This window comes from Ammospiza nelsoni, chromosome 10 (assembly GCF_027579445.1).
Source record: "Ammospiza nelsoni isolate bAmmNel1 chromosome 10, bAmmNel1.pri, whole genome shotgun sequence".
Classification (NCBI taxonomy): Eukaryota; Metazoa; Chordata; class Aves; order Passeriformes; family Passerellidae; genus Ammospiza; species Ammospiza nelsoni.
Window position 1 is genome coordinate 16077321 of NC_080642.1, and position 72089 is coordinate 16149409.

Consider the following 72089-nt stretch of genomic DNA (forward strand, 5'->3'; position numbering starts at 1 on the left):
TTTGTGTCAGAACAAAAACCCTGCAGCTGGTTTTGTGCACGAATACCAACTGAGGTGGTTGGTAGAGACCCTGTCTGTAGTGAGGGATGAATGAGCAGGGATGGGTGCTGAAAACTCAGTCCAAAATTTACCCTGGGGTTTTTTTTTCTGGTGAGGGTTGTGGTTGCTGGAGTCATTAGGGAAACTAATGCTGGTTCTCATCTCCTCTAAACTAGTCTGTTGGTGTCATACCAGCCTAGCACAGTGGTGCTGAAGTTCACACCAGGAGTGATTCCACATGAGGTACCCCACTCAGAGCCAGCTACCACTTACATCAGTGCTTGTGTGCTGGATGGAGAGAAAGGTATCAGTCCACTACATCATTTGCCAGGTTTTAATTCTCATGTTTACTTCCCATTCCAGCACTTCCCTACAGACTTCAGACTTTCTTCTTTGAGTTTGGGAAGGGTTTTGCTTCTTCCTCATCAAGTGAGAATGATGACTTTTTAAATTCCTTCAGTATTTGAATTGTATATGTGATGCATGAACAGATGCTCTTAGGACTCAAGGTATATTGGACTTTCTGGTATCCTTTTCCCCCTAAAATTTTGCTTGTCCCATGGTTGAAATCTGAGACTCATAAGAAAGACTAAGAGGGAGAAAAAGAAGCCAAATTCCCATAAATACTTTTGATAGATAGGGAAACAAAGGCATAGGAGACCACACAGTAGTTTCATGTCCAAACCAGGAGAAGCTTCAGATGATCCAACTTGTGCTTTAGTTATGAGAAAACACTGTCTTCCTCCCCAGTTTCTTAGCTGGTTAAAGCTCCTTCTCTGTCATGGAGTGAGATTTCCACGTACAGAGCTTCTGAGAATCACCACTCTGGGGATTGCTGTTAACTCCAAAATGTGTTATTTGCACATTGAAGTACTTAACTAAGGAGCTTTTTTTTTCCATTTGCAGTCACTGGAGCCTTCATGGTAATAGAGCTGTCTTCTGCTCTCTGCCAAGTTTATTTTCCAAAAGAAATATCTGAAGGAGGAAACAATGACTAAAGAGGATATGTGAACTGTCTAGCATACTCCAAAGGTCCAGATATTAAGAAGAGAGAGGACTTTTGGATGGCTGAAGGATGCATTATTATGACTAAATGAATCCTTGGTAAAACTGAGAAAAAAAAAAGAAATTGGCTATCAGGAAACACTTTGAGAAGGGATTTTGTGAAAGTCTCATGACCTGAACAGTTCCAAAGGACAGAAAATCTTGGGAACAACTCTCAATTGATGTGAGGTGCACTTTGTAACCAAACAGGTATTTTCCATCTCCCCACTTCTTTTTAACTGATTCTGTATTCAGCATCAAATTCATGTGTCAGTGTCAGGCTTAAAACAATTCCTATGAAATCTGGCATAATTTCAATGCTGCTGGAAGAAAGAGGCAAAAAATGTTTTAAACCTGGGGGTGGTTGGAAGCTCTGAGGGGAGAGCTGAAGGTGGGCTCAGCCCATTTATCACACCTGTTTCTGAAGTCCCACTAACAGTTTGCAAAGGGCAGGACCTCAGAGCCTTGATTGCCCTGATGAGCCCCACCTGGGGCCCACTCTGGTTAAACCCTGAGAGCCTTGATTGCCCTGATGAGCCCCACCTGGGGCTCACCCTATTTAAACCCAACGCAGAGCCTTTGTTCTCTTCACGTGGTCCCTCTGCAGTGCTTTGCCTGCTCCATCTCTAGGCTGGTTCCTGTTTCTGGGGCAGCAAACAACTTCTTTGTGAAGAGACTGTTAGTGGTGAGTCAGCTTTTGTACCATTTTCATATCATACTTTTAATTTGAGACTTTTTGTTTGTTTGTTTTTATAATTTATCTTGTCAAATCGGTTCATGTCCATAGAGCAGAAGTGATATTTAGGCCAAATTGTCTGAGTGCTCAGGAAGAAAATGGGATACCTCACAGAGGAGAGAAAGAAACTTGCGTTATCTGCCAAGTTTCAGGCTCAGATGGGACTTAAAATGTCAGCCAACTGGGCCAAACCACAACCTGTGATAAACTCTGGCCTTCCATGGAGGTTGCTCTGTTTGGTTTAATTTGGTATGAAATCACCTTGCAATAGCTTGGAGTAAAGCTCCCATATCTTCTCCTTTTCTTCTGTGTAGTGCTTACTACACCTTAAGATTTGGAAGTTTTTGTTTGATTGAACAACATGCAGAGTGAAAAACAGCCTTCTAAAGTGAATGTCCTTCCTTATTCCTTCAAGAGCCTTTTCCCAGTCCTTAGTACTTTTAGTAGCCATTTCTGTGACCAATGTCACTGTTTGAAACCCACACAAGTTGTAAGGTTTGAAATAGTTCTGCTATAGTGCCTCAAGCTCCACCTGTGTTGTAATTTGGGGATTGAAAGCAGCTGTGAGAGCTGGTCAGGTGTGCTGCAACCAGGGGTCTGGAAGAGCTTGGCTCTGAGAGCTGCTGTGGAAAAGAGCTGCTTTCAAAACTGTGCTGGAGCTTGGGCATTGCTTTACAAGGTAGCAGTTTCTCTTGTGTCAAGTTACACTAAGTGTACTGTTGGTGACTGTACTGTACATAATACACACTTTTCTAACAGCGCTGGCAAAGGTGTTGAACCATTTGTTGGGATTTTGGATTGTTATTCACAGATATCATTGGTTAATTTAATAGCCTTTACAAGTTGTCAAAGTTAGTTTGAAGATTCTCAGGTTTCCATGAGATTTTCTGTTAATAAAGGTACCAGAACCTGGTCCTTGGCCAATATTTTACAAGGATTAGAACAGTAAAAATGAAAGGAATCCTGTTAATCTGCCTAAACAGTTACTGCAGACATTTGAGTTGTGGGGAATAGAGGTGGATTTGTTAGTTCTTTGTGAGAGAGAAATATTTGAAAAAAGGCAGTTTTGCATTCTATGCAGCTTGTTGCAAGTCTTGATTATATAATAATTCTACAATAGACCAATAACAAAATGTTGATAGAATATACTTACAATTTCCAGTGGAGAATTTTACTGGCCACAGGAAGGTAAGAATGGCTATTATAACACATAAGAGGAAGATTGAGAAATGGAATAAATTAGTGAAAACATGGCCTGGTAATGCTTTTGGGAGAGGCAGTGGGTTAAGTGTATCATGCGAGGGGGCCACATGCAACTGCAAGCTCCAGGAAATTAATGGAGTCTTACCAGGTCAAGACCCACCTTGTATAAATGCATTTGAAGTCTTTGAACATACAAGGGTTTTTTTCTGCCATCTTAACTATTTCTTCTATTAGTATCAGCATAACTGGAATTCCTCATAGTATTTGTTCAGTGCTCATTTCATCCTATAATAAAAGGATCTGTCTTTCTTAAGATAAGCTTATTTTTCCACCCCAAAGAGAAAAGCAAGAATGCTTGACAGCTCCTTTCTTTCTTTCCTCTACTCACTATGCAGCAAATAATCAATCTTGGCTGAATGACATTTTAGAGAAATTACAGTCGTAAATGTGTCAGTACTTAAGAAAAGTGTAAAATGCCCCTTGCATTTGCATGGGTGGGAAATCAGAATTTAGCTAAATATACATGTGGCTGAAGAAAGCATAGAAATAAAAAAGGATCTTGTAACAAGAAAATTACAAGGCAGCTTTTTGAACAAAATTGCATGAATGGTCACCACTATGAAGATTTCAATGGGTGGCTCCCAAATAAATCCTTGAGAAGCGTGAGGGTGCCTAATTCTGGTGGTGCTGAGTATCCTTGGCATCAGACCCGTTCTTAGAAAAGGTTCTTCTTGTGCTTTCTTTGCTGCTACAAGATGAGACATCACATGCCAAATGTAATTCCTCTTTTGTGGGCTGGTCTGCAACTGTTTGTCTCTTCCTTTCTCCCAGGTTTTTGGTACAATGTATTTACCATTATTTAAATAATAATGTAATAACATGTATCGATCCTTTAAACACATTCAGTTTAAGCTTTTTCCCAGTGGCACCTTGGCAGCTTTGCAAACAGTGATCAATCAATAACCTTCACAAAGCCCTCTGCATCCCTCTCTTAGTTACACAGTTAGGGAACTGAAGGATAAGGGTGTTGAGAGACTTGGCCAAGGTCACACAAGGAGTTGGTAGCTGACTTTTTACATCTCAGACTCCTATTTCAGACTTCAGACCACACATCCTGCACATAAGCATGTTCATATTTTGGGCAGGGTATAGGGAACAGTCTTGCCACAGTGACTTGCCAGGTCAGTGACTATTCCTTTACAAATTCTAAGCTTTCCAAAGCCAAATGTCCAAAAAGGAAAAATATGAGGGATGCTTCAGGAGTGAGAAAACTGATGTTGCAAAGATGTAGATTTCTCACCAAGGGAAACCACTGAAGTGTTCCAACATAATTTGGTTTGCCACCAACCAACAGGCTGGTGATGGTGACACTGTCTTGCAGTCAGCCTATGTGAGGTGTTGGTAATGTTGCTACAACGCATATTCATTATAACCTACAGTTACCCACAGTTTACTCTGTTTATGCAACCATTTAGTGGTTATTCATTAAAAATAAAATTTATGTATGGTTATTGGATGTGTATTTTGGCAGGGAAGTGACCTTGGCAGAAACCTGTCTGGATCAACACTCAGCTAGCAGTCACTCTTTATGTTGTCATATAAAACCTTGTTAAATAATATTTTGTTTCTATCTTCAATTGCTGTTATACAAGACCAGTAATGAAAGTCTCCCAAAGGATTGGTAAATGGAGTGAGTTTTTCTGTACATTTTCTCGATAAAATAAAGAGCTAAGCCAATGAATGTCAACATTATTGCCTAGTTAAAGTGCTTGCTATAAACTCTGATAGTAAATTGTTTACTTTTAGATTTTTTCAGGTTTAAAAGTTCTCTACATTTAAATACAATTTGAATGGCTTTAGGAGAACTAAGGATAATTCATGTTCAGAAAGCATTTAACTTTCATTTCAAGTGAGACTACTGACATGCTTAAAGTTAAGTGGTTGGTTGAATTGTTTAATGCTCAGAAAAGACACTAAAAATAAAGCCAGGGAGAATCTGTGGCTTCCAGTGCCAAAACTGATTGCAGCTGTGATATTTTAAAAAGGCACCTTAATGTCAATGTGCAATGTCATTGTGTTTTACTGAGTTTCATTTACTTGATGTCATTTCAATATAGCTTCAATTTCACCATGTTTTTCCCTGGCTTTTGTGATTTATTTTTGGCCCTTTAAAACAAAACCTATGCACAAAAATCAGTGGATGGAAAGGTGCTATAAAGCTAAGAAAGAATGTTGATTCCTGCATGGATTATATTTAAATATATTGGTACAAGTTATTGGCAGCTTGAGGATAGAGGAAGGCTAATTGTGATGTCAGTTCATCTTCATGAACATTGTCCAGAGTAGCTAGGGCTAAGGTCTGAGGGGTGCATTGGTGCTTCTAGAGGCAGAGACATGTTACATGGACAGAAAGAAATGGTTTGTCAGCTTATGCACAGCTAAAAGTAGGGGTGGTGCAGAGACCTCCTGTTCTTTGTTGGCTGTGATCACAGGACAGGGGCAGGAGAGCTGCAGCCATGTGGCTGCAAGGCCCCTCTGGGGAGCACCTACAAAGCTTCCTCTTGTACCTAAGGGTTTGCACAGTTGATAAGGTGAAGAACAGATAAGAAGGGGTCCCTACGACTGCTAGCTACACTGACAAATGAGGGTAAATTCTATCCTTAGATGTTTTCCCAAACCAGGGGATATCTCCCTTGGGGCACACCTGAGGCTCTCTTTCTTCATTGAGATAAATAAGTAGTTTGTTTCTTGAGTCAGGAAAATCTGCCATAGAGCTTTGGTTGGCAGGAGAATGGATGATGAACCTGCCCTTGACTTCCAGAACAAAAGGAGTGCGGTTCCTAGTTGTCAGGGGAAAGCAAATAAATCAAGAGAAACCTCAGGTTCTTACTTTGGGGTAAAAACAAACCAAGAAGTGTCTTTGCTCTGGGCTGCCTGTGGTAGACACCTTTTGGAAAAGTCAAACTTTACCCACACTTACCACATGGCAAGAATTATTTTTCCAACATACGCAGGGATATCTGTCAGTCAGGTGGGAAGTGGCTACATGGTGACTTCTGAATTGTGACCAGCACTGTTGTGTGTGCCTCAGATCAGTGTAGACGATGGCCCTTTCTGATTGATTGGTCTTAGGAGACCAGGGCAGATTCACTTTCTCCCTCCTGGGGGGGACAAAAATAGAAAAGGAGGAATGCAAAACTGTTTTAATGATGTTTCTTTTGAGAGAGTCTTTATGACTGGCTTTTGCAGGACTCTCTGAATTGTTTAGATTATAGCCCTTACCTACCTGAAGGGGCTAGTAACAACAGTTTCCATGATTATTTGCTCAATCCCCTGTCTTTGAGCTGAGATCTTCTTTCTCACTGTTGAATTGTGCCCATATGGTGAACAGAACAGTTTATGTAGTCCTAACAGAAATTCAAAAATGACTTTTGCCTCTGGGCCCCTCAGCACTCCCCAAGATCTTCTGCCTCAGAGTCCTTGCTCAGGGCTCTCCCTGGCACAGTGGCAGGAGGGTCTGGCTGTCTGGCCTCAAGCTGTTGTAGCCCCTGGCTGTGTGTGTGCTGAAAGGCAGCACTGTTCAGTGTGGCATTTCATCTTCCCACAGTGGCAGCACATCTACCTCACCCCATCTTTTCTCTTTGCACGGGAGCGGCATCTTTGTCCCTCAAAGCAACTGTCCTGGGAGGTATTTGAGTGGTTCAGTGTGTGAGAAGGACTCCAGATCACTTCTGTTGCTTTCCCTATCACAGCATTTTTGTGAGAATCCATCATCTTTCCAGCGGCTCTGTAAGAATCTCTTGGAAAAATCTTGCAGCATTGTAATGCAACGGAATCATCAATATAGGTAAAGGATATAATGCAGTGAAGAGAGTCTTTAGTTTGATAACTTTGAGAGCTGGAATTTGAAGCCTTTCAGAAAGCTCTTACAAAATTTCTATTGCTTTTTGTATTTATAGCTGGTTATTTTGTGATGTGTTTTCTCTGCACCTTATGTAATGTTGTACAGGATGTTTCTTATATTTAAGGAGAGAACTATATGCCATGCTAGGAGTAGAGTTGTGAAATGGCCTTTATCCACAGGCCATCAGGAGCCATCAAGTGAGCACTGCTCTTCACAGCAGAGCAAGGCATGCAGTTAGGAGCTAGAGTCCAGAGCCACACTTTTCATTTGTTCAGCTTCAAGGGATCCTAAAGATCTACTAAATATTGGGGTTGGGGGGGGGGAATATATAACAATAAAGGGGTCACTTCATATGACTAGATACATTGTTTCTACTGCACGAGCATGGCTCTATTTGTGGTATCTGGATGTTTATCTACCAGAGCATAAACATGCACTTCTCCCACTCTTTCATTTTTTTTTTCTCTACTGTAGAACAACTTAGGAGCTGAGTAAGCTGTATCCTGGAAAAACACATTGCAGGAAATGGTATTTACCCTTTGATCTTTAGGTCCTTTCTCTGCTGTGATATACAGTAACTTGTTTTGTCTTTGCTCAGGGAACAGGCTTTCTCCATTTAGATTTATGGCAATGGCTCATTGCTGTTAGAGGAGGCTTTATTGCCTTTCATAAAATAAGGTAAGAAAGGCTGTGTTTTCCACTTATTTTACAACTTTCCATACTGTCTGGAGACGAAGGAATTTTGCATTATATATTTGTTTGATTGCAAGGTATTCATTGCACTGGATTGGCTGCTACTGTTCTGACTTTGAAGTGTCACTCCATGCACAGCCCCATTGAACTCAAAAGAAGCCTTTGTAGAGTGACTTGGCTAAATCAAAGTAAGGGTTTGCAGCACTTATCCCAGAATAGAGTATTTTATATACCTAGTTAAATGCTTGGAGAGCAATGTAGTATCCATTGAGGCTGCATATTCACCTCCCGGTGAATATGAATTCTGAATACTGAATTCTTTGTATTGACATAGCCAGGGATGCTATTCAGTATCAGCAAGGGAATCAGAATCTAGACTGCATCTATTATTGCATAATGATAAAGGAGAAAAGCTGAAACCAGTGTGGGGAGTTGATACATACCTCTAGCACGTGCTTGAAGCCTTTCTATTTTACTGTAAGAGAGGACCATTTCCCATTTCTCTATGTACATTTCACTGAACCTTCTGGGATCCTGCCAGGATAGGATTTGCTTTCTCTGCCTTTGCTCTGTGTTTCTTTAACTCCACCTGCCTTTTGTTATGTTGGAGGCTTGCACTGATTGAGTTACAGCCTCAGTCTCCTCCTGGCAGGGTCCAAATTCTATTCCAAACTGCCTCTGTTGCCTTGGAAATGCCAGATCAGTATGCTGAGGTACTTGATTGTAGGCAGTGGCCTTATGGACACCGAAGGTGTCTCTGTAATGTCTATCTGATGGGTTAGTGCTCAAAACACCTCCCACGCACTCAGGGGACAAGGAGCTTCAACAGTAAAGGGGGAATTGGTAGGGCAAGCATAATTTACTTTCAACCCTTACCAACAACTTAAAATTAACAGAAAAGTGACATTCCAGGGTGTAAACTTGCAGAAGGAGAAATAAAAAAAATTGACTGAAGTTTGTGGTAAAGTTCTATAACTTCCATTGGCATACAGTTATAAGGCTTTGTATTTGCTATATTTAAGGACTTTTCGACACTTTTACCATTGTAGTGTTTTTGGAATATAAGGCATATAATAATGAAGGGAACACTGACAAGATGCAGAGGTCAGTGCATCCCCAAACTGACTGTTATAAAAGCTGTAGGCAAGCATATGTTTGAGAATTTCCTACTGGTTTACTATTTTATAATGCTACTTAAAAATACAATGGATCAAATTTTATTTCTGATCCAGAATTACATTCATATGTAAATATAACTGTTGTACAGAAAAGAAGTAACAAATCAGTAAAAATGTCTCTTTACATAAATTTTCCATGTTTTGATTGCTTTATGTGCTAGCCCTGATGATCTTTAATCTCAAAGATCTACAGTCGTGCAACTGCTTTCTTTTTTAATAACTTACACTTGAATTTTTCTAAGGAAAAGAGGCTCTTTATACAGCTGTATGCTTTCATGAGGAATTAATGACTTGATAAACATTAGACTGCTATTGTTTATTCAAATGCAGTCAGCTCCCTGAAAAGAAGGCCAGGTCACACAGTGTGTGCATGATTTAGTGCAAGAAAGGGAAAATATGTTTTTTAGAGCAAAACAAAGAGTAGGATCCACAGCATAAACACCAGTAATTTCATACATGGAAAAATTCTCCTCTCTTAGAGAAATCCCTGCTCCTCAATCACAGTTTTCTTTTCTCTAGGCAAAGAACCAAGTCCAAGTAGTTGAGTCAAGCTTTTTGTAGCTGTTCATGGGTCTGTAATCAAGGAACAAATTATGTCTATTAAAAGATACTGAAATATAAAGGCTAATAGGAATGGTCATGCCTTGGCTACTGAACTCACTTTTGTTTTAAAGATTATGCCTGATAGTCACCATTTATTTTGTGTGGGGATCTTGAGAAGGCAAGGAAGAAGAGTTGTAGCCATGAGGCAGTAAAGCACTTAATGTGCAAAAATTTTGTCGATTGCCTGTGAAGGACAGATAATAGAGCTTTTTTTTTCCTAAGAGTTTAGGAGTTGATTCTGAAATAGACATTTTCAGGAATGTCTTTATGAGGAGTCATTATAGAAACAAAATGACAGCCAAGTATTGCAAATATATTCCTTGAGGTTGTTTGTGAAAACCTCCACCAGAGCCCCAGTTTTTGGTATAGGTTTTATTTATGTGGGCTGCTGTTTGGGGACATGGTGTGCAGTATTCTGTGCCCTACAAATTACTATTTCTTTCCAAGTTTCAAGTGTTGCTGTTTTAGTTCTAAATGCCTAAGCCTTTGGGTAACACGCATGTGCGTTTTAGCCTTTTGCACCCAGTAGTTAACATACACCTTGGAGAGGGCTGACTCCAGGCTGCTGGAGATTGCATGAGGTGTATTACCCCAGGAATGCAAATTTGTCTAAGGGTCAAAACATGTCAGTTCTTTGTGGAACTGGGAAAGAGCTGCTGTCTGGGGGACAATGGGAATGTAGGGGAAATATGGAGCCTTTGGGTTCCCTCAGCCTGGTTTACTGCTGCAAAATCTCCCAGGGCAGCAGCAGGAAGATGAAGATGGAAGCAGGCACAGAGCAATAATGTCAGCAGCCTTTTTTCTTCTTATCACACAGGGATGTTTTCTGTTGCTATTGTGACTTTGCCAGCCCCAGGAAGCCACTGTCTGCTTTGTGGCTACAGCTGGCCATAGCTGGTGTCAGGAGATGCTGCCGTGTCAGTCTGGGATTTACAGTTTTTGGAAAGCCAGAACTGGGGTTATCCCAGAATGGGATGGGTTGGAAGGGACCATAGCAGGTCACCTGGTCCAACTGCTCTGCTCAGGCAGAGTTATCCTTGAGCCCACAGCACAGGATTTCATCCAGACAGTTCTGGAATATGTCCAGTGAGGGACACTCTACACCTTGTTCCAGTCCTTGGGCGTCTGTTCCTCTTTGTGCAAGCATTGCAATTGTAATTATCCTATAATGAGCTGAGTTACTAAATGAGTTTAGCATCAGTTATTGTAGTAATTAATGGGCCTAACTGGAGTGGATAATTCTGTCGTGGATTATGGAAATGGAATAGGTCGGTCTGCAGTCTTATAACAGCCGAAGTATTTTACCTTTGACCTGGAACAGGTTGTCAGTTGACTCTAAAATGTAACACAAAGCTCGCACCAGCTGCAAGTTGGCTGATGACTTCAGTGGTCAGTGGGTCTTGCCAAAGAGATCCATATCTTTTTCTTTCACTGGTGCCAAAGACAGTTTCCATTGTGTCGGAGAAAGCCAGAGTGATCCTCCAGAATGAATAATGCTTTAGCAATATGGACGTTAATTTGGTCATGCTTTTTTTGGCTGTGTGAGAGTCGAACTTCTTTTCAGACAATTCCAGTTATTGTTGTCATCATCTTCTGCTTTGAAAATAAGTAACATATGAAACACCTTGAAGCATCAAATAGACATAGAAATGATGTTTCCCAAGAAAGCTGCCTGAAGTTTTGGTTATGGATGTGACTGAGGAACAGTATGGTTGAAAAGTCAAACTTAAAATTTTGAGAGGGTAGGGGTCCCAAGGCATGTGATTTATTTATTTTTTATCATCGTCATGGTTGGCATTGTTGATAACTGGCATAGATCTATGTTCTTTTACGGAATTTTTTATGTTGGAGTGCAGGGTCAAGCATCATACAACGATGCAGAATGTTAAACTTTTGACTAATCTGAATACTAATGAATATGTTAATGGGTAGGAACTGATGTGAAGGAATATACAGTTTTATATGTGGCCATGGCCATTTTGATTTAAAAGATCAAAGAGTAGAGCAGCTTGCACTAGACAGTTACAGGGCAATTGTTGAGTGTTTTCTGCTTGTCATATTGAATTACATGTAGTGTTTTATAGCATAGTTCCTGTTTAGGCCTCCTAACCCAGAATAATATTTTGCTGAAATTAAATATTCTGTGGTAGATGTATGTCTAACAATAAATAATCACCGACAGCCTGAAGTATTTACTGAGGTATAGCTGTGAAATGTCAACAAGATGCTGTAAGTGCACTTGCCAGAAATTATGTATGAGAAGTGTCTAAAATCCTGGCTTTGAAGATGGGTTCTAAATTACAAAAAAGGCACAAGCAAAAAAGCCCTACCTCTCATGTCTTTTGTTTTCTATGTGCTTTTTAGATTTTCTCGCATATGCTCCATAAATAATATGAGGTTTGAGGCTGTGCTTCCATTGTATCAAAGCTGAGCACCTAAAATGCTTCCTACTGACCCATGTTTCTTAAACTCAGCATATTTATGGCTGGATTCCACCAATTTTAGTTGAGGTGCCAGAAAATGTCCAGTCACAGCAGGACTGAGTTTAGCACTGGCAAATTTTCCTGGCCTCCTGGCCATTCATTAATTTACTCTGGGCATGAACTCTGTGCTAAAGCTTACACTGATGAATTTCTGCAGGTCTCCTTGATCATGCACAGTAAAATATTGCTATGATAGCCTGCACTACAATGATGCCATTGTAAGGACATAAACATCAGAATAATTATACAGTTGCAGACTAAAGGTTCTCCTTGCCTACTTATTGTCTGCAGCAGTGACCAGAAATGGATGGCTAAAGAGTTTACAATTAGGCAGGTACATGGGAATACTTTGCCCAAACACTCTTGATAGCTTTTCAATAGCTTGCAGCTCAGAGACAGTCAAAGTGAGATGGCTCCTACTATTTAATTACCTTTTGGAGTTTCTCTTTCATTTAGTTCTACAGTCTCTCCTCAAACTTACATAAAGTTAGGAATCTGCTGCATCCTTTGTCAGGGTACTCAAATTTTGGGTCCTCATGAGTCTAACACATGACTAATGTTTCTTTAGATGGAAAAAACTGGGTATGGAGTCAACTAATGCTTAGTATTGCTTTGAATGTTTTTGGTCTCATCAACTATGATTTTTTGCATGTTAATTATAGCTGTGATCAATTAATGATGTTCAAATGCATTTGATACATTTTTAAATATGTTTTTTCTTCCTGTTCAACTGCATCCTATTGGCCAATGGCAGCACTGGAAAGCAATGAAAATAAGTAGAAGACAAATGCAATTTAATTTGCCTAGTTGTTATTTAGACTCTAAATAGATGGTGGCCAGAGTGTTTTCACTTTTCTGTTTAGGAGGGAAATTATGGCTAATATTTTAAATGACAATTAAAAAAAAAAGTGAAAGATTTGTAATTGCTGAATGAAAGTATCTGAAGTTCTGTCTGACAGTTGGAATGATGTAATGGGAGAGAGGAGAGTTTGTGCCTAAGCGTAGCTCAAAAAAGCTTGAGCAAGCTCAATTTTTTTGTTGTTTCACATCTGAAAGTGACACTTATTCTGGTTGTAAATCATGGGAGAAAGCCAAGAGACCTATTGCTGCTGTCAAAACCAATTGTGTGTGTTATTGTGGCCACTGTATTGGCAAAGTAAATATATTTACACATATAATGGGGAATATGATTATGAGTCAGCATCAGGAGAACTATGTCAAGAATTTTTCAGCACTACTTTTTATTCAGTGCTTTTGTGTTGGTATTGGTGGCAGTTTCTCATTAGTCTGGCTCCACTTTATTTTTTGCATGCCTACCATTATGATTATAGCTGTAATCAGTGTGAAAAGTATTCAATAATCAAATAACATTCTGTGCTTCTGATGAAAAAAGTTGTGATCAAAATATTCACAGGCCAGTTTCTTTTTTGCATTCACAGGGTTTATTCCTGACTATATTCCTCAAAGCTGTTGAGGAATCAGAGCACAGAATTCCACCTGCACACAAGAAACTGTACTGAAGAGTAATCGCTTTTATAACTTTGCAGATATGATGAAAGGAGATGGGTTGTGTCCCACATCAATCTCTTTTTCATTTTTAATTCCAGAATGAATGTATAAATGTAAAAACAATTAAAATAGAAGAATGTTCCCTAGGTTTTATGTTGCAATAATTAGTTCATATGTGGCTAAGTACTGGATCATGAAATCATAGAATGGTTTGTGTCAGAAGGAACCTTAAAGCCCATATGGCTTCAATTCCCCTGCCATGGGACATTTCAGAAGGACAGGTTGCTCAAAGCCCCATCCAACCCACCCTTGGATATGTATCAATAGTGAGGTGGTATTAAAGGATTTCTGAAATCTATTTATAAATTTCTCACTCCAGATATGTTTTCTATGAGCAATTAATCCATTACTATTTTGAGATTCTTCTAGAACTCTAATAATATTTCTAGATAGCTCAAAATTACTGCTCTGATGGGATGGTCTGGGTTATTTTTCTGCTACTGGGTGCCTTTTTTATCCTGTTCCCTGATGAGTTGCTTCATGTTGAGCTGCGTAGAAGAGTTGCAGCAAATCTTGGGATGCAAAGTGTAGTGAAATAGAAGATACTTTTGCAGTGATTCCTTGATGTGTTTGTCTGTGCGCCCAAAGCTTGGCTGGCTCTGTGGGCTTCAGCTATCAACTCCATGAGAAGTGAAAGCTGGGGGAGAAACAGAAATCATAAAAAATGTTGTATGGTGGGTGAAGAGCAATGTGTAACTGGCTTATCTGTCGTATCACAGTGCTGAATATTTTGAATGTCATCTGAATTAGTCTTGTGGAGTGCTGAACATTATGAAATCTGAAGGTATTTTCTTCTGTGATTGGAAGTACAAAGGTCATCTTGAGTGCACATCAACTTGAATGTGTAGAGAGTGGCATAACATGAGCTAAGCACTTAAATATGCAAATTGCTAAGATGAGCTCAGTTTGATGTGCTGTTTTCCAGGTGCAGCTCAGGTTGACAGGATGTCTCCTTGGGTGGGTGTGAGATCGTGGTTGAGATTTTCCACTTTATTCCCTTTAGGCTTGGGAAAGGGCAAGGAACATCAATAAAGGGGCCACAGACACCTGAAGTCTGATTAAGGAAGGATTTTTCTAGTACCAGCAGTGTGAAATGCCTGTTTAAACATTCATAGGACAGCTTCATAGCAGACATTGGAGCATTCACCTGAAAGATGTAGATTCAAATCTATTCAGGCAGTAGAGATTGTTCCACAGATGGGTTCAAGACTCTGACTAATGTGCAACCTCATGAGAAAGATGGGGGAAGTAACAATATCATGGCAATATGGCTGGTATTTCCAAAAACTTGCTGAAACATAAATTCTCAAAAGTCTGTCCCTATATATATAGATGGTATCTCTAAGACTAATTTCTATTTTACTTGAATATTGAATTTAGTTTGCAATACTTAAAAACCCTACTAAGTAATGTATAGAAATAAAATCTTAAAAAAAAAAATTTTAAATCCCCACCATTCTCTTTCCTCTGCTATGTGTCAAAGGAGGTCCCTGTTTGAAAGGTGAATATCAGGCAGGGAGCAGAACAAATATTAGATTCCTTTGCTTTGTTTTTGCATGCTGGAAGGAATTGCCTTCCAAACTGCAGTATTATAAACATGACTGTTCCTCAAGGATTCAGTATAATACAGAATATATATAAACAGGTAATGCATAACATACTGTGCATGGGCTGGTTTTGCAGTTGGGGACTTTAGGCTTTGCTAAATGATGGAAGGTACCCAGAGTGCTCAGACTGCTGTGGTATTCACACAAGGTTCATTTCCAAATTGGCTACTTCACTAGACTGGTAGACAGAGACTAGCAAGGATTTTTTTTAATAGAGTAAGAACATCTACAATTGAAACTTCTCTCCCATCCCTATACAGCCACTATGTCATAGTAGTCTCCATGGAAGTCTTTAAAAAAAGAAATTGTACATTCAAATGTTGTATAGTAAAATCTTTGTTGGCTCAGAGACATGGTGCCAAAACAGTTGCTGCAGATGTATTAGGTGACTGAAGCTGTGGTTCATTTACAGTATTATGTCCTTTCACTTCTCTGTGTGGCCTTGGAAATGAGCCCACTCCATTTTGAGGGGTGCCCTTGGTAAATTCTTCACTTATTCTCTTTCTACATATTCACTCAGATCTATTATGAGAGAGAATTGAAAGTAATGTAGACATTTAAGAGATGAAACATAACATGGAATTTACTGATTAGGCCCCTGTAATTACAGTTTATGCAGCAAGAAGCACTCCCAGGAGATTCCTGCAGATAAGCAGCAGGAACGATGGTGCCTTTCTACTGCATTGCTGAAATGTGGCTTTCCCCAGATGCTCCTAGGTTTCAGATAAAGAATCTGGAGGCTGCTTGAACTACTTGCACTCGCTGCTGCAAGGCAGCTCCAAGGAGCTCCCATCATCTGTCCTGTCTGTTAGCAACTCTTTCCATCACTGCAGCTCCCAAAGCTCTGTTCCTTAGGCAGGGGCCCTGCTCTCGTGGTGAGCAGCAGTTTGGCATTTCCCAAGGGACTGTTTGGTCCCATGACTTTACATGTGATTGGTCTTGGTTTTTAGCACTTGGACATAAGAATGACTCAGGTAATTTAAAAGAGGTGAATCAATGCCCATGTGCAGAGCAGCCAATGTACAACTTAACAGAAAATTACTGAGCTCATTACTCTGAAGTGTAATCTAAGTGTGCCAATCTCACCTGGGGAAAATGTCTTGAGTCTGTTTTCTCTGCCTTTATTACTAACCCTGAAATCTGTGTAAGATTGGAGGGTGAAATGAAATCAGAGAAATCAAAAATGAAATCCTATTTCTTTGTGTTAATTTTTCCAGTGGTACATCAGCTGTGAAAGCAATGGGGACTTACACTGTAACAGAGACCTGCCTGCCAGTGAGTAGGGGCTTCTCTGCTTAACCTCCTCACAGGGAAGAAGAGAGGGGGACAATGGAAAATCCAAAGTCATTATACGTTCACATAGGTCTTGATTAATTTTTAAAAATTTCCACAATGAATTTTTTGCTGTTAGGTTATCTGTTGTTGTGATAAATCATTTTGCTGCTTACTCTGGGCTAAGGGTGCTAAGGATCCAAAAGTGGAAAATGCAGGAGTATTCCAGAATTTTTTTTTGCTTGTGCTTAATATCTAAGTTTGATCTTCCTGACAAAACTGTGACATTTGAGATATAAAAAGAGTAATTTTGTTTGGGGGTATTATCAGATTCCTGTTCATCTTTCCCTGTATAATAATTCTCTCCAATGATCCTTTTCCCCCTCATATTTTCAGACTTTAATTTGACAGAGACAGGCAACTCTAGTGCTACCCTGTCCATATTACGGCTGCTAGCTAAATCTTCCTCCCCCACCTTCCCTAATGAACATTTTTTGTATTCTGCAATCACAAAATCAATTACACTTTGCTGTTGCTTTGCAGGAAAAGATTTAATTTGTGAACTGATCTTCCACTGAACCAAAGGGAAAACAGCTGGGCTTATTTCATTTGGAATGACCTGCATATTGAGGGTAGTGGGCTGTAGCTGTTCACCTGTAAGTGCTGTTTGGCTTGCAGAAGCTGGAAGCCTTGTCCAAAATCAGTGCTCATGCAGCAGTAATTAGACCATCCAGCTGTTCTGTAGCTGTGATTTCCCCCCTCCTTCCAGGAAATTGGAAATTCATGTTGAAGGCTTGTATTTGCAAGCTTGGGTCTTTAGCTGAAGTGGTTGAAGTGTATTTAGTTACTGGTATGATCAGTGCAATGTTTTGTTCTAATTTTTTCCTATTAGAGAAACTCAGTTTATTTAGCTGTGTGTTTGTGTGAGGCCTTGAAGCTGGAGTAGGACTTCAGTAACAGTGTTAGTTCCTTTGTTCCTGATGTTTCCAGCAGCTTTTCTGATGAGGAAGAAAAGTATTGGAATACAGAACCTTTGTGCTGCTGCTAATGCCTCTCTCTGCCCTGGTGTTATTTGTGGAAAGTAAGAATAAAACCCCCTCTGAGCATGACTAGCATGTTCAGCCTCTGTTAAGAAGGAGTTTTCAGTTATCTGAAAGGAAAGATGAATTAGGCTATAAAGGAAGTTTCCAGTAATGTAGATGTTAAATATAATCTCTGTCTTTATGAACATCCTCTGTCCATTGAATTAAGCTAGATCCATTCCTGTGAACAGCCTGGATGTGGATCTGGTTGTGAGGAGCATGGCAGATGAAGAAAAGCTGCTGGGACAGGTGCCTGAGGTGTAATGTGTGAGGAAGCATGTGCTGCTTCTGACATGGATCTGTTCTCACCTCCTCACCTGTCTGGGTTCCCTGGGTGTGCTAATGGATGGAGTCAATGAAAGTTTCATTATTTGTGTCTTAGTTTAAAAAGTGGAGATTTGTTTCTACAGTTGGTGAGGGGACCTTGCTTGCAACACTGCTTCACAGGAAATGAGGGTTTTCTTTGTGATGAATCCATTCTTCTGGAATCAGACAAATGGAAAGGAAAGTCTGGCTGTTCACAGCTTATTTTAATTGAACTATACTGCATAACTGTGCCGTGATCAAAAGTAGAAATTGTGAACTAATTTTGGACTTCAATTTTTTTTTTCTTGAGGAGTATAGACAGACTTGAGGGTTGTCATTCAGTGCATAGATACATGGCATTTCAGCTGTAGTGCAGTCCTGTCTAGATCCAGATGCTCTTTTCTGTTCTATTTTGTTTTTTGGAGTAGTTTTATGCCAGGTATTTCTCTTCTGATATTAGTGTGATATCAGGTTGGACCAGCACTTCCCTGGTTCTATTCTGTGTTTTTAAGTACAATAATTTGCCCTTGAAAAACGCAATTTTTAAACATCTCATGCTCAAACAGCATTCTGCCTAAGATGATTGCTGAAAAGTAACATCCGCAGCATTTCCACTACTGCAGTGTCTGGGACACCAGTGGGCATATATTGTACAACTTCACACCACCGTACATTTTGGGTTAATTTAAAAGCCTCAGTGTGTTAATGTATTTCTGTAAGGAGAGGATAAAAATGCCTCTGAATTGCCTTTGAGTCACTTAGTCTGTGTCACTAGAAAAGGATTTCCCTCCTCTGTTTATTGTCACTCGGTTGCTGCCTTTGGAGCCTTAGCTCAGTGTACAGCACCTCCCTAGAGACCTTCAGAGGTGGTCAAATGTGGAGTTGTGGTGAGTGGGGGTCATTGACCAGAGCAGACTGAATTGGAAAGCCTATCAAAGGATCATTGAGAGGGAGTGTGGTGTCTGTGCTAGGAAACCTTTTAGGACTAGAAAAAAAGGGATTTTTCTGCTGTGAAATGCAACATTTGTCAAGTATTTGAAAGATAAGGATATTTGTAGTGGATGAGCAACTAGAATTCAGATGCTAGATGCTATCCCATAGGGAAAGGTGTTTTATCTTAGGTCTTTGAGTAACAAAATATAAGCTGTTTGCTACCAATAATAACTAAGGGAAAAAATCATGTTTAGGCTTATTCTGACTTTGTAAAAAGCAGGTTTGGTGAACTGTGCCTCCCAGTGACCCCTTAGTCAGGGGACTGGAATCTGTCTGCACTGCTCCCTTCTGTCTTACACTCCAGCCAGCGACAGAAGATATTTAATTATACATGGGATTTTAAAAAGTCTAGCACTGAATGGCTTTGAAATGCTGCCAATAATGATGTTCCTAAATAATATTCTTACTGCTTCAGAGATGAAAAGTACTGGAGTGCTAGCAGCTACCTTTTCATTTCTCTGTGACTGGCAGAAGCTGTTTTACATAGGTAGAATGTAGTCAGAAATCAGTGTGCTACATCTAAAATGCTTTTTTGACCTGAATAGCATTCTGTTGGTAAACAACAAAACATTGTATCTGGAATTGCCTGTGGTACTTCCAGTAGCCACAATCTTTCTTCTGTTGGTGTTGGCTGTGCATGCCCCCAGGTCCTGGAGTGCTCTTTGAGGGTGGTGATACAGTAGTCCTGGTGTAGCAATTCTTTTAGTGAGCAGCTCTCCAGGCACAGAGGAGCAGGTGCAAGCAGGATTTTGGTACCTGATACAGAGGGAAGGTGTCTTGTGTGAGCAAGTTGCTTGAATGCTCCCCTGTTCAGTTGCACCCTCATGGTTGGTATGGTCTATTCTATCCTAAAATCTCTTACCCATAGTAGGAATCCTGTTATTCTCTAATGCTCCTTCTGAAGTTGTGCTCATCACTTTTATAGAATTACAGCTTCAGTTTCATATTAGGTGATTTTTTTCCCCCCTTAATGTAGTCGCTAAAAAAAAAATCAGTGTTGGTTCCCATGAGATTATCCTTAAACTGTTCTAATCCAGGAAGTGGTTGCAGTTGAAGAAAAACAAGTCAGGACTGGAGTGCTGATTAGAGAGCCAGCTCAGATGTGTGAGATACTGCTGGTGCATCCTTCCATCCTTAGGAATTGTAGACTCCTGGATGCAAACTGGAATATGATATAGAATACTTGGGCTCAGATTGTTCTGTGCTTGCTTGAACTTGGGAATGTGAACTTGGATTTCCTGTGACAACTGTGATAGTTCCAACCAGTGGCAAATTGTTTTTTTGAAGCATTTAGTTCCTAAGCTTTTATTAAAATCCCCTGACTGCTGTAACTTCCATCATCCATCCCTTCCTCCAATCCAACAAAAACCCCTAATCCCAAACCAAACAACTTTTTATGTAGGAAAAGGGGTAGGGGCACTTGAGCTGAAACAAATGTTTTCATCTTGCATGACATTTAGGATAAATGAAGTTTTGGGACTGATGTGAAATACTTCTGGTTCTTCATCCGGTGAGCCATGATATCAATTATTCACACAGGGGTTTTTAATTTCTGCTGCGTTAGAAAGCAGGCATTTTATGGGAAGTTTTATGTTAACTTTTGGCTTCTGAGAACTGTGGACAAGAATGGAGTCTACCTGATCTCTCTGGCAGAGAGAAGGAATAATTTATACACAGTAAAAAAGCCATGGGAGAGGTAAGTGCCTCCCCTTCCCAACGGGTCTCTGCTGTGCCTGCCTGCCTGTAGATGTTGGTATGCAGTGACTGAGGTTTGAGTGGGGAAAGGGGTGTGTGTTTTATGTTTGTGCACAATAGAGCAGAGAACAGCCCTGTTGAGAGCAGGTGCTTTAGAAGATGTGAATGGCTCCTAGGAATGGTAGCTGGGCATCCATCAAGTCCCCAGGGTGAAAGTAGGAAAGGAGCAGGAAACACTTGAAAATATTGGCAGTTGCAACAGTCAGAGAGCAGCTGAGTCTTATTCCTTGAAGTGTATTTAAGTTGTATCCAGAAAATCCTTCCCTCACCCTTGTAGCCTTATCTGGAGAAAAATTTGCTTGTTTTAATCAACTTTAGACTCCCTTTTGTGTCCTTAGAAAGCTGACGTATGGTTTCAGACTAACTAAAAATTTTTTTCATGTTTTCTTTAATGTGTTTGTGTGGGATTAATTATGGGAATTTCAGATTTTTCTCCAGATCTGTATATAACAGTTTTCCAGAACTCAGTGTGGTCAGGTGGCAAGTCCTACTGCTCATGCTGAATCCCTATGTCCTATCGTGTACGGAACAGGACCTCTGCCTCTGTTTTATAAGCCTTTCTTGTTCAGCTCTTCAGGCTGGTTAGCAAAGTTACTACAGTAATGTGATTCCCATGCCTCCTTACCTCAGTACATTTCCAGCAGCTCTGCAACAAGCAGGAAACTTCAGCTGTGTACAGCCTTCCTGTCAAGGGGCCACTGAGGGGGATGCCAAAGACATTTTCTCTGCTTTCCATGTGAATGCAGGGTCTCTTACCAGATTCCACAGCAGTCCTGTGTGTTATTCTCCATGAAATTGCTGAATTACAGGTCTGACAAAACAGACTTCCATCTGTGGCTGTGTGTTGAGAAGCTGGATGATGTACTGGATACTGTAACATAGGAAACACCATATAAATGGGCTTACTGATAGGGTGAGAACATAGCAAACTGCTTTTTTTTTGATGTTTGACACTTAACTTTACCATTCTAGATGCAGTTTTTTTATCTAATCCACAGAAGTTTGCTGGAAGACATTAAGTTGAATGTTTGTGATAGGTTTCTTAGTGATCAACCCTGCTGAATTTTCCATGCTACATATGATGGATTATTATGCAATTCCCATTAACAATTTTCAAGTTAGCATGTATTTTTGTTGTGTCTATCTATGTGCTGGGAAAGTTTTGCATAATTTATAATTGTTATGCTAAGAGAAATAAGCTTAGTAGGCTTTGAAGAAGGGTTAAGCATTTATAAGTGTAATAAGATAACCTAGAGTTAAGTTAGAAAGGATTAAAACCATGAGATCTAAATCCCTATGCCTCAGGGTATAATTGATGGAGTTTAAAGAAGAATTTCCCTGATGGGTAAATGAGTCTATAATTGCCCCCATAGGGACTCCCTCCTTAAACATCTGATAGTGGTGTCAGTCAATACCATGCTTGATGGACCTTCAAACTAATTCAGGATGGCAACTCTCATAGTAACTAGCGCAGTGCTGTGGTGTATATCATGTTCCTTCCTGGCAGTGTAAACCACTATTAACTGTTTAGCAGTAGTGTGTTTTACTAATATGTTACATCTTGTGTGATATGTTACAGTATGCAATAAATAGTAAATGTAATTGCTGGTACTATGTATTGGCTCTTTGATTTGAGCTTTACAAGAAGTGATGTCTCTCCCCTACAGTGGAATTGACATGTTTCAGAAGAAAACTTTCAATTTTAGTTTTAAGCAGTAGTAAAGGGGCTCTGAGTCCTGACCACCTGTGGAGACCATAGAAAGACAAACTAAGGACAGCATTCCTCTTGTTGCCACTCTGACTCACATGAAGCTTCCGTGGGTTTTGTGACAGAAAGGCCCTCAGGCAGAAAAGCAAGTTAAATATGTAGGTAGGCAGGGACTGAACACCTCCCTCACCTCTGAGGCATTTTGAATATGCCTCCGTTGGAGAACGGAGATCATAGGACTGAGGCTCCATGGATTAGACCCAAGCCACTTCTCAGGAGACTTGTGTAACTCCAGAAGAGTGACAGTGGCAGCTGAGTAAAATATTTAGACAACAGAAGAGGTTTTTTCCTTTCTGTTCAGTGATCTAAGAAGTCATCTGCTGGATGCTTCTCCAGCCGCTCTTGAGAAATGACTGTCAGTGTGGAGGAACTGTTGCCCTTTGAATATGTGGTATTCTTAGTGAGAGTTATGGTACTGCACATGAGCTACTCATAAGTAATAATTCCTCAGATTTGATGTGCATTAATGATAAACCAGCACTACCACTAAGAAACCATAAACCAACCACACACACCAACAGCAATAACAAAAAAATCATTCAGACTTTCCCTGCCTACAGATTCAGTTTCTCATACACTACGTGGAGTAATTTTATTGCTGGAGTTTTGGCTAATTCTCATGCTTATTGTGTATTGCTCATTTGGGAGTCAAATTCTCTCTGGGGGTTGAGAACTCTGTTAAATGTGAACCTGCAGGAGCTGTGTGTGAGGCCCCTGCTTCACAGCCTCTCTGTGTCCTGGCAATAGAGACTATGCTTTAGAACATTTACCCTCTTTTGTAAATGATGTCAAGTCCATACCTTGAGCATTTTTTACTTTTCATTTAGCTATATAATATTCTTAAGAAATGGACTTAGTTAAAATGTTCCTAGAAATGTTCTGATTTCACTCTAAATACTTCTCTTTGCTCTGAGGGGAGTAATTCAAGAGATCTTTGGATTCATTCCTCAGAACAGATTAATTATATTACAAGAAGGACTATAGTGCAATGAAAAAGTACTTCAGGACCAGCACTAGCCATTGTTTGAACCATAGCAGTGTGTGGTGACAGGACACACACCTCTGTTGCCCTGTTGAGCAAATACCAGATGGGGCAAGTAGGAGAATGCCACTGCCTTGGATGATGGAGCCCCAGCCAGGTGGTGCAAGAAGATTGAAGGTTAAAGGAGACAATGGGAATGGGGAAATAGGCATGTGGGGACAGGTGAGGAGCTTGGCTGGAGGGTGAAAGAACCCTGGAGACAAGGATAGCCTAGTACATAATCAGAACAAAACATGCATGTTCCTCAAAAACAGTGGCTTTTGTATCCTTTTATTTTCAGTATTCATGGTTCCTGTTTCATTTAATATTTACATAATAATGTTTGCTTTTGCATTCACTTAATACAGGGTTGTCCTATGGGAATTTTTTAATATGAATTTTCTCTTTCCAATTAACAAACAGTGCAATGGATTTGCTCCTCACATTTTTAGGTGAAAATATGATAGAACAATCTCTGAAAGTTCTCACCAGTGTGTTTTCTCATTCACACATGAATTTATGGAAGTGTGGAATGTGTGCTCCTGAGTTTTTGCTCCAGACATGAGAAACAAAAGCCAGGTTGGAGTGGCCTGCAAGGGTTCAGGAACTTTTTTATACTGTGAGTTGCCTTTGTCAGCCAACAGCCTGCACAGGGACAGCAATCAAGTCTGGTATTGCTGAATGCTGGCTGTACCTGGCTCAAAGCATAAGCTCTTCTCAGGGTCACAGGGAAACTCAGTGATGGTGTCACGTGAGTTTTGTTTCTGGACAGGAATTCTTATGAATATAGAATTATGAGCAGCAGAAAAAGCAGTCTTGTTTTTACTTAAAATTATGGATCTGACAACTGGAAGACAACGCAGGGCTGGTTAGAATTAAGAGAATGGGTGTAACTGCAGCTGGTCTGGTACCTTCTGCTTTTGCAGTTTCCTCCGTTTTGCTGCCTCCATCAATCATGATTGTTTCATGTAAGAGAATTTTTTGAAGATGAACTTCAAAATTAATACACTGAGTCTGCTCCTACTAATGAACATTTGGTATTAGACAAGGAGGAGTATGAAGCTGCACAACAAACTGTGTGGCTACATCTCCCCTATAAAGCCTCAGTCATCTGGTAGCAATGCCAGAGTTTTGGGCTACAAGCATGTCTAGGTTCCACTTTCTGTGCAGAACTGACATCGGCCAAGCAAAACTATAAAATTCATGTAGCTCTAGAATTTAGGTAATGGTGGTGAAAGATGTTTTTGGAGAGTGTCCTTGAACTATAATCTTGGCAATGTGGGGAAAGAACAGAGCCCTCTCCCAAATGCTCATCTGTCCATCTTGCCTTGCCTGCAGGTATAGCAAATGAGATCAGGCCTCTATACAGCAAATCTTGCCACAGTAAATAATTCAGTGTATTAGAATGCAACAAGGATGTAAACATCTGCTGGCAGACAGCTGGAAAATCAGTTTCTGTAGGGAAAGCCAAGAAGCTTGGAGAAACTGTCTCCAGGTAAATTTTCTTGGAAAAAAAAACAACTTGTGTTACCCTTCCCTTTTGCCCCCATGCATTAAAAAAAAAAAATGAAATATGTTAAGGGTTATTGAGCACTCTGGGTTTTAGTAATTTACCACAGGTGTTGCTGTAATTGTGATGCATGGGGCAAAGTCAGACTGTTCAATGACTGTCAGGCTCTGGCTTTGTGGAGTGCGGGTCCTGTGCTACTGCTCTGGATAACAACATAAATCATATTGGTTGACTTAGATATGTTGTGTTTTTCTCTTATATTGCTCTGGGCTCACATTTGGTTTTGACCAAAACTTGTATCTTCCCAGTTTTGAGTTTTAGAGCCTTGTGTTTTCATGCTGGGCAGTGACTGTATGCTGCAGTTCAGAAGCCATGGGGAGGTTTGGCACAGTTTCACTGCCTGTGGGGACTTGAGCACCTACAGGTGTCAGTGGCTTGGGAGGGAGGGATGGTGGGGGAAAGGATGTGTGGGCTTGTGAATTCTGTCTGCCATGGGATGTATGGCTTGTGTTGATTAAGACTGGAAGAATTGACTTCTGTTATAGGTGAGTGGTTTTTCAGGCTACTCTGCTCATCATCAGGTTTGTCAGCCTGAGAAACTGTCTGCTAGATTCAATTCTGAATTCTCCTGGACTTGCTATTCTCTTCAAACTTTGTACCAAGACAAGACCCCTTCGATTGGTCTGGTTGTCTTGAAATGAGATTCCATTGGTAAAACAGAACCAAACTTTATTTTTGTAACTCTTGGCTGAAGTGTTAATTAAGTCTTTAAGAAGTAAATATGAGTAGCTCTACTGGCATGTCTGGAGCAAGAAAAAGTTGAAAATAAGCTCAATTATTTAGTGTCTAGTAGCTTTCACATCTGGCACCTAAACAGCTCCTTTGGCTCCAGTCATGTTTTTAGTAGATACAAAAGCTGTCTCTGACGTAGTCAGTGATTTTGAGCAGATAATTTAAGGTTTGACATGGTAACAGTGGTGTCAGGCAGAACTTTAATCTTATTTCTGATACAAAAATCCCCCAGTGGCCTCTCTAGTAAGCACCAATGAAAAGGCTATCATTTTCTTCTGCTTCAGTGTTATCTTAAAGACTTCCGCTGTGATCATCCGATGACTTTGCCAATTCCTACTTACAATATTTCTTGAGAATTCCTACTTAGAATATTTCACTAGAGGAAAAAAACCTCTAAACCAAAACAAAATCAGCTTCTATTAGTTGATACGCTTTTAGCATGTAGCTTCTCAAAACTGTGTGCCCCTCTGTGTAGCATCTTAGCCTGTGGGTTATTTTCTACTGGTCAGAATGTCTTTTGAGATCTTTTTACCTCTAAGTTATGATTGGTTTAATTCCCATCTGGTTTAAAAAAAATTTAAAAATCTTTGTTGCAGGTTATTTGTTCTGAATCCTATGTTGTTCTATGATAGGTAAGCAGGAAATGGATCTTTCTAATTGGTGTAGGAATACCTGTGAGTTCTCTGTAGGACCACCAGTTTAAATGCTATAATAGAAGCCCAGAACAAATTAATAACTCATGCCACCTGTAGCCTCTAGAGATTCCTCAGCCATTTTAACAATTTATATTTTCCTTTAATTTCCTTACAACAACCTTCACTACTTAGGACATTTTTTTTAATTTGATGAGTGTTTTACAGGATAAGTGTATCTTTGATAGTGCAGTGTTGCATGTGTGTAGAAATGTATACTGCTTGTTGAGTGAGATTCACTTCTGTGCCCTGACACTCCCATAACTCTCCATGTGTTTGAATGCCCCTCAAATATTGATGAAATCCTCTTGGTGCCATGAAGATTTCCTGAAATAATGGCCAGATAATTCCCTGCCCCCATTTCACCCTTTCAAGGATTGCTTTATAACTTTTAGGTTCACCACATCATAGAATTTTTTACTTACTAAGAAAATGTGTTCTCTATTCTAGCTCATGTTTTTTTGCATACCAGTTTAGTGGTATTTTTTTTAAGCTGAATTCGTTGCATGTCCTTTTATTTTTCATCTTTAATTTTTCATAGTTGCTTATCCCCTTTGTCATCCAGCACGGTAATTCCAGAGCCCGCAGGGAGCAGCCTTCCCCAGGCTGTGCATTCCCCTTGTCTGGGGCATTACATGAGCACAAGTGAAGGGTGAATTTGGCACCTGATGTGGGTGAGTTGTACTTGACTCACTAAGTATTTAGGTGGGAGTTGATGCAACATCAAACCAGCTATGCTCTTGATTTAGTAAATCAAAGAGTTTTCTGGTTAGGACAGTCTGGCCTAGAGCCTTAAAAAAAGATGTGATAAGGTTCAAGTATTTACTTTTCACAGGGTAAATTAGTATTTTTTTAAAGTAGAATACTTTAACAATATAATAAAGGAAACTCAAACACAGACTGCTAGATCTTGATGAGAATGTAAATTGACTTGTTCTGCTTGGTGGAAAAGCCCCCTGACCCAAAACATGTCATTCCATCTGTCAATATGTAGGCACCAGAGGAAAAGATAAATGAATGCTGTGACTTTAGAGGAGTCACTTTTGGAATGGTTTATGTAGCACCTAATCTGTACCCTGGTTGGAAAGATAAACAGTTTTTAACTTTACATCAGAGGTAAATATTTTCTTAAGTCAAAAGAAGGTAAATAAAATACCATGGAAAACTGTACCTTGATTCTGTTTTTACTTCTGTCAAAGAAAGGCAGAATAACAATGGTATTACACTTTGGTTCATCATACTCCATTGTCTTGCTTGTAGGCATCTTTCAATGGAGCTGATATGGAGCAGCTTTATGCTCTCTTTCCAGTGCCTTGCTGATGGTGTTCAGTGTTGATTGTTTATGTGATGCGTCCTACCTTTTGTTCAAGACATTTCATTTCCTTTTAAATAAAGGCATGAAATAAAAAAAGGCTATTTAGGAAATACTTCAAATATATTCTACTGCACTTAGCAAAAACATTGAACAAACACTTGGATAAAATATTGCTCCATCATGAAGAATTTGTTTTTACAGAAATCAGATCATTTAAATCTAATTTTTCTAAAATGTAGAAATTAAATTTTCCTTGCTTTTTTTGTGACAATCTTCCACAAAAGAGAGAGAAATGTGTTCAGTTCTGGTGGAGTTTCTCAAAACAGCTGAATCTCAATGTACATGATTTCCTCTATTAATTCCTGTTATTACACAAAAATTGTACTCCAAAATGGTTTTACTTAACCACTTTGTACAAACATTTATGTTGGTGAGATTTTGTCCTGCAGGTTATGTAATATCACAGGCATTCATGGCTGTTTACAGGACAAACATGCTGTCATTCTATCCTTGGAGGCTAAACCCCAATATTTACATGAACTGTGCTGGAATAATGAACAAAGGTATAGCTCATTTTTGAGGAGAATAGCATACCAGCTGTGGTCTTGAGACTTAGAGCTTAATCCTGCCATCTTCTTATAGTTGGACTCCCGTTTAAAACAGAGTGTATCTTCTAAATGGTTGTTTGGAAGGAGATTCAGGCTTGAATTATCAAGCTACAAGGCTTAGAAGTATTTTAGTGAGTAGATTGTGGAGGTTATCTTAGCACGTGTTCAGCACTAGACTAAAATATTCAAACAGTCATTTTGCAGCCTTGGCAGAGCTTTTGTTTGGCCTACAGCTACCTAAAAACTCTGTAAAAGTTTTATCTTACAAGACCTACAGGATCTTCAGATATACTTCAGGATTGCACTTCAGCGTGGAGATTTTGTTTAAAAACTGCATTGGATTTTGGCAGTTGTTTAGTGGCTTCCAATAGAAGCATTGGTGCTTCCTTGCTTTTTTCTTAATTCAGTATCACAATTTTAGCCTCGCCTTGCAGAGAAATATTATGAAAACATACTTCAAGGGAGGAAGTGTAACTGCTGGTTTAATAGGTGGTTCTAAGTGGAAAAAACATGTAGCTCTGTAAACTGTGCAGCAAGGACATGTTAGTGGAGTTGGATGGATGAATTTTACTGTTGTCTAAAGGGGTCTGAACAGAACTTTTATTCCAGAGCTTTTTAAACAGTTACAGGAGGTTCTCTTACTTATGCCTCTTTCAAAGACTTCACTCATCTCATTTTACTCCAAGGAATAATGGATCCATTCACCAACATCCCTTTATAAATGAGTAAAAAAGTTAACCAGATATTTGTGCAAAATATTATAGTGTAGAGGGCTTCATGGTCAGTTCTAATATTCCTTTAGTTCTTCTCTTAATGCATCAAGCTTGCAGCATTTCTGAAATACAATCACCTGCTTTTCTGAAGAACTGTTTCTAGTACCTGATTGCATTTAAGTGTGTCCATATGAATGTATGAGCATTCATTGAAAATTTTATAGCCTCATATTGCTAAGACTCTTTCCTCCAATAAATAACTTCAGAATTTTCCTGGATAACTTCACAGGTTGTATTCAGGGAACTTTGATTTAAAATCTTAGACTAAGCCAGGAATTTGAATGTAATCTGTGCAGTAACAATGCTTCTCTTGCTGCACGCTTACATTTACTTTTTCTATCACTTGTGCAGGTCTTTGCTATTCAGTGAAGCATGTTGAGCATGCTAAAGGTTAACCCCAGGAATAAATGTGTTGCTGAATAAGGGAGATGATCTGAACTACTGCCAGAACTTTGTAATTTGCAAATCCACCCTTTACCTGTGGTACTGATTTTATTGTAGGATAGAGCTAAAAATAGCTCTCTCAGAAGGGAATATCCACTCTTTCATCTGCTCTAATGTAATTGCTTCAAGAACAAGTACTACTTTCTGCAGGTTGATGACCATCCCACAGGTAATGAATTGATAGTGGCTTCAATCCCTACTGGGTGCCTAAGGCTTCCACAAAAGTACCACAGAATATTCTAATGTGCACCCAGAGGCCACTATTCACTGGGCACTAAAAAGAAACTCTGAAATAGTTTGATCCTTTCTCTCCATGTTTTTAGGCAGCTTGTGGTGATTGTGCTCCTTTTGTGGGCAAGTAGCATTTCTTGCCATTTGAGTTTGCAGTTTAAAACTGTTATTAAAAGGATGGGAAAGAAAACATGACTTCTAAGGCCATAGTTGTTCCCTGTCCATCACAGCAAACTAATTAGTGTATTTCCACCCCCTTTGGAATGTGCTGTTCAGGTGATTTTTCTTTTTTTTTTTGCCTTTTAAAATAATTGCTTTCATGAATATGCAAGGTTTGGTCTTTAACTGCTGAGGCCCCATTACAAAGTTCAGATACTTTTTCACTCTAAATATCCATTTTGCTTATCAACATCTTGTATGCAGTTTGTCACTTCATATTATTCATCAACCAAATTTGCATATGATATTAGTTTAAAAAGCCCACAACAAGAAGTCCCCTAGGATTCTCACATGAACGTTAAAGCAAATGTGATGCATCTGAGAGGATGCATTTTGAAGTGGTAAAGTCTAATTTTAATTACAGTGAGAGTGTATCCTGATATTTTTCCCCACTTGGACTTGATATGTATTTATAAAATGTGAAATAAAAGGTTTAAATTAGGCACACAGGTTTCTACCTTCACAAAATGAGGTTAAATGTAGTTATTCCATGTGTGGATACCCCTATTTTGTTCCTTGTGCTGTGAAATTGTCTTAAATAATTTCTTATATGTGCTGGGAAATCTTCTCTGAAGATGGAGCAAAACCAGATCTGCCTTGGTGACCCAGCAACATTTTAAGCAAGACAATGGAAAGAGCCTATCCTAGAGTCCCTACAGGCAGCAGCCTGGTTCTTGATGATGTTTTCTCTTTGAGTAGTGAGATCAAAGGTGATTTGTGACCTTCCACAAAGACCAGAAAGTAGTCTGGGTCTGGCAACATCAGTGTCCAACAGGCTCGAACTGAAGTTCAAAAGCTGAGATATAGCCCTATCTGCAATTTTTTCTGGTTTAGGTAGAAGAGGAAGAAGCTGAAAAATTGGGTTTCCCTTGCTTCCTGTAGGAAACCTGGGGTAGAACTCAGTGAGGAGTTTTCCTTTGTCACAAATAGCAGAAAGAAAGGGCTAAATATCTTTCTAACCTCTACAGTCAGTGACCTCAAGATTTATTTTATGTGGTTGTCATAGGTTCATGGTGAATTCTGTTCTGTCCATGCCAGGTATATCTTTTTACAGCTGTCTTTGTGATACTGGGTTTTGTTTGGTCTACAATCCTTACTAACAAAGGAATAATGTAACAAATACTTGGAATTTTTGTCCCTGCTGTTTACTAGATTAATTTTTTTGAGTCTCCAGACACATCTGTCTAGCTCTGCTAAAGTGCAGTGTTTATAGTATGGCTGCAATTCTCATATTTTTGTGGCTTCTGTTTTGCAAATAGGGTGACACTGGTAGCTCATATGCAGTTTTCAAGTAATAATGTTACTCTGTGTGCATTCCAGCAAGTCTGGCCAAGTGTATTTCCTCTGTGAGATCACAGACTACTGTGCACAGCCTTCCTTCTTCAACTTGCTTTTATTTCTTTGTCTCTCCTGTTTTCTAAAAACTTTGTGTATTTAGTTTCTTAATTGCTGATGATCACATTTTTTAATGTATGCACTGTCCTTGTTTTTTCTGCTGCAGATAAAATGAAATTTCAATTGCTGCAGATGTTGCTTCCTTCTGGAATAACTTTGAGTAGTGGCTGTCTCTTTACTGCTGTAGATGTATGGGCCAGAATCTGTTATAAAAATGGCTTTTTTTTTTTTTATAAAGTGTTCTACTAGTATTAAATTGAAAAGCTAAACTGTTTGATCAACATTTTGGTTGATCAATGAAATTTCCATATCCTAGTTATTGTGATTTTGGACAAAAACATTTGACTTTTGTTTGTTGATAGCTGGATACTTTTTGCTCTCTTGTTTATTTCACATAAGTGGTGTATGTTGGGAGGGAAACTGTAGCATATTGTCATTATTCAGGCGAATTCCTAAAATGCCATACTTTCAATTTTGTGAAAATAATTTTCATTTTGCATGTTTTTCTCTGAAAGTCTGTTTGCTGTATGTAGGAAAGCATTGTAAAGTGTCCTTGTTGTGTGAAGTTAACAAAATAATTATTTTCAACATTGAAAAATACCATGGTTTATGCAAGATGTTAGGAGATGTGTAATGTAGTGTTTAAGAACTGGATGAAGATTTGAGATAAGGTGGATCAATTTACCACTTGAGTGTGGATTTGCTGTTTGGATGAGGGCTGCTTCTGCTTCATTTCCTTTCTGCAGTGTGTTTACAGTGACACAGGGTGCTGTGATTAATGTTTGCCAGGTGCTCTAATACTGCTGTGAAGGGAGACATCTAAATATTAGCAGTATCCAACTGAGTACCAGCGTGTCTGAGAAGCAGAGAATCTGATTGTAGAATGTTCAATGACTCTGAGCATGAGTATATAACAATGTGCCTGCAGAAGAAGCATCTTCACATTTGATAAAGCCCTCAAAAATGAGATTTCATCATATTTAAAGGGATAATGGTAACTGTACTTATCTACATCATCTCTGTTTTGATAATTCCCAAAAATCTCTTGATTTGAGGGTCCTCCATGTTAATCTGCACATGGCAAAAAAACCATACACCTCAATTAAGGTCAACACTGGCCATGAGAGTCGAGCAAAAGGAACCTATATCCTTCACTCATGTTTATGCCCCTCTCACATGTTCTGCTCCTTTGTGTAGTCACACCAGATCAAGTCCCCATCTATATGTAGGGCCTGGTGATATTGGCCTCGGGTAAGTGATGAAAGTCAAGGTCATTCACCTGCTCCTGAGTCCTCTGTGTACAGATACCTGTAGGGTATAGGAGACCCTTTTCCAGCCTAGACCACTTCAGTGCTCTAGAACACAGGTTTGCTATATCTTGTAGAAATTATCAGAGTGCATTTCTAATAGAAGAATGCAATTTTTCTATTTAAAGTCTATGTTCTGGACCAGGAAATCATTAAAACTTTGAGAAAGCAAAATGGGCTCCTAGTATGTGTTTAAAAAAACCCCAAAAGATGGATTGATAGCTCTGGCAATACCTCTGTGTCAGTAATTAGCTTAGAAAATATTCCTGTGAATATTAGCTGTAGCAGAGACTTGCTAGATTAAATCTGAATTGTTAAATGTTCTGGAAAATGGAGGGGGAAAAAGTCTGTTGTTTTAACATGCCCTTGGATGTGTTTAACAGTTTTTACTGTTGTGAATTGCTTCTAGAAGGCCAAATGACATGCCCAGGTATTTCCTTAAGAGCTTTTTCAGTTTCCTGAGTCTGGCATTTTGTAGTAGCATTGCTCCAAGGATTTAATTGGTCTCCCTTTTGTATATCTGGCAATTCTCTCCATAAGTTCAAACTTTTTGTTTGCATTACCTCCCACTCTCAGTAACAGGAGATGTATATCTGCAAATACTTTTATTTTTAAATTTTATTTTTGTTTTTACTCCATTCTTGCATGTAAAACTACTTGTGAGACTCCAGAGCCAGCCAGACCATTTCTTCACCCTGGTGCTAGCTCATCTTGTGCTCTTTGGCTGTGAAAATTTCACATTTGGGCAGAATAACTTGGCAGAATTTTCAAGCATGTTGACTGTGCTCATATTCAACTGTGGAAGTAATCTCACACAGGGAGGCATGGTTTCATGTCTACTCTGGGACCTGCAACTATCAGCACCTGTTTATACCTGTGGAAAAACTTGTTAAAGTCGGCACCGTTCTTCATGGGCTCAGTGTTAAATCCTGTGGTGGCAATGCCCAAAGCTGCAGCTTTGAACACAACCTTCTCTCTGAAAATGCTTCTCAGATTTGTTCTTATTAATGTCTTCAAAGTTGAAGTTTGCCACTTTCTCAGTGAGCTCGTTTTGCTTAGGAGTCTGCCACTTAGCTCAGTAACATTAAACGCTGCTGTCAGAAGCTGATTGATTGCTGCTTTCCATGAAGTTGGACACAGGCCACCCAGTGGGTGATACTTTTGCACTTTTCCATGTTCCTCTATTTCTGGCTCCTTGATGATAATTTCTTGTCTATTTCTCTAGGTCTGTGCAGAGCTACTGGAGCTACACAGATTAAACTCTCATTAGATTGCTTCCTGTAAATATTCCTCACCTCTGGATCTTTCTAGACTTTTTTGTATGCTGCATTCCTAAAGGTTTATTTTTCTCCTTTTTATTTTAGCTGCAGTATTTTGCAAAACTGTACAACAGAAAAGAAATATGCTGGTAAGTGGAATGCAATGATCTGTGAATAGCACAGAGAATATGGGACCTGGGGGGGTCTCATGTGCGTTTCTGCAAAACAGCAACAGCAGCAATCAGGGATGTCCTGCAGCTTCTTCCAGCTTCTCTGGGGATGATCTATGAGCTTTCCATCCTCAAAGGCATTTTTCAGGGTTTCTACCTTTTCTGTTACAATTTTCTCTTAAACAATATGCCTGTATGATAATAAGGAGGATGAGTTGCCTTTATCTCTCATGGAGCTTTATAGAGGAACAACTTTGCCTTTAGGGGAAAAGTTCCATCTGGATGGTGGGTGCAGTTAGAGATTGTTCATTTCCATGCTAGAAATCTGTTTCACTGGCTATTTTATTGTCCGTCTTTATATTCCAGCAAGAGTAAGAGATTGATAAAAGTCCTGTCTCTCATTGTATGGACAAGCTGGATGCCATATGGATGTTGCTTTAAAAATATCTGCAAAGACTTAAAACGAAAACTTAGATTTTTTTACCCTGAGCTCCAAAGGCCATGTCTTCTATTAAAAAGCCCAGAGGAGGCTCCTGTCATTAGAGGCAGTAAGTTTAACAAATTTATTCAGATGTTAATAGGAACAAAACAGCACTAGAAAGCTATAAATTCATGAGTTTTAGAGAACTCACTATGATGAGGATGGAAGTGATCATGGTAAACTACATCTGAATGCAGTATTCTGTTTCTACTCCTTTAAATTGACTTGGCAAAGATATGTGATATTCACTATTAGGATAGAATTATGTGAAGCAGCTGCACTGACTGAAGATTAATTATCCTTTACACTGCTGACATTAACCCTACCTGTCATCAGGGCAATGGGAGGAGTTGCCTGCTCATCATGTCATTTTGTGAACACATTTACTACCACGATGTTATTTTCAATTATCATAAAACATGAGTGAAAATGGAGATTGTCACTTGTGGTTTTCTATCAACACTTTATGATGATCAAATCTCTTAGATTTTTAAAAGAGAGGGAAAATGCTAGTAGTCATCAGTTAGACTTTGGGATTCCTACAGGGCATGTACACCTTTGATAACCTGTGACTTATTGAGGTGAACCTGAGATTGTGTCATAAAAAATCCCCAAGCCCAGAAAGCTCATTCTGCTTTCTATAGAAATACAAATAAATAACTGGTGTGCCTTGAAGAGATTAGGATATCTTGCTGGTTTCATTGAAAGGCTACTTTAGTTTCGTATTTCTATTTATGTGTTCCAATAATAATAATGAGATAAATACTTACCCCCAGGGCTGGACTGCCCTAACAGAAACCAGGACCTGGCCCAAGGTGAGGCACAGAGCTGCCCAGTGGGTCTGCTGTCATGCACTCAGGTGAGGTGAGTGTCTGTCACTCTCTGGCTGTGCTGTCTGGCTCTAGACCTCTGAGAAAATGTGGGTTGTGGGAGCTCTGCTAGTGAAAGGTGTCATGCTGGCAGCCTGGGGGTGGAGAGTCCTGGGCCTCTGCCAGCGTGGTGACATAATATATTGAGGAATGTTATTCTGATTCTGTGCTGTGGGGAGAGTGTCCAGGGCATATCTCCACATACAGGGAGTGGGGAGGCCAAAAAGGGCTCTCTAGGCTTTGAAACCTCCATTGCAGGACATGGTGTTTTTGTGTCTAAAAATTCACCACAAATTTCTAGAAGCCAACACACTGGAAGGGTGGGATTCCATCCAGAGGGAATTAGGCTTGAGTGGTGGGTCTGTGCAAACCTCCTGAAGTTCAACAAGGCCCAGAGCAAGGTCTGGCACCTGGGTGGAGGCAGTCCCAAATACAGAGGTCGGGTAGAGCATGGATTGAGAGCAGCCCTGAGGGAAGAACTAGAGGGTATTGATTGATGAGAAATTCAAGATTACCTGGCAATGTGCCCTTGCAGCCCAGAAAGCCAACAGCATCCTGGGTCTCATCAAAAGCAGCATTACCTGCTGATCAAGGGAGTGGATTCTGCTGCTGTCTTGTGAGCTCCTACCTGGAGTTCTGTATCCAGCTCAGGTAGGGAGAAGATGGGTGAGAAGGATGGGGACCTGTTAGAGTGGGTCTAGGGGAGGATCAGGAAAGATGCTCAGAGGGCTGGAGCAGCTCTCCTGTGTAGGCAGGCTGGGGGAGTTAAAATGGTTCAGCCTGGGGAAGATGAGGCTCTGGGGAGAACTTAGAGAACCTTGCAGTATCTAAAGAGGGTTCCAAGAGAGCTGGGGAGAGACTTTTTTTATGGCCATGGAGTGACAGGACCAGGTCTAACAGGCTTAAAGGGACAGAGGGTAGATTTCACTAAGATATTAGCTAGAAATCCTTTACTGTGAAGAGAGAGACACTGGCACAAGTTACCCAGAGAAGCTGTGGGTGCCTCATCCCTGGAAGTGTTCAAGGCCAGGTTGGATGGGGCTTTGCGCAGCTTCATCTAGTGCAAAGTGTCCCTTCCATTAGCAAGGAGTTTGGGACTAGCTGATCTTTGAGTCCCCTTCCAACCCAAGCCATTCTATGAACATTTTATAATCCCATAGAATTCTCAGTAGGAAGTGGGAAAGTGGCAGTGGTAATATGAAATGAATACATAAGCTCTCTATATAAAAGTAATGCTAAATTTTCAGCTCCTCTGTCAATTTTAACACAGTTTTGGGGCATTTTTCACTGCTAAATCTCCATGTGGGATGTTAGAAAAGTCATGGGCTTTCAAATTTGGGCACTAAAACTTCTCCCTGTAAAGAGAAGAAAAACATTGTTTTGTAGAGAAATAGCATTTTTAACTTCTGACAGGCTGGAGTAGCCCATTTCCTAGTTTGCAATAGTGAGCTAATTAGAATATGGAAACCATGAAGAAATATAAAGTGTTAACTTGATTAAATTGGAAATGGGGCTGCCCACCTGTTCATCTAAATATAAGTGACTCTGCAACATGACCCGACAATCGTCAGAGGTGGGTGAAGCCAGCAGAAGCTTCTACTGCGCCCTGGCTTGGGCTGGACTCTCTGTCCATGAATGAGGGCAAGCCAAGGAAGGGAGAAGCCTGCAGGAATGTCTTGGCACTGCTTCCTGGCTCCCACAGTGACCTTAGATACATATCACTTTATGTAATATTTTTTTCAAATGTGTATAGTCAGCTCTAACAGCTTGTTGATCCCAGCTAAGCTCTTTGGCTTGGCTCTGCTGTCAAATGTTCTTGTTTGCCTGGGTTTAGTAAGCTGTGTGGCTTGAAGCTAGGGGAGCTTCCTAAATATTATGGAAATAAACTCAAAAGCTCCATTGTGATCACTTGTTGAAACAGGTCTTAGTGCACCAGGATTCCCTGATGCTGAGGAGCTAAATGACTTTGACTTGGTGCAAAACTTTGCCAAGCAAATCTGCCTCCAGATCTTATCCAGTGCTAGAGATGTCTTACAGAAGTTCCTTTAAACAACTTCACACCATCCTTTTCAATATAATTGAATCTGCATAATCCACGTGAAATCTTTTGACTTGGACATTGAATCTCAATTCTTCTCTGCTTAGTGGGTGACAGTCACCATCCCAGTACTGCTAATTAGCTCTTTATTTGAGTCCTGACACTAAACTTCTGTGGATGGCATATCTGCCAATTGCATCTCAAAGCAAAGCTTTGAAGTGCTCTTGTTAATTCCACACATTCCTCTCAGCCACCTCTACTGTGCTGCTGTCCTGCAGTTATTTTCCTCTGCTCTGCTGCTTGTTCCCTGAAAGACAGGCTTATTTCTTCTTGTGCCTAACATGCATTTTTTGTAGGGCTACTGAGTGTTTAATATCTGCTTTGGTGCAGAAATGTTATGTTCACGCTGTAACTCTGCCTCACTGCAGTGATCCTCCCTTACTTGATCTTGACCCTGTTAGGGTGCACTGGCCAGCAGCTTCTTTTTTGAATATGCTTTATTTCCTTTCCCAGGAGTCCTAATTTGAAGAAGCAGCCCACCTTCTAATGATAATCTAGAGCTTGACTGTTGCTTGCAATTAATGGTGTGTTGACATTGAAAATCTGTCTTTACTCCAATTTTATACATTTTATTTATATACATCATATATTGCATTTGTTGCTGAATTAAAAACTGTGTTTCTAATGACTTCCATGGCAATTTTGAAATAGCTGTCTATATTGCATAAATAACAAGCTTTTCAGCTCACAAGTGATTTACATCTTCCCAAGTTGCATGATTCCTTTGTTAGGCTTATTAAAAATTCTCAAAGGGCACTTTATTTTTACCTCCCTTCCCTTTCCCTGCCATTGTATCTGTAATTCAGTGCTCTCAGAACCCACAGGGGAATGGCAACCCTTCACCAGCAGCCAGGCTGACAATAAGTAGTGTTGGCTCCAAGTCCTTTGCTACAATTACACCTTGCCTCTGTTCTGCAGTATCCCTCTTGTTTGTTCCTGGACCTCTTCTAAACAGGAATTAAGGGCATAAAAATGAATTGTGCGAGAACTCTCCTTTGTAGTGATTTTATGCTGTGGGGAACTCTGTTAGAGATTAGCTTTTCGGGCCATAAAACTTCTTTCAAATCTCTTAAGCTGGATGTGAATTCCAGTTTCCTGAGGTAAATAAATACAACTTTCCAATTCTGTTCCATCCACCTGCCAAAACTGGGTCTATAAGGGCAGCCAAAATCTATTATTGGCTTACACTGGTGTGAATCTTCTGACGTTAAAGGTTGAATCTGTGTAACTGAGAGTGGAATTTGGCTTGTGGCCTTGGTATCCTACATGGCATGGGTGAAAAAATACAGTTGAGAGCAGAGATAACAAGGTGGGGGCTGGTGGGGAACGTGATGGGAAAAAAAAGGTACTAAAAAGGGCTGGATACAGGCATGTGAGCATAGGAGTTTGTGTAAATGCTCTGACTGCTTATTTCTCATTTGCTTATTAATAAATCTGCATAAACTCCTTATATTAAATAAAGTATATTTGTATACTTAGGTTTGGAGTTATCACTTCCTTCCAGTAGGATAACTGTTTTTTGGAAGTCTGACAGTATGTGCATGAAAGCCAGTATGTTAATGTTTTTCTGTAACATGGTGAATGTTTGGGCGTCACCTTTGCCAATTTGTGCAGCGTGAATGAATCCCCATTTGGTAGTGGTTAGAACTGAGGTGCTATTATAATAGAGAATTGTTAGAAGTAATTGTTGCTTTTCTTTCTTGCTGACTTTTTGTTCTTATGTTCCCTTTTTTGCTTTTTACTATGACATCTTCAGATGATCTCAATCTTTTCAGCAGAATGCTTCTCTGTTCCACCAAGAAAATCCAGTAATTGTTTTTTTTCAAATGTAATTTTAGATAATGTTAGAAACTATGAGTTTGAAAAACTCAATTAAGTAAAAATTATATTAATGGTTTCTTAAAGAAAAAATATTTTGGCTATGGAAAGAACATTTGTGTATAGAAACAATTCAAAGAAACAATACTGCTTTATTCTGGAGAAAATAGAGAATAATAGGAATGGCCACTTAATGATCATTTTAGTGCAGTAAATTCAGCTTTCACTCGCACTGTTTTAAGTATGAAGCAACTCCATTGAACCAAAAGGAATTGAGATCTGTGTGCTCATAGTCTCTTTGCTGTTGCCTTTCTTTACACATTTACTGGTGATTTTGTCACAAAGCTCAGCAATTTTGAATAATGTCCATGGGAAGAGAGGGTTGCTCTAAACTATCATGTAAGAGGGCATCCAGGGCCAAAGTGGTTATCTGTGTGTTGAATACTGTTTGTCAGAGCACCAAAGTTCTTTGATAGGCAGGAGAGTGATACCTAATATAGTAACTGGAGTAGGTTCTTGGCCCAGTGCAGGAAGGGCTGCATTGTGCATGTGGAAGTCACTTGAAATCTGTGGAGTCTTTCATAAGTGGACCCTAAACCATTTCTCTCACCTTTGTCCAGCATTGAAGATTAGAGTCAGTCTCAAGGTTTTAAAAATATGATTTGTGATTTCACATGGTGATAACTCCTGCTTTTATTTTAGCCTTGAATTTTTGTCGTTTGGTATTTGGAAAGTAATTGCTTTCATTAAGGCTTTTTTCCTGAATCTTGTGCTGGTACAAAAATCTGTCTTTAAGTCTGAAATTCATTTCCTCAAAAATGTTATTAGGGTGTTTCTGGATTTGTGGGTGTTTAGATCAGATTGTTAATAAATTTGCCTTAGAGGCTGTTTTACATTCCTTTGGGACTTCAGAATTTGGGATTGTTATTAGATATTTCCTGTCTGACTCTGAAAGAGGGCAGGAAACTGAAAACAGAAGGGAATACTTGAGGGAACAGCTGTCCTAATGGTCCCACGGGATTTCCTCTGAAAACCTGGCTGTCCAGACTCTGAGATGGATGAACATCTTCTGTCATCTGAGCCTGCCTAACAAAAATGGTGTATTGTGTTGGGAAACAGCAAAAGCTGGATAATTCTGTTAGGAAAGAGGAAGAAAAAAGGCTAGGTCAGAGCACCAAAGCTGGCTTCAGCTCTGCTTTTCAAAGGCTACTGAGCAAAGACTTCTAAAGTTCTGCCTCCAGTCCCTGGTGTGTTACAGGAGATGTGCAAGAAGAGTGGCTTTTTCTGTTGGTTTGGGGTTTTTTTGCCTTTTTTTTTTTCCCCTTGAACTTCTTTGCAAATTTTATGCAGCGCTGTAATCATGTGCTTTTTGTGGGAAAAGTTCACATTTCAATGGACACAGAGCTACTGAGTAGGCAAAGGTCTGGCTACATTAAAGATTAAACTATTGGGACCTTGATTTTATTTCTTGATAGACATAAAAAATTAAAACAACACAAGAGTAACTTCTGCATGCATTATTCCTCTCTTTAACTGTGAAGCTGATGTCAAGACCTAACCATTCTGTAGTGTTACATAGAAGGAAAAAAGCCCAAGTGGGTTATTTTTTCATCAGCATGAGCTTTGTCTTAAGTGAGTAGTGAGTGAAATCAGGAGATATGAGGATTGATGTGCATTTGATCAGTACATGGCAAGTAACACAATTCTGGCTTATGCTATGGAGCAGGGGGCCAAGATGGGCCTTGCTGGCATGAGGAATCCTGTCCTGGGGAAGGCTGATGTCTCTGCAGCTCAAGGCTCCAGTTCAGGGAAGGTGCAGGGCAGTGGCCAGAGGAGTAAGAAGGGGATGTGGGAAGGTGCTGGTCCCCAGGCTGTCCTGGGGCTGGTGGCACACAGCAGTAACTTGATCTCTGGGGACTGGGGCTTGTTTGAGAGCTGGCACTGTTGAAAAGTTACACACACACTGCTTCAGCTGGAAAAATACGACATCAAGACACTCATAGCAGTGATTACTAGAAAAACTTTACATTCACCCACTTACTAGTTCATGTAGACAAAAATTTGTTTCTGGAGAGGAGATCAGATTTAGAAGGTAAGAGGATATAGGAGATCTTGTTTCAATATCTACTGAATAATTATCGCCCTATAACTTATTGTGGGAGTTTTAAAACCTATGTTTATGGAGGAAATGAAGAGCAGCAGAGGTAGTGTGAAGTGTTAGATAGACAATTCAAAACATCCTAGTATAGATTTTTAGTTTTATATTCTTAACTGATGATTTCTTTGGTATCAAGGCTCAATTTAAATATTGTGTAGTGTCTACTAAGTAATTTAAGAAAGTCTGTAGATTTATGTAACCTCTTAGTGCAAAACAATGAAGTTTGTCCTGTATAAACAATGACTGAAGATACTCGTGTGTATTAAATGAGTAGGACAACATGGGAATCAGGAGAATGAGCTCCAAGTAGCCTGTGATCTTAATGGAAAAACTGTGGGGCATGTGCAACACTACTCACAGGTTTCCTTTGTTAAGCTTTGTATTGTAATGGATACCTGGTGCCAAGGAAACTGGCTGCTGCTGCCTCCACAGGATCAACTCCCAACTAATAAGTGAGCCCCTTCATTTTCCTTCTGTGGGCTTTTTTTTTTTCCCTTCCAGCTCTCTGTTCTCTCCTTGTATTTTCCTTTTGTCTTTAGCTGTTGAGATAAATGAGAGCATGAAGTATGCAGAAAAAGTGCACCAAGCAGACTTTAAACTTCTGGAGTAACTGTTTACAGGGTCAGGCTCTGCTTTCATGTATAACTCATACTCAGGTATGAAATGCTAAATGGCTTTGTGTAAGAATCCTACTATTGCTAAAACCAGGGAAAGCTTTGGTGTGTCTTCTTTGGTTATAAAATTGCCTTGTCTTCTCCACTTTCTAGTAAGTTCAGTAAAGTGTTCACCAGGTAATGCAGCTGCAGGGAAAGCTCTCCTAAGCTTGTGAAGTTGATAATTTGTCTTTTAGAAAAGCATTATGACAAATGATAAGGTAAGCTCCATGTCACTGCTTGCAAAATTTGAATTGCTGCAAGCAAAGCATCCAGCAGAGCTGCTGAATAGGATGGTGTAAGACTTGGCACTGCTGATTTTTGCAAGTTTTGCCAGGCTCTTTCGTGACTTTTCTTCCTATGATATGAATTTTGTCTTTTGCAACTCTCTTAGAAATAAATGGGAAATTAAGTAGTGAGCAATGTTGTTTTAGCTGCCTTTAGGCTGCTGAGCTGCTAGGCAACAAAAAGAACTTTTGAAGTAACTCCTTTAAAATAATCACAAATATTTAAACTTTTTTGTCTTGTTTTAGATTTAGGGATAAGGCAAGGAAGAAGAGAGAGAAAATCTAAGCCTCTTCTCACAACCATATAATCTGCATTCATCTGTTACTTTCTTTTAAATTAAGGTGACTATGGCACTACCTTGGACAAAATGTCTAAGTACCTGGGTGGCTAAGAATTTGGTGAGAAAAATATTTCATTTAATTCATTGTATAGAAGCAGTTACTGCATGCAAAGAACCATAATCCATGAGGGCAGTTCTGGTACTAGGCTTAAATATCTTTTGCCAAAACTGTCATTGTTTGCACAGGTATTTTCTCTAGATATTGACATGGTATAATTAAGCAATAAATCACTATCGTTTTTAATTGAGTTGAAAAGTTTACTGTTGAAAAAAGGGATAAGAATTTTTTTTAATGGAGAAAGCTTTTTGGATGTATTTTGCAGCTGAGATTGAGTTTGTTAGTTGAGATAAACTTTTAGTGGCAAATTTAAGTATTCAGGAGTTCAAAATAATACATGAATTATTCTTAAACAGATATACTTTAATTTTTCATAAACTTTTCATCATGAATGCAAATGCACATAGATGAATTTGTACATTCTGTACAACTTGTCTTTAGTATAAAAGATTCTGCTGCTGGCAAGGTAACTTTTCCCTGCAGCTGGAATACAATAAGGGTTTTATTTGTTTGTGACATGAATTTTTACTGATTCCTGGGATCCAGTTTAATGACTGAATTCTGAATCTCTTGGTACTGTAAAGAGTCTAATCTATAACAGCCCCTCTGAAACAAAACCAAGGTTAAGAATAGGAAACTTTCTAACTATTTTCTGTTTTAAGTCAGCATCCTAAACATCTAGTTGGCTCAGGGAATTGTTAGTATAGTTGCTTTCACCTGTAAGTGACCAGTGTGAATATTACTAGGCTTGATAACATCTAAAAACTGTTGGCGTGTGTGGAGTAAATTAGGAAATCTCAGCTTTTCCTGGACAGAGACGTGTGGTGCAGGAACTGTTTTCACAACTGGCAGTTCTGTTGCCATTTGTGTTGCACAGAGTGGATGAAAATTAGCACCCTGCTGGCTTCTGGACGGCATTCCTTGAGTAAGGCCTTAAAGGCTTCAGTGAGGGAGTAGTGTGAGCTCCCCCTGTTTTGTACCGATTTGGGAATCTCCACCTCTAAGGCTCTGGTTAGGCATATGTCACATGATACCTAAGCCAGGGATTCCCTTTCCCTGATGGAGTATTCCAGCAAGGGAATCATATGGATCCAGGAGGTCAAATATTTAAAGCAAAGGCCAAGGCTTTTGGCAGATTAGGCTTTTTGCAAAGGCAGCTGGTTTTGTTTCCTTCCTGGTACTCATGGTTGGCTGGCACCCCTCTTCCCTGGGAGCACCAGTAACATGAGGTAGACACTCCTGTGCTTTTAGATCCAGTGTCCATCAAAGCTGGTAGCACTGGCAATCAACGCCCTTGGTTTCTCAGCCTGCTAGTATTTTTAGGAAGCTGATGGAATTTGGCTTATCATCTAATGCACTGATGCTTTGCCAAATGTCAGGTCCCCTGACCGGCCGCCCAAGTCCCTCTACCAACTGTCACCCTGCCCGGCAGAAAGTGCAATGCCATGGAGTCAGCCTCTCAATGAAGGATTAACAGCCTCTGCCAGCATGCCCTGATTAAACAGCTATATACACAACAGCTGGGAAAAATTAATCAATCACACAATGTTTATTATTGGAATTAAAACACCTTATAACTAATGCATGGATTTGCATTGATTAGCATATCCTGGAAGGAACAAGTGGTGCCAGCTCCATGTGTCTGGGCATTTTGAATGTTTGTATCACTTGTACTGTCACCCATCTGCCTCTGGTTTGTTAACCATAGTTAAAGGGTTGATCAGCTTTGCATCTAGTCAGGGTCAACATCTGTAGAACTGTGATGCTGAACACTACAAGGGATTCTAAATTTGCTTTGTGTCATGATCTGTGGTATATTTGTGTTTGTCAACCTTTCAGGCATGTGAACAGGACTCTTGGTTTAGTCACACTTGAGCAAATCAGTAACAATGCAGCAAATACTAGATTAGTTTCAAAGACTTATAACCATGGTTAGTTTATAAACAAGCTCAGTTTATTTCTCTGAGCATTATGCTGTCTAACGTGCCAGTCGTGCAGTGTCCTTTTGTAATATGAGGTGGCTGTGTGGCCGTCAAACCACTGGAAAACTTAATATATGAAACACTTTCTAAGCTTTTGAAGATGGTCAGGTAAAAATATGCTCATGTGCACTCACATTTGTATATATTCAATGACTTTTTTTTAAATAAGAGAAACATCTTTGCCTGATTCAGAAGCAAATTTTTCAGTTTCTGTCAACACTTACAAGTGTTTCAGTAATATGAGTACAGATAGAGTTCTGAAGCACTTGATCCAAGTGTTCATGGCTACTACAAGTTCTGAGGTCTCACTTAAGCCCTCCAAACTTTTGGTGTTCTTCCTAGAACCAACATCCTTCTCCAAGGCATGAAACTGAAGATACAGAAAAGAGCCAGCAAGAGAAGTTAGCTTCAAGGTTCTGAAGTTAGCTTCATGGTCTTCAGTGCTCATGAAATGGTACTTAGAGAATCATGTGCTTGGCAAGCTAGTAGTAATTGCTTTTCCTCATCTGAAAAAAAAAAGCTTGAAAGAACTGAGTGACACTGATAGAGTTTGAAAAATATATTGATAGGTACGCTCACAAAAATTAAGCTACTTGTGAATGAGAAAAATTGTATTGTTTTAATTAAATAAAAAAAATGTTATTCAGTCCTGGAATACTTTTATGGCACAGCAAGCACTGGCATTTATGTTTGTCTGTGGTAGGATTTCATTCTGCCTTTTAGCACAGCAGACATATGGTCATTGTGGAGGAAGTCTGCTGGATCTATTTTAAATCATAAAATTAAAACCTAATATAGGGTGTAGGGATCTGCACCTAAATATCTGACTCCTGAAAGATAAGATTACCAGCCAACACTTTATGGCTGGAGTAGAAACTGTTTTGGTTGGTATTTTAAATTAACTTTTAGGTCAAACCTTGAATGTTGCCCACAGTGTGCAGACATTTGATGAGGCATTATAACAAATTCTCACTACTCTATAGTTAAGAAAAATAACAGTTTTAATTAGTAAGTCTAACCTCTCATTCAAGATGTTAAGACAATAAATGTGTCTAGAGAAGAGCAAAGCAGAATTTATTATTTATCTCACCTAATGACTTGGCATTCATGACAGCTGGTGTTCATGAGGGAGCTCAGGAAGTTGAGGATCCCTTCCTCAAAGGGGTATGGGGAACAGAGTTCATTCACCGTGTTGTTCTCTCTCTTTTGACAGGTCCTTTGCTACCCTTTGAGCATGGCCCAGACCTCTGAGAATACCAAGAAGAAAAAGAATAATTCCAATGAGTATTTCAGAGATTCTGCTGTCAGATGCTTTTCTGCTTTCACACAGGCTCAATCCTGGCATGACTGACTTCTGTAAAAATAAGATAATGTACTTGTTTTGTTGGTTTTTTTTCTCATGAACAAACTGGATGTGTCTTTAGATTTGCCACAAAGTACTATTGGGATTGGCAGCAGCAAGACAAAAAAAATCCACAAACCCGTGAATGTTTATTGATGCACAATGTACACAATGTAAATGCTTCATGTCTTTTGTGACAGCTGATGGAGATTACAGTCACAGCCAAGCTGAATCTCCACTTCCATGGACAGATGTGCTGGCACAATGTGCCCTGGTATTTAGGTGTATTGACTTCCCTGCCTTGGACCAGGAGGCACTTTCTTGATTATGGCTGAAGGAGATTCTACTAATAGCTGCACTTAGATTTTGTGCTCAAACTATGGGAATTTATTTCTGACATTTGCTGCTTAAACTGCTCCATCACAGGTTCATGTGTCGTGCAGGGCGTCAGTCCTGACCCTGGTGCATGCAGCTCCAAAGGCTCCATGTGTGTTAGAGGATGAGACAGAGGGGTTTAAAATGTCAGCCTTTACTGCACTGAAGGGTTTGACTTTATTGCCATTCTTGCAATATTTCTTCTAATTAAGAAGAGTGAGGAATACTACTAATTCAGCAGTAAAGTTAATTAGCAGAGACTATAAATGTTTGTTTTTTAATAGCAACAAATGCGTTATAAATTACTCCTGTGTTCATCTATTGTAAAATCCTGCTGTTAGAGTAATTTGTAACATAGCTTTTTCTTACAATAGTTGTTGGCATTGCAAAAGCATGAATATGATTTTGGTGTTGATTGTGGAATAACTATGTTAATCTTAAGCCTGCTAAATTCTTAACTAGTTCTGTGAAAAAGATTAAAATAACTTGCATGTGTATTGATGGATATTGAGCTGCTTAATGTAATCTTTATTTACAACCAGAAACCTGCTTTTGCAGGCATTTCAAATCTGAAATAGGTATGTTTTTCCAAAACACAGATTTATTACATCTGAACTCTAAGAACTTTATGATAATTCTTGACTCTTGAAATAAGTGTGGAAGTAGAACTTCTAGTTTTATCTGTTAGATTGACTGGAATTTCACAGATGCTTATGGAAACTTGATAGCAAACTTGAATTATTTATAGGCTTTTATAATATTTTTTGGTAGCAAGTACTGATTTTATAGCATTGTAGGTGTTACCTAATAGTTTCAAAGTGAATATTGGTGAATGTTTGAACTAAAATATTGCGATCTTTTAATTTACCCCTTAATGCTGTTCTGCAGGTTGTACTTTTTGAAGTAGCACAATCCTGGAATGAAAAGATGCCTTGTAGTCCTGTTTAAATCAAGACAAACACTTTGTACTGCACTTAATCCCATCTGAAATGAGGGGAGCTTAAGAGATTCAGGTTTAAGACATATGTAATGAAGAGGGAAAATAATGTGCAATTTCTGCTGTGAGGTGATTTCCTTAGAGGAATATCTTTCAGAGGAAGACAGAGAACTGAGAGCCAGTTTGGATTTCTACAGTGGGAACCTTCAGTAGGAGTGCAAGACAGACTAATTTGAAAATGACTGAAAGAGTTTGGGGGAACAGAGGTGTTATGTGCAGACAGAAAGGTTATACATAGCTAATTCACCTAGCACTAGAAAACTGAGAAATTGCAATCTCATACTGTCTTTTTTTACCTTCTGTTTTAAGTCAACTTTGCCCTTGGGTGTTATGAGAGAGAAATCCTGACTCTTAATACCGTAATCAATGCTATCATCTTTTCTGCAGCTCCAGTATTTTATAGTCTTTTCAGTCTTGATGCTGGTCAAACTTTGAGCCACTTAAATTGATTAAGGTTTTTCCAATTTTGCAACATCATCTCTAATGCAGCAAATCTGGTGACATAACCATCTTCTTAGTGTTATTTCTGACTCAAGAAAATTTTGAAGATCATTCAGCTGTTGATAGGGTGGCTTCGGTATTGGCAATATTCCCATGGAGAAGCAAATAGTGTATGGAAAGCAGTGAACTCTTTCTTTTTTGGGAACAAGAGGAACAAAAGCCTTATATGCACATTCAGATATACTGTTGGAGACACTGAAATGTCACCATAAAGTCTGAATATGATTTACTTGCACAGCAAAAGCTCTTCTGGGGAGTTGTGACTTTGGTATGAAAATTAGAGAATCTACTGCACATTTTTCAGGGTATTCTCTGCATAAGGCATGGTTTTTTTTTTTCAGTATTCTCTGCATAAAGCATGTATTTTCTGAGGATTTCTGAGTAAACATGTTTTTTCTGTAATAAGTGTGCTTCTAACACATATGATTATTTTTGAACTTTATTCTTGGCTTCTGAATGCACTATGTATAACTTTGGTTTCTGCAATAGTTCCCAGAAGGGAGTTACTTGGTTGCTGAGGAAATAGTGTCTTAGAACCTCTAAAACAGGTTCTCTTTTATTAGCCATTGCCTGCTTTATACTTTTCACAAAGATATTTGCAAGCATCTCATTAAAAAAACAGTTCCAAAAGAGTGGAAAGAGTGGTGTCTGATCTAACCTTCAGTGAAGAATCCTGGACTGCAGACTCATTATGAATTAATTCCAAATGGTGTAGAATAACCTGTAAAGCTATGGATTATTTTTTCTTAGATTTAGAAGACTAGCTGCAGCTCTGACAGAGGCAAAGTTGCTTCACGTTTTCTTTGATGTTAAAAAAGAAAATAAAAAAATCCCTGGAGTTTGAGCTGCATTTAGTTTGAATATTGACATTGGACTGGTGAAGGGATTAAGGGAAGAGGAGCAGAACACAGTGATAGGCAATTTTCAGACCCCTACCAAAGGCTGATTTCCTTTTCTCCAGCCTTAAGTGAATATCTGGATCCTTAGAAAAAGGGCTTAATTTAATGAAGAAGAAAAGGTACTCCCTGATTTTAAAAGCTGGTGTATGTTAGTGAGGAAAGCTTGGGGCAGTAGGTAGGTTTGAGGTGGACTTTTAAAAATCAGTGTGCTATGAGCTTGCTTTGTTCTTCATGTGGTTATCTCTGCATTTTTGCAATCAAGAGCTTTTACTAATCAATGTATTGATGGCAAAGTCAGTTGAATTTCTATGTTCTGGGATGTTTGTGTTGCTGGGCCCTAAGACTACTCTTGCAGCAATGTTGTTGCTCTTTCTTGTCTTTCATGTAGAATGCTTGGCTTACCATTCACAGAATTAGAATGATGGCTAATAATCATCATATGATACTTTGAGTACAAAATGTGTGTCCAGATATTTCTGTCCTCCAGCTCTGTTAGATTCTGTTGCCTTTAGCTGTGGTTCCCTTGAAAGAAATTGGTCATTGGAACTTATCCAATCTATTGTGAATTGTCTTGAAAATTTGAATTCTAAAATTTCAGTTTTATAAATTGAAAAGTTTAATTATTTGCTAGACAAATTGGAAATACTGTTTTAAATAATAGCGTAATGTCATTACTCAGTGTGTTATTACCTGCCTTTAAGCTTAGAAAAACAGATATTTGGCACAGGAGAGAATAATAATTTATAGTACCCTAATACATTTTCAGAGGGGATTTCCCATTCATGTGTAGGTGTGGTTGTACCTTTCAAATTTGATAAAGTCAGCATTGAGAGCTGAAGTATTTTCATCACCCTTATAAAGGGCAATATATTAGAAAAACTTTCAGTGCATGTGTGTGTTGCTTTTTCAGGCTCATACATCTCACTTGGAGCCTCAATGCAGCTGGTCTAAATATTCATTCTTTGGCTGTGTTTAAGGTCAGCATTGCTGTGAGTTAAAATGAAGGAATAGCACACTGCTCAGGCTGCAAACTCCAGACTGGAGATTTTCACCTATGGAAATGTTTATATTTTATTTCTGCTGTAATTCTAAATGAAAAGAAAAAATCTTAAATGTGTTGTTCAAAAAATTGAACTGAATTAGTGAAGCCCTGCTGAGCAGGTGCTGCTTGAACCCCTGGATGGCAGATGAAAGGCAAAGTACTATCTGCTGTTAGTGGTAAAAAGTTTTATCTCCTGTTTGAGAACTCTATAGACACATCCATCAAGTGGTCTGACAGGGAAATAAATTGGGTTACAGCACTGCAAGAAGTCCAGATTATGTTCCTGCTGAGCAGTAACAAATTGTGGTGAACTTTTTATAAAGTTTCTTTCTGTTTTTCACAAAATAATGCAGTATAGAGGCAGTCAGTGGTCACAAGAGACAATGGAGAAACCTCAGGAAAAGTTTGTTTTTCTTTAATAAGCAAGAGAAGTGAAATTATAGATGTGCTTTTCTTTTTCTATAGAACCACTTTTTTCTCTGCTCCTTTATAGGCACATTAAATCTGCCTAAGGTGAAATTTGCTTTATTTTCTGCGAAATGAAAAAAATTAAATTAGTCACCTGACCATGAGATAATGTACTTGAGTCCCAGTTGTGATGGGTCACCTTTAACTTCCTCTGAACATGGTAAGAAATGCAATTAATTCTGCTGGGGCTCGCTAGGGAACCCTAATTTTTCTCCAATAATAAAATATTTTCATTCCTCTCACCTCATGTATGCATTTCAACTAGATTGAGAGTTCAGTAGTCTTTCTTATCTTTGATTTATTTATAAAGGAGCTCTTATACACAGGTAGGATCCAAATGCTTTTGAATGCAGCTATATTCAAATTTAGAACGTCAATGTATTGCTGGCCTTCTCCTTTCATTCCATCCTGAATCTGAATATCCTTCAACTTGAAGAAACTTCAGACTCATCTCTAATGCTAGTGGGAAACTATGAATGTTTGAGAGCAGGTCCAGAGTTGTTTTCAAGCTTTGTGAACTTCAGTCAGCCATTCCATTATGGTGTCATTTTCTTCAACCAAATCTGAAAGAGAGAAAGGTTTCTGGTGTCAGGTTTCTTTGCATACTTCTGAAAATCTTTGCATTCATATGGAAAATCAACATCCTTTGTATCTTTGCATGTATCTAGGTATGCACAAATTGGACCCTTAACATGTGAGATCCTGGATGCTTTAACAAACAAGAATGAATTTCTTCTGCTGATTCTTTTGTGTCACTATGACTCAAGTTGTGTTTAACTATACAGCCTGAACTATTTTTGAGTAACATCCATGCATTCTTAGACTCAAAAGAAAGATATAAAAGGGAGAGAGATTTCCTTTCAGTTGGATGTTCCTCTTACAGTGTAAGCATTAAGAACCATTGGTCACCTAATATCTTGTTTATAGGGAAGCTAAGCTACGCTACCTTTTAAAAATAGATACAAGTGAATGCAATAGAAAAATAAAGGAGAAAGTTTATTAGACAAGGAAGGCTGATGTTGTTTAATGAAGTGTGGCATTCTGATCTGTTTCTAAAAGCCTTGTTCCTTCTTGGTAAGCAATAGGGGTAAAATTATTCTCTTATGGACTTCTGCTTTACACATTGCATGCTTGCCTTGAGAGATTCAAAACCTAAATGAACCTGAACTCACAAAAGATGTAAGTATGAGAAATCTCTTCCTTTTTCTGGAATGGCTTGGGGGCTGATTGTTTATTTAACAAGCTGGTGCCCTGATTTGCCATTGACACACTTCAATGAAAATCCCCTCACAGGCATTTAAAGTTGCAAAAGGGAAGAGAATTGAAAAGAAAGATGTGAGTCAACGCACAAAGCCACAAAGGTCTGCTGACCTAGGTGTTTTCAATATTTTCTAACTGTATCCAAAGTTGCAGCACTAGAATAGTCTCAGAGAATTTAGTGATGTTCTGATAGAATCAGACCAAATGAGATTTTCCTAAGAGTTGTTGGTTGCTTGAGTCATGTACAGGAGCTCACTTGGGAAGTGGGTAATCACATCTGTGGAAAGACCCAGAAGAGTCCTTGCAAAAACCCTAACAGACCCAAGTGAAATTTAACTAGCTCATAAAAGGTGAATGTGTTTTATCCTTAGATGTCAAGATTGTTGAGTGGCTGAATTTGGGAGTTGGCTTTTGTTCTCTTCACTGAAGCAGCTGGGAGTTGTTGCAAAAGGCAGGTGTGGATGTAAGCATAGCATCCCTACAATTAGCACTTCCCAGAAGAGTGTGAAAAACCCAATGATGAGAGCCAGGGCAAAACTTGGTGTTTAGTTAATGGATTGGATTTTGATGGTTTGTTTTGTTTTGTGTGGGTTTTTTGGTAGTTGTTTTTTGTTATTTTTAAATTTTGTTTTGTTTGTTGGTTTTTTTTTTGTTGTAGTTTGTTTGGTTTTTTTGGGGGGTAGGAAAAATACTTTTGAATGTTTTGAAACACTGATACAAAACTATTTTCATAGCTGCAAGATTCCCTTCCCACCAACTGGATTTTTTTGGATACAAAACTTCATTCTCTTTTAAAAACTTTTTCTAACTAAGGCGCATTGGCTGGTCATCAGGGAAGAGGGTTTCTTCACTTATCTAGTTCCTTTCTCTTTCTTATTTCCACATTCTTCTTGCATCCAAGATGCCAGAAGAAGGGGGTATGATATGAGCTGAGGAATGGGGAAATGGGTGGAAAAACCCCTATGTATATAATTTGGAACAAAATAGGGAAGCGTGAAAATAGTGGTTTTCCCACTAATTTAAATTACTGTACAGTTGGATGGAAAGGGTAAAAAAGAAGGTAAAGGTTTTCTTTCATGTCATGGACATTCTAATTTTTGTTTTGAGTTTCTTGAGCTGTTTCTACAGGACTATCACGTTTCCCCAGATGAGGTTTCCTGTGGTTGATTCATTCCAAGTCTCAACACGCTCTTCAGCAATCACTTATTGAGTTCCTGTTTTTACATTGAAAAGTTGGATTCTACTGTAATTATTATATTAAAATGCAAAACAAAAATAGTCATATAAGCAATATTTTCAATTTCTTTTCATGTACTGGGGATGTTTATGGGTTTCAGAAGCACTGTTTCAATGTGATTTCACCTTTGTCACCTTTGAAGTGGTGACAAGGTTAGAAAACCACCTGATCAAAAGGAAAATGAATATGATTCTGAAATGGGCAAGCAGATTATATTAGTAACTGATACACATCTCATCTTAAATAGTTAATTCAATTTTTACATATTTAAACAAATTATTTACTCATGGAAATACACATTTAAAGCATAGTTTAATATGAAGACTTATCAAAAAATGACATACAAGTATATCCTAAGTTGCAATAAAACCCAGCATCTCAAATGCTCCTCAATGAAAAATCTTATTTGCCCTTACTTTACATATAGAGAAGAATGGACTTGAAGTGGTTCAAGAAACTTGATTAAGAACAATTTGACTTTAATTTTTTTTAACTAATAGTAGTATCTTTTTTCCATTAAAGTAGTTTTTACTGGAAAATAACATAGTTTGTATAATTTCAAATGATATAATTTTCCTTAAGTAACTTTCTATGAACAGCTTTTTCTCTAGTGTTTTTCTAATTTGCTGAGGGAGTCAAGAAGGAGAACAGGGCAGGCACCTGTTTTAATGAAAGCTTTGCAACCAATTCTGCTCTGTATGTTCTCTTTTCTAGATTTGAATTTTTTTTCCTCACTGAATAAAGGATTCTCCCTTATTATCTACATTTTTAATTTTGTGTTTGACCTGTTAAATACTGCATCCAGCAAATCTTTAATTTTCAATACTAGGTGGCTAAAGATGAAAATGGGTCTCGTAGAGTAACTGCAAAATGAGCTTTAAATTCTAATTAGAAATCATCTTATCAACACTGCATTTCACATTCTATAGTTATGGGTCTGATATTTTTTGAATTGGTTATGCCAGATTACTTTATAGTACATTGTGATTGAGAGGGAGCATGACTTTTTTGAACAATTTCTTTTGCACAGCAGGGTGGCTTAAATTAGTGTGACTGACATCCTCCTAATATGCTCACAAATCTTTGGAACAATTGATTTGAAACTTGAGCATTTTTGTTCTGAGTGGATAACAGAGGGAAAGAAGTTGGACATGCAAGCAAATTCACAGAGCTGTTTCTCTTAAATCCCAGTCCAAGGTATATCTAAGCATATGTGTAAACTTAGCTTATGAATATTGCTAAAGCAAGTGGAAAAACTCAGGCCCAGAAGAAACTGTCACACCTCATAGGAACAAAAATGAAGCCAGGACTTCACCAATGAGTAAATTTACAAAATGCAGCTGCTTAAATGTTTGAGAGAAATACATAAAAGAGGTGAAGAGAAAAATATTGCCTTATTTGAAATTCTCCCAGATTAAGGATCTAGCATATGTAAAAATCCCAATTAATGTCAAAGATGCTTTCTCTGGACTGAAATCTGAAAATTTACCCTGACTGATCTCTTAAAACTATTTTCCTTAGCCATGTTGCTGTTAATAGCCAACATTTAATACAAAGGATCAATCCAACAAATGAGTTGATAATCCTTGTAAAGAGCCATGTCCTTCCTGCTGCTGTGTGTGCACCTCTGCTGAGAGCCAGTTCACCTCACAGTGTGGTGAAGAATGTCTGTGGGATTGACTGCAGAACAAGCTGTTCAGAACTGTTAAATACATGTAAATGAGCATGTCCTGAGCTCCAAAAACTGGAACTATCTGAGAACTATACAGCAATTTATACAGTGTCTTGATTTTTAAGGAAACTGTTGAAGGTAATAGGAACAAATTTTGTGTGAAAACATCCACAGAAATCCTCTAAAATACCTGTGTGACCAGTGGTGTGGTCAGACTCAAATGGAGTTCCCAAGCTTTGTATTTATCTGTCTGGGAGGTGACCATAGTGCTAATAACACCCAGGTCCCAGGCTCAATCCCTCTATGGGTCAGTCACTTAAAAGCTGGGCTGATGATCCTTGTGGGTCCCTTCCAACTTAGAGTATTCTGTGATTCTCTGATTCTGCACTCACAGTTATTGATGCAGTGTAATTTGTTCTAGACAGTTATTAGACTTCCTCAACACCATTCTTTTAAGATCTTGCGTTACTGTCTGAGTGTACTTGTTTTGTCTTGGAGATATCCGAGAGCTTTCTTATTTAGAAATAGATAATTTCTATGAAATTACCAGGCAACTTTTCCTAGTTACTCAGAAAGTACCATTTTATGTGGAATGTTTGAAGTAAGATGCACTATTGTGGCTGAAACATTTTCTAGTGTCAGCATGAGTTTTCTCTGAAGAAGTAATACTGAGTCTTGCACCTGACGTATCAGATTAAGAATACTTTTGCATTGACTCTCATGATAACAATATGGCAGTGCTAAAGAAATGTACAGTCCTTTCCCCTTAATCTACTTGTCTTGCCTTTTTCTCCTGTGACACAAATGCTGTCTAGCTGGAACTAATGTGGATTGAAGGGGAAGTCATGTTAGCAAAGGTTTGTGAGTTGACTGAGCATGTGCCTGTCCTTTGGTACCCCCCAATCTGTTTGGGGTTGTTCGGTCAGCTGAGAGCAGAGGTCTGGAGTTCAGTTGGCATTTAGCACAAATGATTCAGCACCCCACAGGGTGCACTTACAGGGCAGAGCTCAAGAGCTGCTGCTGATCACATATTGATGGGTAGTTTGTTATGCCATGCATTTCAGCTTGTGCATTGTTACTGGTAGGCTTGCTAAAGATGCATTTTGCATCAGTAACCATACTGCATCTTGGTTGGAGGTATTTACAGATGTGTAAGGTGGTGAGTTCCTAAAAGACCTAGAGATGGGTGCACAAATGCAGTTTCTGTGATATTCTGCTCTGAGATTCTCACCTGCTAATTCTCCATTTGTACAAAACTGGAGAAAAACTCCTCATGTAGCTGGATGGTGCTGCCTGTGCTCCTCTGAGTGCAGCCAAGTTGGGCTGGAGGGTGCAATAACTGCTATTCCACAAGGACAGTCAGTAGTGATATCAACACCCCTCTCATGTGGTACCCACTCACACTGAGGCATTAAACCAGAACAGCCAAAGACCATCTCTTGCAACAAGCATGTTCACATGACTCCAAGAAGTAGCTCAGTTGCTTTGTTTTTTTCCTTCAGTTGCTGTGCTTATGGCCTCTTTAGTTTGTCATATGCTCACAGAACAACAGTAAGCAGAAGGAAAGGTAGGTCTGCCAAACCCCAGTTTCTAGAAATCATGGGACACAAAGGTCTGACCCAGCCCTGGACTCCAAGGAGGGTAAAAATTGCACTGCATGAGTTTAGACTGGAAGAAGTTGGAAAGCATACCCCAATGCTACCTTGGAGCCTATTGCCCCTTTAAAGGTCACAAATGTGCCACCTTAAAACTGGGTCCAGAAAATCCATAAACAGCTACAAACCCGCAGTTCCTCTGAACCTTGGGACTATTGTGCATTTGTGCATCCCTGGCAGGGGCTAGAGAGTGAGTGTGCATCTGTTTTCTAGGTGTTGGAATCTTGTTTCTCTTTGGCCTGCATAGGATTGGAAGCTGTGTCTTTTCCCCCAGTACTCCTCAGTTATTGGGGATCAGTCTTTTGAGATTTAAGTGGTAAAAATTCCTGGGTTTCTATGGTTATTTCATAGTGGGTCTTTTGGGCTGGTTCCTATATAGAACCTATACTGCCAGGTTTGACATGTCAATCCACCATACTGATCTTGAAGTCCTGCTCAGTTTTCATCTAGTCCCAGAGCCATTGCTTTTCATACCACCTGCACATTATGTACTTGCATGGTGTGAGGCCTGAGGAGTGCATTGTTCCTTTCAGGTGCAGGTGTTTCTGCAGCTCACCTTGTACCTAATGGTTCTCTCTTACCCAACAGCTGAGGGTTTAGTGTATCTTCATACGATGTTAGATATCTTATTTCACAAAATAAGCAGTCTAACTGACCACTAAAGGAAAACCACTCCAACCTTTCCAGTTTTACAAAAAAATCTCTTAAAGTATGAAAAATTTGACATATAATAAAATAATGCTGAATCATGTGAATATGTTGCAGTCTGTGAAGGATTGGAACTGGGATGCTGACAGCTCTGAAGCTTATTTTAAAAGTTGGTAACAGTTCAAATCTCATCAGCTTCTGAGATTTCATCTGTTTCTTTGGGAGGGTGGGATAAATGTCTCTGGACATGATGCCAAGATTGAATCTTTTGGAGGAAGACTTGGATGAAAACTCCCTTCTTCTTCTGACCTGATCTTTTTTCACCCATTGTGATATAATACAAATTGAATTTCAGGGCTGGTGAGCTAAGGATTCTGCAGTGGTCGGCAGAAGTGTCCTTCCATGTGATTACCCTTGAGGTCAGAAGCATGTAATATATTCAGGGGGGTTTCTAATCGAACGAAACTCAGAATATGTGAGGGTTGTAGACAGCAGCTGGCCCCAGCAGAGACTAACAGATTTGCTGAGAACCTGTAAAGATCTTGGCAGGATGTCAACAAAGATACTGCAGGGTTAGTAGATGCCAGGAAAAAGAGATCTTTAGTTTGCAGCAAGGAAAATGGTATTTAGGGAGGATGGGATGTAATAAATTACAATAATAGCGCTGCAAATAAGTCTCATCCAAAAGAATCAGAGGCTGACTATAGCTGGCAAGCTGTGTACTCATTTTCACTGGTGAAGAAGCTGAAGTGGATGCAGGTGAAAAGATTTGCTTTCTTAGAGTGGCACAATATTATTAGAGCCAAGCAAAGTAGTAGCTGGATTCTATTTTGGAATTGGTTTTTAAATTTAGTGAAGGATAACAGGAACAAAAGCAGTGATGGAGAAAGGGATGTAAGTGATTTAAAACAATGGGAAATAAAAGAATGGAATCTGGATGGATAGCATAGGCATTTGTGAAGAAGATCATAAAAGATTTCTAAGGACCTTCCTGTCTTTCTATGATGACTCTGGGTTGACTCTCTACAGCACCAGGAGTTTCTAGCTTGCAGTATCTAAATATAAATTTAAGTTTACTCTGCATTTGCTCTGGCAAAATATGTAGGTATTTCTCTGAATTTGGGAGCTGTAAGTATTGGCTGGCTATTTACCTGGTTGAGTGTAACAGTGCATGCCACCCCCACACCTGACCCTTAGATGCTTTCTGAGGACTTTTAGGTCAGTCTGCAGGATTTTTTTGATCCCTTGTGCTAAGGTGTTCTCCCTGCTTCTTCAGGAGAATTTTAGTGAAAAAGGTGCTCTCTAAAGAGCCTGTCCAGGATAAGTATTTTACTTGAAGCAAAATCCTGACATTTAAAAAGGCAACTTCACAAGGAGAGAAAAGAAAACAGGTTCTCATCTGATTGGCACATTGCACATGGCACAGGGAATAGCAGCTCTAGTCAGGACTGCCTACATGGAAAATTTCTGCCCTACAGGATAGGTTTTTCTCAGACCTCCAGGAATTTTATTTATATTATTTCAGGGGGATTTCCTATTCATTTGCTCAGTAAAGCAATCCCTGTTCCTTATCATTGTTCTTAGGACTTGATTTGGTGATTACCTCATCAGGTTAAAGTCTGTTACTGACAATCTGTCTTAACTAGATGGTTTTGTTTTCCTGGCAGGATGCCAACAGAGGGGGGAAAAGCAGCTGTTCCTTGAGATGGGAATAATAAAAAAATGCCAACTGGTAAAATCTTCCTGACTTTTGCTGAACTGAAAAATGCCATTAACAGCTCTTGGAATTCCTTGGTTTCTTGCATCCAAGAGAAATAATATGGCAGGCAGGATACAATTGAAAAAGTAGTGCAAGTGGTACTGGACTGAAATATGTACACTGAAAATGCCAGATGGTGGGGGCTCAGGAGAAATGCAAACTGCAGGCTATTAGTAAAATACAAGGATCACAATCAATTCTTTACCTGTATATGGGTAGATTTCAGAGTAGGAGACAACGTGGGCTGTTTTTAAAACTACTGAATGGACCAAATCCAACTTCCTACCATGCCATCAGCCTGCTCAGAAAATAGTGGCTTCAGATAACAGTATAAAACTCATTAGTTTTGTGACAGCACTCCAGGACTTACAGAAACTTTTGAACTACTTGTGCATTCTTCCTTTAGCACAAGTGTTAAACAGGTAACAGAGCAGAGGACATGTTTCTGGTGACAGTCTCCATGTGAGCAGTCTGATGTAGAGAAGAGAAAACCCTGAAAATCTGTGAACCCTGGGATAAACTCTTGTTTTTCAAGATCCTGTTGGAGCAGGGAGGCGGTGGCAGCAGTGGTCAGTGTGGCTTCAAAAGCTGTGGGGAGCTTTCGGCAGCAGCTGCTGCGTGTCAAGAGTCTATAAATTGACTTCCTGCCACAGGGGGCCTCCAGCAAGTTCATCTGGAGAGTTACTGGGGGAAAACCTCACCTTTTGTCTTACCAACAGAGCAAATCTATCCAGGGCTGGGAAGGGATTTGAGCTGGTACAATCCTTGTGCCAGCCAGCATGGTATTGATGAATAAAACTGTGGGGAGATCAGTGTTCTTTTGAGGGAGAGGAGGCCCTCTCCTTTGAGTAGTATAGACACACATCCATTATATTCTTTGTTTTTAAAAACTCTCAGATGAGAACACACTTCTTTCATCTCAGATAACATCCAACAATATTTCCCCCCCCCCCCCCCCCCCCCCCCATCTCTTTCTTTGTTCTCAAGGCAGTTATGTGCTATCCCTACTCTTCAGGGTGGATGTGTGTTTCCTTTCCAGTGTTCAATTCCCCTTACAATAATCCTTATCTAACAGTTTTGGAACTGTCCTTCTCCAAAAGGATTTAATTTCCTTTAAAAATTGCACTTTCACTGAATCAATAATCCAACAAGAATCTCTGGCAAAGGATGGGTTTTGGTGTGGTAGGTGTCTTGAGTTAGTAGCTAATATCATCTTTGTTGTATCTCATTGTTTAATTGAAGTTTAACTCCTGAGCTGCTGAGTTCAAGCTTCTTGCATTTCCTTTCTGTCCCTGAGGAATCTGCCTGTTTTCTGCCAAGCAGAGGTGTATAATCTCAAAAAAATACTACATCTTCTTCTGTATTGCTAAAGATTTTCTTTACTCATTCAGCATATTAGATATGTTTGAACTCATTAAGGTTAAAACCTGAATATGCTGTTTCATACCAAGAAGAGTCATTCTTTTGCATATCTGTGGTTTTCAAATACAGTTATGAATGCTGAAATGAGGAGGAAAAATCCACAATGAGATATTTTGAGAGTTTATCCTGGCCTATATCCATCCTTGATTCCTTTGGTGTGCAGGATAAAGGCTGTTTATAGCGAAATGTGAAATACAAAGAAAGCTGAAGATTCAAAAGTGTGGACATGTGTTGAGCCTTGTGGAAGTTGGTAAAGTGGAGTAAGTGTAATTTGATTTAGAAAAGCAAAGTGTAATGCTTGAGTTCTCAAAAGCGTGTTAGGCTTAGATTGTTTTGGCATAATGGGTTCTGGAAATTGCATTTAAATGCAATTTAGAAAACCTATTCAATAAAGATTTCTGACCTTGTTGACTTTTGGGCTTGGAAGGGTGAGGCATAAATAATAGTGGGGGGTGGGGGGGAAAGGGAACCAGGAGCTGTAGTAATTCTTAAACCATGCTTATTAGTATTGCGATCACTTTTGGTCACTGCAATATAAGAAAGATGCTCTTACACAGTATCCAAAGGAGGGAAATGTGGATGGTGAAGGGCCTTGAGAGAAAGCCACTTGAGGAGTAGCTGAGGGCATTTGGTCTGTTCAGCCTGGAGAAGAGGAGGCAGTTACATCTTCCTTGTGAGGGGAAGAGGAGGGATAAACACTGATCTCCTCTTTGTGGTGACCAGTGCTTGGCCTGAAGTTGTGTCAGGGGAGGTTTAGGCTGGATATTAAAAAAGGTTCTTCACCCAAAGGGTTTTTGGACACTGACCAGGCTCCCCAGGGAAGTGGTCAGAGCACTAAGCTTGGCAGAGTTCAAGAAGCATTTAGCCAATACTCTCAGGTACATGGTGTGATTCTTGGGGTGTCATGTGCAGTGCTGGGAGTTGAACTCGACCATTGTGGGTCCCTTTCAAGTCACCATATTCTGTGATCCTCTAATTTAGGCACCCCTGAGTTTAGCTGCCTACTGGAACGCTCTCCAAAGCACTGAAAACAGCTCTCTTACTGAGTTAAAATCCCAAATACATACATTGGTTCAAACACTCCAAGTCATAGGCACCAGATATGAATAGCACAGATTTTTGTCCTGTCACAATGTTCTACCATGCGTGGCTGTGTGGGTAATGAGAACTCTTGCAGTAGTTGGATTCCACTATGCAAAGGCAATTCACATATCTGGGTATGGGGTTTGTTCTGCCCTGTTCTGCTTAAGGCAGTCTGCCTCACTTGTCAGCAAACCAGCCAGCCACTACTAAGGCAAAAACTCCTGTGAAATTCTATCCCCTTTCAATGAATTTCATTTCAGAGTAAGGAAGAAGTTGGGCAGAGCTTAATTATGAAACTCCTGTGACATGCTGTGGCAATTTGCTCTGTGAGACTTAATTGTCTGTCTGTGCATGCATATTTTGGAGGGATAATATTGGGGAAGGGCCCTGAACCCATCAGGTAAACAGTCTGGGGTTCATACACAGGCTCTCCTAGAACTCCCTTGTGCCTCTCTGTACAATTACCTGATACATGCATCGAGTGGTTTTTGCATACAGAAATTCAGAACACTCCTAGGAAGTGTATGTATATCTTTGAGAAAGCACTGTTGAATTTTTGGCTTATGCAGGCACATTCTGTGGCCTGACAAGATTACTCCCATTGGAGTAATAACTAGAAGTTTTGCTTATTTAGGGCCTGTTCCTACTCCCTTTGAAGCCAATGGCATAATTCCCAGTAATGTTTAATGGTGCTGGGTCAAGTCTTTAAGGATGACAGAGTTTGATGTTGGAGGCCTCAGCCAGTGCTTATTGGAGTACACAGGGGTTTCCTCAGTTATTTCAGTGAGCAAATTGCCATTATTTAATGAAAATAATTATTTTAAAAACAACTTATGCAGAAATGGTGTTAGTGTTAAACTTCAAAAAGAAGAAAGTAAATTAAGAGACTTTATTCTGGCTGATACTACAGACTTTTTACAGCACTGAAACATTCATTTCAAGTAAGTTCCCAGAAGTTGGAACAGCTGTATCCAAAAGCTGAACTTGTTAAATGGAAAGGGACATGTTGTGTTGCTGCCACATCTCTTGTGACTTCTGAATGCATTTTACTACTCCTGTTGCAAGAACAGCCGTTCTCATGGTATCTCAGCCTTTATGCTTCTGGTCTCAGCTGCTCTGACACTGTATCATACGTGGGGAAAGGGAGATGATGAAGAGAAATGTTGCAGCTGCTTGAGAAAAATGCTGGCTCTTGATAATCAAAAAGGCCAATACCATTTCAGGTACTGGAAAAAAAAATCCTTCTTTCAATGTGTTTTAAATACATAGACTTTGGTATTTCAGGCTTGTTAAGCTAGATCTTTAAAGGAATGAAGTAAAAATACAGCACAGTGAGGAGAAGCACAGAAAGCTGCTAGAGGGTGTTGGCATTTTCTTTCTTTGGTTCTAATCTTTTGACTTAGAGGGTGTGCAGGAGGGTCCATCTGTTTTCCCACAGGTCTAAAAGGAAAGCAGAGAAGGACATGGAATTTACTGTGTGTATTACTATTTGGATACTGCTGATCTACTGGGTCAGAAGGATGAAAAAAATGTTCCCTGTCTTGTTTTCTTCTGTTTAGATCTGCTCCCATGCAGTTACAATGGACCTAAGTACATGGAGCAGTCTCTAGCCAGGCTGCCACAGTGCTTGGCTGGATTCTGTTGGGCCTTCTCAATGTACATGTCATCACCTTTGTGTGATTTAAGCTTCTTTAGGTCTGTGTATCTGCAGCACTTTTTATCACCTGGAATATTGGCTAACCTTTCACAGGAGTCGGGCCCAATGATCCAGATGTCCTTGCCCTTTCAAGGGCAGCATCAACACTTCAGATCTTCCTATATTTTAAAGGCACATCCCAGAGCCCCCAGCATTTGGTGTGGCCACCCTGTGTAGAGGAGGCACAAGATTCCACTTTAGATAATATGAAAAGCACTGAGCTCTTGGAGTTAATGAACCAAGTAAATGTTTCCCCTGTGTCTCTTTTATTACTGCCCTGAAAAGTTCTCTAGGTTTAGGACTGTAGGGTGGCTACCTTCTGGGTAATCCAGCACATTAAAAAAAACATAGCAACGTGAAACCAATGTGGTTTTTAAGCCTTGTCACTGGAAATGGAGATTCTGGCTGTTAATGTTACACTAAGGACCTGTGTTTATGATTTATGATACTTTCTGCTCTTTTTCTTGTGTTTAGTCTTTCATGCAATTGCAGATTTTACAGCTGTTTGAATGATTGTCTTGTCCACTGCAGAAAATGGCCATAAATTTTAATGAGTAACTCTGCACCAGTACAACAAGACCCAGGTGAATGTCTTTTTGTACAATGCTTGCTGGAGTCCAGCTCAACAACTCTTTGGTCGTGGTGTTCACACTCAGTATGTGTGAGCACCAGGGAGCTCTAGGTAATCTGAACGCTTGCCTCTGGAAAGGGGAATCAGGGAGAGTTGTTGAGATGATCAGTATTGCAGGGTGTTCTGTTCACACTGAGCTGTGTGTCCGACCCACCACCACCCTGCAGTGAGATGAGGGATCTTCTGGGAAATCTGCAAACCACTCCTGCAGCTCCTCATCTTCTTATCTCTGAGGCACTGCTGTCTGTGTGTGGCTTTCAGCCTTGGGGCTTGCAGAGTTGGGAAGGCTGGTTGCTATTTCAGACTCTGCTTAGAAAATTATTAATTTCATTTTTGCATGTGTATTTGATCAAAAATATGAAAGTGTGTTAATAGTGCAAGTATGTATATACATAACTAGTGTGCATTTAAGTCTGTAGCAGAATCGCCATCAAGAAGTGGAGCAAATAGAGGATAGACATTATTATTGCAAGAGTGGCTGCAAAAATGTGTGGTGTGTATTTATAAAAGGAAGTTCTTTGTCCAGATGTCCCCCTGCACTCCTTAGGGAATGTTTCTGATTGCTCTCTGAAATTTTTATTGCTTCAAATGAAATATATTATACAAACCCCCCCTCAGGGCCAGGAAAATTAGCAAAGGCACTTAAACTGTACAACAGAATCACTTAACTGCTCTTGTTGAATTATATTATAAATGAACCATCACAGAAGACTCTTGGGATCTTCTGGTTGAACACTTCAATGTGAGAGAAAGCTGCTTTTCTTGGTGTTGTTTTAAAATTTACATTTGCACCAAAGATGAGAGGAAGCTAAAACCTAGTGTCACAATATTAGTCACAGAAATCTGCCCTTGTAACACAGTAATAACTTTATCTGCACCAATGATGGATGTCGAATTTTGGTATAATTCTGAAAGTTCATAGCGTTCATCAAAACTAATGGGGCTAATTTTTCTCTGTGGGATTTTTTACTTGATTTTTGCCACCTTATACCTGTAAAATATTCCCAAGGAATGTGAGTTCTAATTTGTTGAGCCTTTATGCTCCCACTTTGCACAAGCATGAATAGCTGTAAAGGGAAAGAAATCAAACTAAACTGAAACATGAAGAGTTCCACATTTCCTAGGCATCACACACAAAAAAAAAAATCAAAGTATTTTAAACCAATATTTTAACCTAGGATTTCAACATGAATGAATTTCTCTGCTACTGATGTATGTTGATGGTCAGATTTGTGGGCAGGAACAAATCAGAGAATTGTTTTTACCTCCCTCTGACCTAGGGCTGCCCAAAGACATTGTGTGCAGGTGATGCCCTTGAGTTGTTAACTCAGGATGGCTTGGAGGAAACAATTCCCTGAGCTCAAATAGTAGTGGCTCTTTCATAACTTCATAAAATTTTCATATTGTTCTTTGGAATCCCTTGGAAACACTCTGCCTGTCATGCAGCAAAATAGAAGCAGTATCAGTAAATTTAAAAACTTTGAAAGTACTGTCTAATACAACATCATAAGATCTCTTCATATAATTTCACTCCTTATGTAATTACAAAAAGTGAAAAAAAATTGAGTCCTATACAGCACAGACATAGAAGTTGAGTGGATAAAAAAAAATAATTTTTGATTTTAAGTTAATTTTACCATTGGTCTCTTCATGGCAGTGTTAAATTCAGACATTTCTGGCACTAAGTTTGAGTTTTAGGACAGACCCAACTGACGTGGAAAAGAAGAGTATCTCCTTGGTGCAAAATTTTCATTCTACAGGAGTGAAAAACCAGGAAGGATGGAAGTTTGAAGTAGTCATCTCATGACAGTTATTAGTAGTTCAGTGGATCTTTCAAAAAAATGCACAAGAGATTCTTCATGGAATAAGTGAAATTCAGATTTGCTGGTTCTTGAAAGTCACTTGTTTGCACTGCTGTGGTGTCCATCTCATACTGATGCCTCTTTTGTCAAGTGACCTGACTTCAGCAGCTTTCCACAGGTGCATATTTTAGTTTTATTTGGTGGATACTGGGTTTCCTACTTCTTTCCCTTTTTTAATGAAAAATGTAATCTCTCTCTCTCATCTGTTACCAAAGAGAACAGAAGTTAAATAAGAACAGCCTCAAATTTCCTTTCACAGAGCTGTAACAGCAACTATGCTTCATTGAGACTGTGTGTAAGAATTTATAAAGTTTTCCATAGGATAGCATTACAGAGACTATGGTTTTTCTTTTTCTCAAAATATAAGCTAATGTTATTGTCTTGAATACAGAATTGAATCAGTTAGAGATAAAGATTGATTTATTATCGTACTCTACTATAAAATTTTATAGACCAAAAAATGAATTAAACCAAGTAACCAATGGGAAGCTGATGCAATCTAAGCAAAAGGGAAAAACCCACTTCATGAAAACAACCCACCACATTTTTCATTGATTAATGTAATTCATAGCCTTTGACAGTTGCCCAGGAAATGCTGCAGAAATTTGCATCAGGCAAGTACTAATTTAAAAGGAAATATCTCAAGCATCTACTTGGTATGGATAGTAAAATGTCACTCTTTTCTCCTTCCTGCTACTGACTGGGAATCCAAAGTTAATTCAGAGGGAACTGAGGCCTGAGAATCTTGCTGTTACTTAGAGTTGTATCTGTCTTCTAAAACTTACATATAGCTTGTTTTCTTTGTATGTATGTATATCTTCTAGTAGCAAAATAGAGATGCAGGCACACTCATAAATTTATACACAGGAGTTCTTGCCTTTCCAAAGGGAACTGTAACTTGAATTTTTCAAGTTTTTCAAAATACTGTTATTCAAGTTTTGTGAGTGATGCATATGAATCTTACAGGCATATTACAGAGCTGGTAGCCAGCTTTAAGCTGTAAAGAAAATAGTTAAATCTTAATTAACATTGGTTACAAAAGTGTATTGCATTTGTGTTGTAATTAATGCTACATTTTACTTATTCCATGATGTTTATTAACAAATATATGTCAGAAAAATGGAAAACATTGTTTTTCAAAAAGGGACATAGTCACATTTATGAAATCAGCCGGTTGCAGTGGTTCTCCAGATGTGCCTGGACACTGCACAAGTCAGATGAATAGGTATCAGTATGCCTACACATTTCTCATTTGCATACAATTTATATTTATAAGCAGTAATATGCTTATAAAAGTCTGCTAGAAAAAGTAATTTACTTTTTTCCTTATGATTTCTCTGTCTAAGGCTGAAGAACACCCCTGGGGAGTGTAAATTTACTCATCTAACAGTTTTTTTCCCCCCAAGCACTCTTCTCCCATATTAACATCGTTTCTAATAACTGTAGCAGTTCACAAGACCACAGTAGTGTGTTTTCCTTGCTATTGGGAGTAGTAGAAAAACCCAACAAACCTCAGGTTTTGGTTCCCTTTTGAACACAATAGGCACAAATCAGTCGCAGACAGGATTGAGAAACCTCTATGGTGACATTGTTTCAGTGGCTTCTTATGTGAGCAGAATTCAGAAATTTAATTGGTTATGCAACCTATTACTGCAGCACTTCACATTGAGTGGCACTAAATAATTACAGTGTAACTGCTGCACAACTGTTGTAATTTTTCATGCAGCTCTGTTACATGATAACACGATAACGCTGATGCTAATGCTAGCGTTGGGTTAGGCAGCTAAAGAGGGGATTACAACCCAGAAGTGCTAATAGCATGTTGTTAGGAAACAGGATGCCAAGGAGTCATTATAAATGAGAGTAAAAGAATAAAATGAAGACTACAGTGGGAAGTCGGAAAAGATTTATTTAAGGCAAACTGCAGGCAGAGGGTGTTGTGCTGTTTTTAGTGTATTTAAATCCTTGTTAAAGGGTATAGACTAAGAGGTCAAAAAATCATGATGATGTGAAAATCAGTAGGAAGTGATGGGCTTTAGAGTAGTCACCTCATTTAATGACTGCAAGGTGTCTTCGCATAATGCGTCTGCTGGGTTTGTGGAGTGTTTCTTTGGCATACTTCCATAGATATTTTTCTGCAAAAGAGTAAATTGATATTCCTAAAAATACCAAAGGGTCTCCTGAGTAACATGAAAAGAAGAAAAGGGCTCCAGATGGCAGTGACAGGGATGAAATAGCAGACTTTTGCAGTTTTGTAACATCTGAGGCAAAGAAGGTCAAAAAGTGGTGTAGCTCTGCATGGACAAAGGGCCTCTGTACCCAGAGCACTGTGACCTCTCCTTGGTAATTAAATTGGCTTCCTTGAAATGTTACACATACAAATGGCAGCATGCAGAGATTGGGATTTTCACAAGTACACTCCGAATGTGCTAAGTTTCCTGCCACACTATCATCACAGTGACATACACACAAGTGTCAGCAAGCTTGCTTTATTCTGCACCCATATGTGGCAATGGGAACAGCACGGGGATCTGAGGGGAGAGGACAGGCAGAGGGCTGAGAGGCAGCAGGGGCTGCTCCTGCAGAGCCCCAGGCTGAGCCAGAGACACCCAGGGCAGGTGAGGACAGGGGAGCCTTAAGGGCCGGGGACACAGACAGCAAGGAGCCCCTTGGGGAGCAGGGCTTGTGCACGTGGCTGTTTGTGGCCAGAGATATTGTAGAGAAGGATGAAGCCATACTTGCAGTCTAGCTCCTTTCTTGTACACTGTTGACTGAAGTACTGCTGCTTTTGCACGTCTTCCCTTCCTTCAGAATACAAAATATTTCTTTATGAAATATCTAGAGCTCTTCAATTAACTGTTACACCAATAGCATTTGCTGACTTTGTTGTACCAACCACTTGCCTGTATTTGAGGACTGAAAATGAGGATTTTAGTGTTAGCTACATGTGCAAAGGCGTTTGTGCACACCAGTATATGGATATTAGACGGTCTGGTCCTTTCTAGGTTAAACTATAAGAAATGAAATAACAAATCAGCTTCTCAGTCCCAATTTCTGCTTATGAGCAGAAAAATCTGAAAGAAACAAGCCATTTTAAAAGCTAACATAAGCATTTGAGAAGTTTTTCTCCCACAAATTGATATGTGGGTGGGAGGCAGGGGGCTCAAGTAAATTTTGGACTAATTATTGCACAGTAATTAAATAGTAGGTGTTTCAAATACAGAGGCATGAATAGCTTACTTGTGAACAAGCAAAACAAAAAGTCTCTGATTAGAAAATAATTTTTCAAACACAACAGTGTACTGAATTTTTAGTTATTTTCCCTCCTGGAAGGAGAAAAATAACATCTGGTTCCCATTCATTTTGTCTGAAAAACATCAGGAATATTAAACCTGTTCTTTGCTAGTGAGGGTGTAGGTAACATGGCTATTATGACTTCTTACACTCAGCTAAATCTTTAATGAGTGTTTTCTCTCTGAAATACTAATTAATTGCTTAAAATGAGTTCAATGTTAATATTAATGTGTCTGATTTCTTCTCAGCTTTTTTTCATGGTCATGCCTCAGGGATTTTCACCTTTCTGCTAATTCTTACAGGTCTCTCTGCTCTTTCAATACCAAACATTTGGGCACAACCTCTCTATCTCCAGGAAACCCTCAGCCATTTGTCAGACATAAAGAGGCAATGGACAAACCCTGTGGTTTCCTTTTGAACCTGACCCTTTCCAAGCAGTGAGGCAGTTATGACCCATTAATACTTAATGCTGAATTCCAGAGTTAAGAATTATTTACTTGGCCTAAGGCCAAAGAGCCCCATTCAGGTTTGTTCCTATCTTGATCTGTGTGTCTGCATTTGTACATACTGCTCAAAAAGCATTGATGAGCTTATGTAGTATCTGTTTCCATGCTTTCTTGCATTTGCAGTTTTCTCTCCTTGTATCTTTTCATCAGACCTGATGGCAAGAGTGGTATTTGAGATTGTTTAACACTATCACAGCTCTCTCTTACAGATAGGTTATTAAATGATAAGGGCAAAAATCTTCATGCTGCATATTTGCTGTACATTGAATATTGGGGGAAAAATAAAAGGGCATCAAGTCTGATTTCTAGGCAAAACCATTCAGGAAAGTACATACTGTAATTTTTTATTTCAGGGTGTGGGGAGCTTGGGGAATCTTGGAGTAACTTGGGAAGTTGTTCTTGAAGTGAATTCTCTGAGAGAAAAATCTCTGAATCCTGACATAAATGTATTCTTTACAAGTGAATAATGTGTGTGTGAAGAGAGCCCCTTTTCTGTATTGTATTTCAGCTGACATACCTTCCTAATATTACTCACTCTGGTAAAAGGATTTTCCCACTTTCTCTTCTACTGATATGCTTTTGTGTTTCCAGGAGAACTTCAAGTCAGAGGTGGTTCTGGGATCAGGGATTGCTTTTGCTCTGCTTACAAGACATTGACCTAGGATGGATTTGATCAAAGCCAAATATCAAAACATTTTGGTTCAGATTTGCTCAGTAGAAGCAGATGACTTCACCTCAGGTTGAGTGGTGCTCTGAGCATCCCCGCAGGGCATCCAGGTGCTCTGTATGTTCTCCTTGTGATCACCTCTGCTGGCTGTGCAGATGTGGGGCTAATCAGATAGAAAATATCTATTTTCTGGTGCAAAGATGATAAGAAAGGAGTAGAACTTAGGACAAGGGTGGGACAACTCAGGCTTTAAGTGTTGTGCAAGGCAGGACAAAGCTGAGACTGGATCACAAGCAAGTTTTCTTCTGATGAAGTGAGGCTGAGACTGCAAATGGGAACCGGTGAGTGTGGGAGGTAAACTGGAAGAAAAGGACATGGTCAGGAAGACTGTGAATGAGGGATAAGTGAGAACAAGCAAGGAGCTAGAGACTGGGGTAGGAGTTTATAAGCTGAAAACAGTGGAGTGAGACACGACTTTGGATAAATGGAGTGGTACCTGGGCAAAGGAGAAACCAGGAACTGTGACAAGATTCTGGGAGTCATCATAGAAAAGTCATGTCTTGCAAGGTGACATCCATTGTTTGTGAAAGTTAAATTTGTTCTTGCCACAAAAATGTTGAGATCCATTGTCAAAGCACTTGATGTCTTCCCTCCAGTGGCTGGTGAATAAAAAAGACAGCCAATGTACTCTTTCTGTGGCCATGCTCTCCCTGCACTGGGCTCAGTTTAATTCTCCCCATGTTTCCATCCCCTGTCCTTTGAAACTGTTCCTGTTGTTTCCTCCTTGTGAACTTGCTTCCTGGGGAAACACATTTCAGGCATTTTCCATCTTTTGGTAGATTGAATTTGGTAGATGTGACAAGTTTAACATATCTGTAATAACTACTAGATTCATCCACTCCTCTGTAGCACTCAGTGGTGACATTAGTTTAGCACTAGACAGTATCTCTCCTGAAGCTGTGTTTTGAACTGTCACTCTTTGCTAGGACTACTCTGCACAACAAATTGGGAGCTCACACCTCTAGGAGTTGAGGACTCAACGAAGTCTAAATTAAGTCTAAATTTAGACTCTAAATTAATTGCTGAAAATGAGCCTGAGCTGACTCCTTTTTGCATGAATGTGGAAGTGGAGAGGTTCAGGTTCTGGGTCAGGCTGTGCTGCATTCCAGCAGCAAAGGGCTCTAACTATGGGCATTGCTGAGGTTGCTGGGTTAGGCTAGTCCCAACTGGATTGGGTTGGACCAGTGCTGTTAAGTCTTCCTGACATGACAGATTGTGTTGTGTGGTGTGGATTCACTAGTGGGAGTCTGTGCAATTTCAGACAGCTTGGCACTGCACTCTCTTTCTGTGTATTAACATATATTTAAGTATGCAGCCCAAATCCTGCTTTTAATGTCAGCTCAACTTAGAGCAAGTTAACTGAGCAAATAAGAGTAGCTTTTTTTGTAACTGTCTTAGAATTTGGCTTCATAATGCTAACACTGTTTTCCTCCAAAGTACTTATTATATTAGAAAACACTTTAAGTATGTCAGCCAGCCCAAAGGCTGCAGCTGCAGTCTGATAATAAATACAAGCTAATGAACAGAATTTCTATCTGTAGCACATCTCTTTATTCCAATAGAACATAAACACATATCAAATAGGGCATAGGATCTCATTTTCTACACCAAGTACTCCAATTTATTGGCTTCCTGAGGAGCTAATAAAAATGTTCCAAGACCACAGGGAACTTCTGCTTTGGAAGCATCTTAGAAAACACTAATATGAGTAGTAGAATACCACAAAAAAATTGATAAAATTGCTGTATAAGTGAATAAGTAGTGCCATAACATCTGTTAGGAGAAGAGGTTTTAGTGTTCAACAATGAAGGACTGTTAATGGTCTTTGAGATGTTCTTCTTAATGGAGAATGAGCATTTCACTTTTCATAACAGGACATTTCTGAGAACAAAAGCACCTTTAGTGTATTTGAAAGTCAGTTGTCAGAAACAGAAAGTAAATAAATGTAGTTGCCAAGAGCCAGGCTTAGTGACCTTTAATGTTCCAGGTTTTAGAATAATTAGATTTATAATAATTGTTTTGATCTTGGCTAATATTATTACATGGTTCAAAAATACTTGCACAACATGTCAACAGACAATTTTTTGGCAATAAATATTACAGTGAAGTTATTAAATCTGTCAAACTTGCTGAATAATATAATTAAAAACAGCATACGGTGTTCCACAGGTCTGGTTGTCACCTGAATTTTGAGTTTGCAGTTTCAGACTGTGTGCCATTTTTGCTGCTGCAACTGTATATCTGACTTGATAACACAGTGACAATCCAAGGCTTAAACTGTACATTCCCAAAGGACT

At 39.3% G+C, this 72089-nt stretch overlaps 1 long non-coding RNA gene across 1 annotated transcript; it reads left to right on the forward strand.

Moving 5' to 3' along the window:
- Positions 1-1683: 1683 nt before the first annotated feature.
- LOC132077656 (uncharacterized) lies at positions 1684-47876 on the forward strand. The gene is made up of 2 exons (XR_009419089.1): positions 1684-1768; positions 45930-47876. It is a non-coding gene; the product is annotated as an uncharacterized LOC132077656 (long non-coding RNA).
- The last annotated feature ends 24213 nt before the right edge of the window (positions 47877-72089 follow it).